The sequence below is a fragment of the Staurois parvus genome, unplaced genomic scaffold, assembly GCF_062004578.1.
Source record: "Staurois parvus isolate SC_StPar_1 unplaced genomic scaffold, SC_StPar_1.0 ptg000086l, whole genome shotgun sequence".
In the NCBI taxonomy this organism is placed as follows: Eukaryota; Metazoa; Chordata; class Amphibia; order Anura; family Ranidae; genus Staurois; species Staurois parvus.
The window spans coordinates 6,147,844-6,219,501 of record NW_028317882.1 but is presented as its reverse complement, the minus strand read 5'-3'; the positions used below and the strand labels follow the sequence as shown (position 1 = coordinate 6,219,501).

At 41.5% G+C, this 71,658-nt stretch overlaps 1 protein-coding gene across 2 annotated transcripts; it reads right to left on the bottom strand.

Moving 5' to 3' along the window:
* Positions 1-13,883: 13,883 nt before the first annotated feature.
* Positions 13,884-38,846, bottom strand: ACSBG2 (acyl-CoA synthetase bubblegum family member 2). Of its 2 annotated transcripts, none has more exons than XM_089670002.1 (15): positions 38,693-38,846; positions 36,201-36,330; positions 35,315-35,400; positions 33,248-33,498; positions 33,058-33,146; positions 29,648-29,768; positions 29,238-29,318; positions 25,995-26,144; positions 25,721-25,897; positions 25,447-25,628; positions 24,048-24,281; positions 22,647-22,864; positions 19,270-19,409; positions 16,868-17,114; positions 13,884-15,677 (listed from the first exon to the last, which is right to left on the bottom strand). In XM_089670002.1, the coding sequence occupies exons 1-15, from the start codon at positions 38,697-38,699 to the stop codon at positions 15,565-15,567; spliced, it is 2,226 nt and encodes a 741-aa protein (XP_089526128.1). In that variant the 5' UTR covers positions 38,700-38,846; the 3' UTR covers positions 13,884-15,564. The 2 variants fall into 2 exon arrangements, with proteins under 2 accessions (XP_089526128.1, XP_089526129.1); XM_089670003.1 differs by having other exon boundaries at positions 35,315-35,397.
* Between the last annotated feature and the right edge of the window lie 32,812 nt (positions 38,847-71,658).

Below are 71,658 nucleotides of genomic sequence, written 5' to 3'. Positions count from 1 at the left end.
GTGCCAGAAGTTGGTTGACTCCATGCAACACAGATGTATAGCAGTTCTCAGAAACAGTGCTTATACAACTAAATATTAATTAAGTGATTCAAAGGAAAGCAAAATCTTCAAACATTTTTCAGTTTATATAGTGAATGTTTGAGTTTGTAAAGAATACAAATACTGCTATATTTTTGAACAGTCTAATATTCACTTTTCTTCAATTTTTTTTAGAGGAACAACACAAATTTGATATATTTTTCTTCATGTTTTGATTTGGAATAGAATGTGTAGTGTTCCCAATGCATTTGTGTGTATGGAAATAAAAGTTATTAGAAGGATTTTGAGCTTTATTCACTTTTTTCAACACACTGCTATTATTTTGAACACAACTGTATTTAGTATAAAACCTATTTTTAAAGAGGAATAGGCATTTGCAGGGTTTTTTCAGCTGGAACTTGGTGGAACTCAGTTGCACCACCTCTGGCTTAAGCCCTTCACTCCCACTCATCACTTGAAAACACTCTCCACTCACCACTATCACTTGAAAACACAGAAATCTGGCTTCTGTGTTTACAAGTGACAGCTGGTCTCCAAATGGCCCCTATGAGATCTGATCTCTTGAGCGGCTCCAACTGAATGCAGGATGGGGACAAGGGAGATGCAGGCGCCCAGGGCGCAGTGTAGATGCTAACACCCCCATTGGATGATCTCCCTGCAAGAAAGAGAGGCAGAGCCACCTACAGTGTTCAGGGAGGTGCTAAAGCCAGCTGGGTGCTTCAGCTTAATACAGTAACAAAAGTAAGACAGATGGTGGAGCTTTCAAGGAGGAAGAGGGGGGTGCATGCAGATGAGGGGTGGAAGTGAGATGTGAATGGGAGATGCAAAGCTGTGGAATAAGTCTGAATTTTGCACTCTGTGTGTAATTCAATTATTCAGTGCAATTTTATGTCTAAAGGAGGTAATCACTCCTTGAGTTTGCTGTTAATCACTTGTTTTCCCCAATGGAGGCTGACTTTTCTCCTCCCTGAGTTTTGATAAGGGTTGATAAGTGACATGGAGACAGATTTACTAAAGAAGTTAATCATCTTCACTCAAAAAATTGTGTATTCACTTCAATTATGTGAAACTAAACTTCCTATTAACTTTGAATCCCCTCATGTGCAAATCATTTTTACATGATGGGATAATGGTCTTTCCCCTCCACTATATTGCCAAAAGTATTGGGACACCCCTCGAAAAGGTGGGGATTGGCCCTTTAGTTCCAGTGAAGGGGCTTCTTAAGGCATACGCATACCAAGACATTTTGGACAATTTCATGCTCTCACCTTTGTGGGAACAGTTTGGGGATGGCTTCTCTTCCAACATGACTGTGCACCAGTGCACAAAGCAAGGTCCATAAAGACATGGATGAGCGAGTTTGGGGTGGAGGAACTTGACTGCCATGCAGAGAGTCCCGACCTAAACTCGATAGAACACCTTTGGGATGAATTAGAGTGGAGACTGCGAGTCAGGCCTTCTTGTCCAACATCAGTGCCTGACCTCACAAATGCTCTTCTAGAAGAATGGTCATACATTCACATAGACACACTCCTAAACCTTGTGGACAGCCTTCCCAGAAGCGTTGAAGCTGTTATAGCTGCAAAGGGTGGGCCAACTTAATATTGAACCCTACCGAATAAGACTGTGATGCCATTAAAGTTCATGGCAGGCGTCCCAATACTTTTAGCAATATAGCATATATGTTTTTTTCTGTTGTACTGAACTGAGGGAACATGGAAGAAAAAACAATGTTAAAGTCTAGCTAGGACCAAACATACCAGCAATAAACAAGAGGGAAGGACATAAGTAATCAAGTTGTTATACCCATAAATTACCACTAGATGTCAGAATACTACAAACAATAGCAACCCCATATCTCAGGTTGCTATTGTTTTTGTAGTATGCTGACATCTAGTGGTAATTTAAGGGTATAACAACTTGATTACTTATGTTTTCTCCCTCTGTCCTCCCCTTTTATTTATTGCTGGTATGTTTGGTCCTAGCTAGACTTTCACAGGGTTTTTTTTCCCCCTGTTCCCTCGGTCAGTGTTAGTTGTTCACAAACACAGGACTTAGAAAAGGCATTGTTTTCTTAAACTAAAAGACTGGAAAAACATCCGCTGTACTGCAAATTCGAGAAGTGAAATTGCATTGGATTCAATTTATGTAACTTATTGAAGAGTTAGGCTGCCTGTGGTTGGTGTCAGGATCAGCAGGCACCCATACTGTCTGGACAGACTGTTATGTTTCAAATGCCACTTAATGCATTACATACTTCCACAGATCCAGATACAAATATTCACACATGCCTTTAGACAATCCCTGAAAACTCATCTCTTCAGGGAAGCCTATCACGCCTCCAATTAATCATTTATCACTTCCATCACTTCCTACAGTTCATCACCCATAGTTATAACCTTTTGTATCTCTTGCCCCACCCTATTAGATTGTAAGCTCTTATGAGCAGGGCCCTCTTAATCCTCGTTATATAATCCTCTTTTTATTTGCAATGTAACTGTACTGTCTCCCTTTATATTGTAAAGCGCTGCGCAAACTGTTGGCGCTATATAAATCCTGTATAATAATAATTTCTATTAATAACATCTGCTTTAGTAAATCAGCTTCACTCCCTGGGCTCCTGAATTAGAGTATTAATAAAAGGATAATATTGTTAATTGGCAAAGCCCTATGTTTTATTCATTAGCACATTAGAGCCTTGTTAGAATAGGGGGTATTCACATGTTTTAATCAATCACATATCCTAAAAATAAGAGGATTATTCCTTATTTCAAAATAGTGGAACGAGCCATGGAAATTATTCCTTGTCACCACTTTAGCTAAATGCACATCCAAACCATGGGTGTGTAGCATAAACACAGCTTCACCATAGAAGTCATTGCTTCTATATACTGCATTGATGGTGACCAACAAGCTTGAAACAGCAGTATACAGTTTGGAAAAGACGTAATATATGCCCCCAGTGTGAGTCAGTTTTGTACCAAATAGTAGTAGGAGTGGATCATAAGAACAGAGGGGAGAGACCTGTGTTCCTCAATGTACTAAAAAATCCCATTTTTCCAATTGTACATTAAAGAGACACATGATGAGGTATTCAAGTACATATGAACATCCAAAAGCAGTTCAACTGAGGGGTGGGCAACACAGCAAAAAATAGCTAAGCACCTGACAAAAGAGAGGAGGCTCCAAGAGCCTACAGGGCTGCCTGAAGGACTTTACGATGACAAATCACGGCTTGAACTATCTTGCTTTGCAGGTAATGAGTCTATCTCATATATTAGCTTCACCTTTTAAGTTGCATTACTGAAATAAATGAACTTTTGCACGATATTCTAATTTTTCGAGTTTCACCTGTAAACTCCTGGGATATTGATTTGGTCAGTTAAGGTGCAGAGGGGGTTGTTAATCAGTTTCACTGACATTTTTTTCCCTACTCATCTTTTCTGACTTTTTCACTAATTTGGCTAGGGTCAGTGTCACTATTGGTAGCATGAGGTGATACCTGGACCCTACAGCGGTTGCACAGGCAGTCCAAATCCTTCAGGATGGCACATCAATACGTGTCGTTGCCACAACATTTGCTGTGTCTCCCAGCACAGTCTCAAGAGCATGGAGGAGATTCCAGGAGACAGGCAGTTACACTAGGAGAGCTGGACAGGGCCGTAGAAAGTCCTTAACCCATCAGTAGGACCAGTATCTGCTCTTTTGTGCAAGGAGGAACAGGATGAGCACTGGCAGAGTCCTACAAAATGACCTCCAGCAGGTCACTGGTATGAATGTCTCTGAGCAATCAGAAACAGACTTCATGAGGGTGGTCTGAGGGCCCAACGTCCTCTAGTGGGCCCTGTGCTCACTGCCTGGCACCATAGAGCTTGATAGGCATTTGCCATTGAACACCAGAATTGGCAGGTCTGCCACTGGCACCCTGTGCTTTTCACAGATTAGAGCAGGTTTACCCTGAGCACATGTGACAGACATGAAAGGGTCTGGAGAAGCTGTGGTGAATGTTATGCTGCCTGTAACATCATTCATCCCACCACCAAAACTGTCATGCTGGTCTAGGGAGGCATATCCATGGAGGAACGCAGACCTCTACAGGCTAGACAATGGCACCCTGACTGCCATTAGGTATCGGGATGAAATCCTTGAACCCGTTGTCAGACCCTACGCTGGTGCAGTGGGTCCTGGGTTCCTCCTGCTGCACAACAATGCACAGCCTCATGTGGCGAGAGTATATAGGCAGTTCCTGGAGGATGAAGGAATTGATTCCATTGAATGGCCCCCATGCTCGCCTGACCTAAATTTAATAGAACATATCTGGGGTATCATGTTTCGGTCCATCCGACGCAGCCAGGTTGCACCTCAGACTGTCCAGGAGCTCGGTGATGCCCTGGTCCAGGTCTTGGGGGAAATACCCCAGGACACCATCTATTGTCTCAGTAGGAGCATGCCCCGACATTGTTACGCATGCATACCAGCACGTGGGGGCCATACAAACTGCTGAGTACCATTTGAGTTGCTGTAATGAAATTTCAGCAAAATGGACTACTCTGCTCCATCATTTTTACACTTTTATTTTCAGGGTCTCTTTGAAATCAGTCCTCTGTAGGCTGATAGTTTTCATTTACATCAAACGATGGGGCATCCTTGCGTTCCTAACACATTGCTCAGTCCATATCAGTATAGATATCCAGCATTATATTTTTCCCCATTGAGATATGATGTGTTTCCAAAGTGTTCCTTTAATTTTTTTTGAGCAGTGTATGTTTTTCAGGTGCAATGGTAGACTTTGCAGCAAGTAAATTTTCAAACATTTAAGACATTTTGGACCTGGGCTGGAAAAGCCAGCACCTGATAAGCAGCATGATAAATCAGTCCTTGAGCCAGAAGCCTCCCTGGGAAGATAATCTGGGAGTTTCACATGTGCCTGGGCCAGTTTGGTGCAATGAGAATTACTGAAATTCCCTCTATCTCAATCCTGCGTGGCAACAAAGGAATCACCAGAGAATTCATGGTGTAGGCTAGAAGATTCCTGGACCTGGAGACCAGCCTGCTCAGTTTGTTGTTGAACCTGGGATCCAGGAGAGCCACCTCCGGTGTCCCCCACCTTTGATAGAGGTCTTGAAATACCTTGGAATGAAGATATTCTCTGTAGTGTAGACATTAACTGATGCAGAATTCTGCCTGCTGGGTTTCTACACCTGGGATGTGCACAGCAGACAGGGATGCTGGTAAGTTTGGCAGCTTGAAGTGGGATGGACAGAGACAAACATTCTAACTTGTAACCTCCGGATAAAACATTCTGGACCAAAATGTCCGAAATGTCCTGAGACCAGATGGCACAAAGGCCAACATGTGCCACCAGACTCTTGAGGGCACCTTCTTGTCGTGAGGAGGATTTGCAAGACTTTGGGATCAAGCAAGAACTGAGGTCCAGGCTTTGTCTTGGAGGGCTTGGAGAAATGAAAAGAATGTAACTTATTCTTAGCAGTAGGTGGTTTCCCAAAAGGATAATTTGCCCCTTTTTTCTGGGACAAATAGGTACTCTTTCTCCCCGGTGACTCCTTAATAAAGTGCCCCAGGGATCCACCAAATGGGGTGTTCCCCATCAAAAGGCATACACAAGAGGCATTTCTTGCACAGAGTCTCCACAGACCAACATTTGAGCCAAAGGGTCCTCAGCATGTGTACTGAAAGCAGCCTGTTTTGGATATTTGGCATATAATATGTGCTTGCCCATCAAAACAATAGAGTATTGCTACAGGCATAAGCTCCATCTGATGGAGCATAAAAGGATCTGTTAGAATAGATCCAGCATCCCAGGGCATAACGTTTGACCAGATAGCCAAGATATGGCAGCTGAACAAGGTTGTAATGGCAGGTTGCAGTGTAGGACCTGCAATGGAGAATAAAACGTTGAAAACAACTTCTAACCTTTTATCCACTGGTGTTTAAACATAGGGCTTTTCTAAAGAGGAGCAGTTACGAGTCTTAAGAAATGTCAGGGCCCACCACAGGGAAAGTCCACTTTTTCAGGAATTCCTCCTGCATAGAGTATTGCTAGGCAAAATATTTTGCAAGAGCAAAGGACTTTATCTAGGTTAGGCTAATCATCATACAACAGCAGCTGTAATAGGGAAGGCAGCAGATATGTCAGTGCACTGGAGGCTTTTGGAGAACCTAATGTGGTAACTTTAGGCATAGCTTACATAAATAGCTACAAAGTCTAGGAATGTGTGTACTGCAGCAACAAGGACCCAGATGGTATTCTTAAGTTTTGGCGTTATGTCTATAGAATAGGACATGCAGAATGAAAAATTAAATTGTTTTGGATGGATTCGCTAAAATTAATTTAATTTCACTGCATTTGTTAAATTCAGAACATTAGTTTTCCTAATTTGTTTATTCGTTTTCAAATGGATTCGCATTTTTTGAAGTATTTTTTGAAATCGAAAACATTGATTCAAATTTGAATCAAATGCCTGAAATTTAGTTAGGCACTACTTGTTCATATACGGTTTACATATTTTTGATTTTATCAGATAATGTTTTCACAACATAAAAAGCCCCCAATATGGACCCCACAGAATGTTACATAAAATTATAGATAAGTTACCATCACATATACAAATTTGAAATTACAGGTGTTTCAACATGTGCAAACACCTTGCCTCTATTCATGAAATATCACAAAATTCTGCTATAGGAAATGATGGCAGCAGCTTTATGCGATGTATAAAAATAGAATTACTAGCCTATTACTAACATGAAACTTGTGTGATCGAAGATGCTATCTTTTTGTATACCTTAAGACTTGCATGACAATTATGCTGAGTATAATCATTAAAAGCATGTTATGCCTTCACTTGTGTGCACCATCCGCTGCCACCAAAATAGGGTGGGGATAGACATGGGTGGAACCAGCATGTCAGATTCTTCACTCTATTATTGCCAACAGCTATAGTCACTAGTAATCACTGTTTTCTTCAACAGGAATGGCTGCCTGTGCCCCTCCCCCCGGAAAACACAATAGCTTCACAGTGGGGATTCCACTATCAACACTGTGTTGATGGGGGAATCCAGTGATTTTATTTCCCACAACCCGTGGTTGAAGAAAATGAAATTGCACCATCTATGGCTGGCTTAATTTGAGCATAAAAAACAAAATAAATTGAAAGATCCTAGGTTTATGACATATATGTTGATCTGGACACAAATTATGCTAAAATTATTCATTTACCAGACACATTGACCGTTTGACACGTTAATCTTCTTTGTATGAATGTTTATTCAGAATATGTGAAGAGTTTTAAGTTATAAAAACAATATGTGAAATTTTTTTGTAGAGTATTGTACACAATCATAATAAATGTAGGAACGTGTGAAGAAAAATTCGAAATGCTATAAAAAAAAAACACGTTTATTTTTATCAAAAATTTAGAAAAAATGCAGTGAGCAAAACAGAAGGAAAATCTAAAATCAATATTTGAATACCCTTGGGCTTCAAAACAACATTTCTTTTAGGAGCACTAATACACACAGTCTTCGAAAAGAATTTGAAGGAAATCAGAAATATGTTTACATTTTGAATTCAGATCATTATTTCAGATTTGTTTAAATTCAAATTCATCACTATTATAAATATGGAAAGTCAGACACATTTGACTCCGAATTACAAAAATTTTGTCCGAAGTTTGATTTGGATCAAAACAAACAGTACATGCACGTGTCTACTACAGAATGAGGCTGCTCTTGTACCAACTCCTCAAATAAGGATAATGCAGGCCATAGACGGTTCGTTTATCGGACGATTTTTAGTCCGAAAAACGAAACATCGGTCGTTCTGTTGCAACTAATGATTGCGAAAATCCGCTGTTTTTTGCACATTTTCCAGGATGACCGATAAAAGAAATGAGGAGGAACCATGAAAATCAGCCGATGCCATTGCCCCACTAACAGTGCGAAAATTGGCCGATTATTCTTTTGGACGAAACATCAGCTGATAAACGAACCGTCTATGGCCTGCATTAGTTACAGTCTTCCTCATCCACAGCTGACCATGCAGAACCAACTGCAGTCCCAGGGAATTCAGAGATGATGTTCGGAGGACAGGGCCCAAAAGTATGCTTGTGGGTCATGCATTCTGAATCGGCTATCATTTCTACAATCTTTTCATAAACTTAAACATAGCTGAGAATTCAAAGGAATGTGTTAACCCTGAAGGATTTAAATCATTATAACCCTTCCTACCTGCAGCTTGAGTTTTTCACCTGTATATGATGTGCATTGATCACAGTTTCTATGACTGTTATTTACTAAACCTGGAGAGTCAAAATCTGGTGCAGTTGTGCTTGGTAGCCAATCAGCTTCCAGTTTTTTTTGTTTTTTTTTTTGCCAAAGCTTAATTGAACAAGCTGAAGTTAGAAGCTGATTGGCTACTATGCACCGCTTCACCAGATTCCGAGTGCACCAGTTTTAATAAATCCCCCCATTGTATCATTTGTTAAGCACAGCTTATAGTGGAGTAAATGCTGCAGACACTGACATGAAAGTTAAGTAATAAGAATATAGTGTAAGGCAGATGGATCTGTCTTGTGGTGGGTTAGAGGTAGATGTGAAGTTTGCTGTAAAAGAATACTGTTATAATAATATGCTACACAGAACATTCATCTAAACCTTTATAGATTACTTTGCATGACAGAACCATTTTGATATCTGGACAAATGTAAATGTTTGCATTTCCCATCTGTTAGAACAAGAAGTTACCCTTAGTTGCTACACAATATTTTGATATTGGATACATCGGTTGTGCGATTATTTTCATCTGTGTTGGCAACTGACATATTTACACACGTGTATGTATAGCACTACTCCTGTAGGAGCCACAGGAATGCTGTCCAGGTCTTCCCAAAAAGCTTTTCCCCACACCGAGGCACATTCACGTTTCTTCAATGACCAGTCTAGGGGTGTGTTTTTGTTTGTGTTTTTTTTTAATTTTTGGAGACCTTAGATCAGGATGGTGGAATACTCCAAAAGCAAGAACTATGTACAGTTGAGGACTTTAGGTGCGCTATAATGAAGTGTGTGCTTGAAACAAAACAGTAGACTTCAGATCACACGAGGCAGTAGTGGTTTTAGCAAACTTAGAGCAGAGTCTTTTTAGGTAGTAGTGGACAAAGCTCTTCAGAACGCCAGCCAGTTTCCCCCCCGTTAGCTAGACCCGCGCTGACCACAAAGTATTAGATGGGGTTAAGTAGCACACAGTCTCTAAGCTCCTTTAGGGGTGTTTGTACTCACAAGGCTCAAGAACAGCAGGTTGCCTTCCTCCATGATACCAGACCTTCAGAAGACTGCCCCTCAGTCAGCTTTGGCAGAACTCAAGTCTCAGCATTCAGGCCTAGTGGCGCCTGTCATTTGCATGGTACTAACCCTTCGCAACAAGTGATCAGTTAAGTGTTATGGGTGACCAGAGTGTGACCATACCTGGCATCCTGCCTACCCCCATATGATCATACCTGGAATATCATGTGTGCCCACCCCCCAGAACAGCATGATCACTAATTTACTGGTGGCTGGCTGGCTGCCTGCTTGAACCAATCATTGTAAATCCAAATTATTACAGGCTGGAGTTGCTGCACACTGCCATGCCAAAGAAAGTGTGTATGCCTAGGACTGGTCTATCCATGTCAGAGTGGATATCCTGCACCGTGCAGTCCTGAGCCTCCTCCACTTTGTCTGCACTTTCTGTTCAGCTCCTCATCATCCCTGGTGTTACTGGTCCCATAGCCTTGTCACCCTGATGTCCTGCATTATGAGCAGAGACACCACAAAGACGGGCCCAGTAGAGCCACCTCCTCCTGATCAAAGGCTTTGAGCTGTACACCTTCCTCTCCTCCAGGAAATGGCTGGGGGAGTCAGATTTTACCACCCCATTTTAGTGCCCTAGAGTGGTAGCCTAAACCACCTTATGCTGGCCCTGGATTCATCTATGGATGGAAGACAGAGTGAGCTCTGGAGTCTTTTGCAGCAGTTGTCTTCTTATTCCAAGTCACAATCCTGAGCAATGTCCTTTTGTCACTTTCAGGCGGCTGACCATGTTGACTGCACGCTTAGACAACATTTTCCCTAGAAACTGTATATGCTGTCATAACCTTTGATCCAGTACCTCACGCTGAAGCAAGTAAACTGGCAACTTCACTCACACAGGCACCAGCTAAACTGGCACCAACAATTTGCCCTCTGAAGCGCAGTAAGCTCAATTATGACTTCGTATTAATAGCAGCACATGCATCATGAATGACGAAAGTGAAGCTTCCCACTTGTTTTCTAGGTGTGTCATCACACAGCAGAAGGAAAAAAAAAAGCACTACTTCATTTCCACTTTCAATGCAAAATACAGTCACTTTCACACTGTCAAGTCATGTAGTGTTTCCAGATTTATAATACACACAGGAAGATCATATAAACAGATTTTATATTAGGATTTAAAGTGACTTTTTGCAAGTTATTAGAGGTTTCTCTACTGATCGTATTCTAGGGCCTTGATATCCACTAGAGCAGTGGTGGGCAACCTTTTTTTTCAACTGAGCCAAATCTCACCAAAACCACGATTGAAATTTATTTTGAGAGCCACATTTTTAAAACTGAAAATACATAGGATGGTATGCTGTTTTTAGTTTCAAAAAGTTTTTATAGTAATTCATCCCCCATATAGTAGTAGTAAGCCAAGTCCCCCCTGTGTCAATTAACTTACCTTTGCTCTGCGCATTCCTCTCGCCGTTCCAGTCTTCAGGGCGGACTGTGAGAGGAACCTAGCTCCTCTCACGTTCGTCACGCTGCCCCGCCTACACACATCCTGACAGCCAATCACTGGCTATCAGGATGTGAGTGGCAGCGAGACTAGCCAATCATTGCATTTGAGTGCACTGCCCTGGCTGTGTTTTTTTTTTCTGGATCACGCTGCAGAGTCCCTGCCTCCCGAGAGGAGGGAGGGGAGCGGGCACCCGGCACACAAGAGCCGCATTAAAGCGTGTAAAGAGCCGCATGTGGCTCGCAAGCCGCGGCTTGCCGACCACTGCACTAGAGCATATACTTAAAATGTAAAAATGCAATTTCTGTTTTGATTTTGTCTTGTGGTCTGCACTAGAAAATTTCACAATATTGGGATATCATGTGGTTCCTGTGAATTCAAAGTTTTAGCACTACGGAAATAGCAAAGCAAACTCATTTTATTCAAAAAGGGCCCTCCTGTACCAGTAGAATTGTTAGACCAGGCTAATACAAACGCTGGCAAAAAGTATAGAATCACCACTCTTGGAAAATGTTCATTCAATTGTTTAACCACTTCCTGCCCAGGGCAATTTTCAGCTTTCAGCGCTATCACACTTTTATTTTTTTTTGCTATGTAGTGACTAAATACCACCAAAATAAAGTTTTATCTGTCTAAAAAAAAAAAAAAAAAAATTCAAATTACCAGCAAATGAAAAAAGTCCAAAAATTTTGAAAAAAAAAAGTTTTATAAAATTTTGCAAATAATCTTCCATCATAAATCTTAGCCAAAATGTATTCCAGTTATCTTTTTATTAAAAAAAAAAATATAAGCCAAAATAGTTAAACCAAAAATAATTTAAAGTTTTTTTATATATTTTTTTTACATACGGTCACCATGGGGACCATGTACTAGTGGAGGGCGATGAATTTTTTTATTTTTATATATACACACACACACACACACACACACACACACACACACACACACACACACCCATATAGGATGTAAAAGCAATCATTTCTCTATCTCCCTGTCTGCATTCTTGCAGCCATTGAGAACTACTGAGTGAGCTGTGATTGGTCACAGCTTTTCACATGGTACAAGGCTATTGTGAATAGCCTTGTACCATGTGAACTCTGAAGATTCACAGATTTCACACGTAGTAAGCAATGATGTCACAAGTGACATCTTGCTTACTACTTTACAAGTGATCACTGATTGGCCAATCAGTGATCACATGATCAGGACCTCTTACAGAGTGTTTCACTGTGTCCGGAGGACACAGCGGGCACCGGATCGCAGTGCTGCACGCTCCCAGGGAGAGCGCACAGCTAGAAATGACGGGTGCCGTTTATGAACGGCAACCCGCCCCTGGAGTGCCACCGTCCTGCCGTTTATAAACAGCAGGCGGCCAGCAAGTGGTTAACTGTGATTGTGTGGGGTTTTTCCCTCCTACATAGACATGTCTCAAAACTATTTTCATTCAACATTCCAACCTTCTGGGTTTGAGAAACTTTAGTCAATGGCAACTGTTTTTTCCTTTTTCTAGTTTTTTCTTATTTTTTTTTTAAAGGAAATTAATGAATCATGTACTTAGATTACATCTGCTGCAGATGTTTTGTTTTAGAACTGCAAATTAGTCTGCAGGAAAAAAAAAAAAATAAAAAAAAAAAATGCTTGCACATCTTGGTGAGCTGTTGCACCAAGCGGATTGACATGAATCATGGCTCCAACATGAGAGATGTCAGTGGAAACAAATGAGAGGATTATAAAACTTCAAGGTGGTAAATCATAACGAAATGTTGCAAAAGATGTTGGTTGTTCCCAGTCAGCGGTGTCTAAAATCTGAACTAAGTACACATCAAATGGTCTACCGGTATGCTTCCCTTTTAAAACTTTCCCAAGGAACACATCAAAGCATCAGGATAGAAAACTTAAAGCAACATGCCTTGAAAACAGAAAATGCATAAGACAAATAAGGAACAAATGGGAAGAAACCAGAGTCAAACTATAAGACATCACCTAAAGGAAATGGAATTTACATACAGAAAAGCCAAACAAAAACAATAAACACCTAAACAAAAAAAAAAATACAAGGTTTCAGTGGGCTAAAGAAAAGCAATTATGGGCCGTGGATGACTGGATGAAAGTGATATTCAGTGATGAATCATGAATCTGCATTGGGCAGGGTGATGATGCTGGAACTATTGTTTGATGCCATTCCAATGAAATGTATAAAGATGACTGCCTGAAGAAAACATGCAAAATTTCCACAATCACTGATGATATGGATGTCAGGTAAAGGTACGGGGGAAATAACAGTCATTAAATCTCCAATAAATGCACAAGTTTATATTGAGATTTTGGACACTTTTCTTATTCCATCAATTTAAAGGATGTTTGGTGATGACAACATTTTTCAGGATAATGCAGCTTGCCATAGCAGCAAGAGCTGGGAAAAAACAAAAAACACAACACAAAAACACTTTCCTTCAAGACAGACATGTGTCAATGGCATGGCCTGGAAACAGTCTGAACCTCAATCCAATTGAAAATCTATGGTGGAAATGAAAGAAAATGGTCCATGACAAGGCTCCAACTTGCTAGATTAGTTTTGCAACTGCAATAAGAGAAAGTTGAAGCCAGATTGATGAAGAATACGGTTTGTCAATAGTTAAATCCATGCCTCAGAATTCAAGCGGTTATGAAAAAACACTACAGTACACCACTAGTACTTTGTTGCACCACCTCTGGTTTTTATGGATTCCATAATATTTTCCTTAGAATTAAGCGATCCCATATTTTTTTCCTCTGCTTGATCTACAAAAACAGCTGCAACTGACTACAGTTTTTTTTTTTTTTTTTTTTTTTAAGTATTTCTTAAAGCCAGAAGGTTGGAATGTTAAATGAAAATAGTATTGAGGCATGTCTGTGATTAGTTATTTTTCCCTACACAATTAAACAATTGAATGAACATTTTCTAAGAGTGGTGATTCCATACTTTTTGCCAGAGGTTGTAAAAACAAGGAGACCTGCATCAATGTCACAGTGCAAGAAAAAAAAACTCAAGTAATTCTGACAAAATGTTGTTTATTGGATATTTATTCAGCAGGGAAGTACAAGAAACAAATATCAGCATTTGCACACTGTTCTACACTGGTCATAGAACAGAGTGCCAACTAGTGCATTAAAAATAAATTAAATTCCTATTGGATTGATATGACCCTCTAAAACAGAAAGTTGCAGATTTATGCTCACAGAAGAAAACAGTCTGCTACACCTCTTATTTTTGTAGCACATAGTAGAGCAGTCTTAATCCAAACTTGATTTTTAAAAAATGTAAAAATTGAAAAAATTGGGACAGATTGGTGGTGCAGCAATTTTTTTTTTTTTTATTTGCACAAAAAACGGTCAAGTCTGCTGCAGTACCATAATTGACGGCAACAGGTTGTATACTTCTAAACTGGCAGAGAATTTTCAATCTGGGAACTCCCAAAACCAATGACATTTATGAAGGGCTTCTTAATGCTGATTACAAAATGTATCAATGCTATCAGGACATTTGCACACCAAGTCACAGGAGAGAACAAGATGACAAGTTTTGCTTTGGTGCAGAAAACCTGCCCCGTCTTTGAAATGCTTAGTCTCAAGTACATTTCTCTTTTCCCTGTAAGCTGGCTGGGGGCATGATGCACATCACAAATGTGACTAACTGGTACAAGGTCTTGTACCCAACCCTTTCTTCAACTCTGCCAGGGAATCTTTACAGTGTAATAAGCTCTGCAAACTGAGGGGACAGGATTTCAATGGACCATAAAATGACTACACCGGGCTATGGGCACAGGCTTTGAAAGATGGGGAGCAGCCCTGGACAGTCAGAAATGCCTAATAGGTTTAAGAAAAAACAAAACAAAACAAAAAAAAAACAAAAAAAAACACGTTTTTATTGCTAGTCAGCATGGTATTCCATCACTTTCACCAAAAAAACAGCGTGAGAACATACACAAGGATTAACATCAGGACTAACGAACCTGCTCAATTCTAAGATTCAAACTACTTAGGATTCCCAAATTAGCAACTTGTACAAACATTTTGCATTGACTGAAGTCAAATGCCAGAAAAAAAAAAAAAGAAAGAAAAAGGGGCATAAACAGCTTACGTAAACAGTCACTCAGTTTCTGCTTTTCTGAAAAAATTACAAAGGAAAAAAAAAAAGTTTACAAAATAAATTACTTATAGTTTATACATCATTAGGATATCAAAACATTCATTTGTTTTCTTATTCACATTTACACTTTACATCTTTTTTGGTGCATGGGATCAGAATCCAAAGCTAGTCCGATTGCACCCAGTTCAGAATTTGGCTTATATTCCCTTCATACGCATGTTTATTTACATGCATGCCAAATGCTGCAAATAGACTGAGAAATACAATGCAGACAGCCAGTAAATGGCAACCTGCTCAAGCAAAGAGGCATTTTGGGCCCAGTGAGCTGATTTTTAACCTCTTAAACTCAGTCAGGAGGCACTTATAAATAGAACCAATTCTGCCCTTCCACCAACATATTTCCTTCTCTCCCACTGAAAAGACAAATGAGCGAGACCAAACAAACAGAGTGAGACGATACTGGATGGAATCAATTCCCCCATACCTATAGTTAAAATTACAGAAAAAATATATTCACACGTCTTCTTCATGCTTTCCTGCCAGGAGTCTTCCACTGCCCTTTACAAGACTATTACTGTAAACTTTTCTACTTGGTTGGAATGGAGTTATCAGATGGGGTTAGAGCATCCAAGTAAAAGCTGTCAATTTGGTCTTTGTACATTTTGGACACCACCGGTCTCTTCAATTTCATTGTAGGACCTTGTGTGGAAAGGGGGAGAAAAACAAAAACGTTTAACCATAACCATATTGATTTAAAAATGCATCAGTTCATATCTGTATATCATTTTGCTTCAAAGAGTTGTAAGTGCCTTTAATTAAAAAAAAAAAAAAAAAAAAAAAAAAAACAAAAAAAAACACAATCTACATGCAACTAGTGATCAATGTAAAGCTGTACAAAAATAGCCAGATAAATAATCCATAGCACTCTTGGAGCAGCTACAAATCTCATGGCTAGCCTCAGCTAGATATTATTTATTTTAATTACACATGCCAGCATTGTTGTCAATACTTTGAACAAGACTGCATAGTATGAATTCTGACCAACAGTTAAAAGGAAACTTGTACTGAGAACCATAAGAGCTGTTGACCTTCCAAGCTTGGCCACCTCTGGCTTCAATATTTAAAAGGTCCCTACACATGTGGGTCATCAGTTCAGTCACATTTTTTGCTAGGAAAAACAAACTGATGAATTCAGATTACATCAGTTTGCTCTCCTGTTTACATATGTTTCCGCATCTTTTCTTTTAGTTGTTGAAGAAACCAAAATCGGAAGGGACAAAAAAAAAAAAAAGAACAAAAAAAAAAAAAAACAAAAAAAAAAAAACACAATAATAATGTCTCGTCTAAAAACCTGACAAACAGAATGGATGTAAACTGACAGCATCAGTTTACATCTGTTGAGATCCATCTAAACTGAGAAAGGACACTTTGTTCTGTTTAAAAATGGATCTGGAAGGACACAGATGTAGGTGAATGTAATCTGATGATCTGTTTACATCTGCTCCACACAGGCATACATTGTGATTTAATCTGGATCGGTCTGAAAAACTGAGACAGATATAAAATGGAAAGTGGGAGACCTAAGAGTTCCTTGCTGCGCATGTCTTTCAGGTCAGCATCTCAAACTCCTGATCTATATACTTGTTCCAGGTCAGCAACTCAAAATTACTGAAGACATTTCACCAGGATTATAGCCAGGTATTGAATATTTGCAAAAACGAAGGTTAGCTATGGCATCGTCCATACTTCTCAGTACAGGTCTTAAGCCCAACAGGTCTTTGTGAAAACACTTATTTTACTATTGATTTCTGGGGCTGTGCAGCAGCAAACACCACCTTTCCCATACCACATATTTTAGTCTCAATAGTTTACAAAATGCATTCTCTTACCAAGCTCTCCTCCTCCAATTGAAAAGTCCTTGTCCAGAACGAGCCACTTCTGAAGCTTCTGTGCATTTGAAGAGGATTTCTCATTTACAGCATTAACACCTTCTTGAATTGCAGCATACACCAACTTGTCTTTATGCCCTACAATGTCAGACACCTTAGTGGATTTGCTTCCAATTTTCTGGCAGAACTCGATGGCCTCTGTAGTCAGCTCATCTTCAGGATCTCCAGAGTCCTGATTCATATTGCACTGTAAAAAGACATGCGACACTGAGAAACTCCGTTCAGTCACTGTACATTAACTGTTCAAAACCATGTTGAAATATTGGCTTCCTAAAGCCCATTACAGAGGTGTTTTCTTTTTTTTTTTTTTTTTTAAACTAAAACCCACTTCCTGTGAGCCAAAGATGTTGATTACACAAACCCTATATGGGTGCATGATAATTAACCATTTGCCGCCTACCCTATGGCCGAATGGCAGCAAATGTCATCAGCGTTCTGGGTGGACACCATATGGCGTCCTCCCGCTCATGCGCAGATTGCGCTCCTGCAGAGCTGCGATCTGTCACCGCCCGTGTAACTCGGACACGGCCGATGACAGATCTGAGTATCGGCCCCTGTTGCCGGTACCATGTGACCTGCTGTGACCAATCACAGCAGGTCACATGACAGTTGTATACAATGGATGGCTTCACTCATGCCATCCATTGTATACTAGTATCTAGCTGTGAATGGTCACAGCTAATCACATGCACATGTCATGTGATTAGCTGTGGCCAAATCACAGCTAAGTACAAAAAAACAACAAAAAAAAACCTGAATGAATCAATGTCATTCAGGTAAATGCTTGCTTATAGCAAAGTAAATTCTTTGCTATAAGCAAATGGTGTAAAAAAAAAAAAAAAAAAAAAAAAAAAGAAATACTGATCACTTCCCCAAAGTAGTACAATGTTACAATATATACACACACACACACACACACACACACACATTTTTTTTCCCATACTGTCACCAGTCAGTGTCCCTGATCACCACCATGCCAGTTATATGATGACGCTGTACTGCACTGGTGACAATATGTAAAAAAAAAAAATTTAAAAAAAAGTGAATTTTTTCATTTTCCGAAAAGTGACAAAAAAAACACAACTTCAAAAAACTTGCCAAGCCTCTTGTGAAGTACGTCGGACTGTCTACTTTGCAAAAAGGGGTCATTTGGGGGATATCTGTACTGTTCTGACATTCTTGGACCTCAAGAAATTAGATTGGCTGTCAGTACTTCAGGATTGATCAATATTCAGATCTATACCATAGTTTGTGAACTCTATAACTTTCCTACAAACCAAAAAATACATCCTAATTTGGGTTATTTTCACCAAAGACATGTAGCAGAATACATCTCGGCCTAAATTTATGAACAACAATTATTTATTTGCAAACTTTTATAACAGAAACAAAGAAAAACGTGTGTTTATTTCTAAATTTTTGGTCTTTTTTTGTTAATTTAGCAAAAAATAAAAACCCCAGTGGTGATTAAATACCACCAAAAGAAAGCTCTAGTTGTGTGAAGAAATTGATAAAATTTAGTTTGGGTACAGTGTTGTATGACCGCGCAATTGCCATTCAAAGTGTGAGAGCGCTGAAACCTGAAAACTGGCCTGGGCAGGAAGGTGTAAAATTGCACGGTATTGAACTGGTTATTATTTAGTTCTGCACCTACATAAAAACACTAAAGCTTCAAACTTACTTGCAGCTAGCAGGCTCCATGCAGAACAGCTGTATTTTTACAGGTTTTAAAAACTACAATGTTGAAAAAAATATAGCAAGACTACAGACTAATGAATCATGAATGGCACTAACAGATATGCTCCTCTTCCTCTCTTTGTGGGAAACACTGGAGACTGTCCGAGTTGAAGTTTCCCACAATCTTCCATCTCCACACATTCCTGCTGGCCCATCACTATGCTGGGATGTTTCACTGACCAATGGGAAATTTAAAAGCGGACAGAAGAGGTAAGCAAGAGTCAGAACAGCCTGAAATTTGGCTTCATCAACAGGCTTTTAAAGGAGTCTGCATATACATGCAAGGCACTTCTAGTAGATTTATACATGCATCTTTCACCTCCTGAAAACAGATTCTTTTAATACAAAACCTATAGAGGGGACTCATGATCACCAGGAAAGGAACACTTTCAAGTATCAGACAGGCTGTCAACACCATGCATACAATTCTGGGCTCCAGCACCCTCCGAAAACAGTGTCAAGGTTGAACATTTTAATATTCACTTGGAGAATATACAATATAAAATGACACGCATAAGGCAAGTTATAAAAAAAAAAACACAGCTAAACAGTTAAAAATGGCTTTGTAAAATTTTTATTGTAGCTTTTAATTATAGAACCCTTACCTTCAGTGTAAGAAGCATTGACAGAAACTTTTTTTTGTCTCCAATAACCATGGCATTACTTATTATTGGTATCTGTTCCTTTATTGCATCTTCAATGGGGACAGGAGGGATATTTTCTCCACCTGCAGTGATTATTAGCTCTGTGGGCAGATCATCATCAACATGTTATATCAGGGCATTTAATGTTTCTGCACTTAAAAACACCAGGAGTCAAAGTTTTAACTGAATAAGTTTACAGACTTACTGCAATTTCCTCAGAAAATCACTTTAGAATGGCAAAGTGAATTTGATAGGGTGGGTTTAAAGAGAAGTATATAATCTACATGAAATGTCAAGGTTTGATATCCCAACCTGTGCTACCATAATCACCAATAACCAGGCTGCCCTCCTGCCCAATCCCTCCCCTTACTCTGCAACGCTCTTTGATCATCCTATCAGAGTGCCTTTTTCTTGCCTTAACAGCGTGTCTTCCTTTCCGCTTTCCCTATTCCTTAATGTGCCACAGCTCCAACACAACACATGTGTATTTACTTTATTTGGCCAAATTGTGTTTATGCTACCGTTTCTGATGCCTTAAGCAACATCTCTAATGCTTGAGTAATTACACATGTACTGCATACTCTTTTTATAACTTGTATCTTAGCTGTGGCTATAAAACTTCCCTGCATCTCTAATGACGATCTGTTGTATCCTGTTACTCAAAACATAATAAAAATTATTAAACACAAAAAGGTCAAGTTTTACTGTGGGAGGAGAGCAACTGCTTGTTTAAAAGTAAAATAAAGTCCCACCTCACTACACATTTTCCTGCAACAAAAGCTTGCCTGCTGTAACCACAATTCCTGGGACAAAGTATTATAGGCTATCCCTTCAATACAGACTATCACTTTATGTCATGAACATAACATTAAGCTCCCATGCATATCAATTATATTCTATAAAAGCAATAATGGGCAAAATGCAGTGACCATTAAAAATATGCTCCAACTGGGAGAAAGGGATACTTAACTAGTTGCCGACCGCAGATAGCCGAAAGACGGCTGCACTACGGCCGGCCAGTTCTGGGTGGACGTCATATGACGTCCTCCCAGAACGCGCTCTCCTGCGCGCCCCAGGGGGCGCGCACCCGGCGATCTCCGTGATCGCTGTGTCCTACGGACACAGCTGATCACGTGATGTGGTAAAAGGCCAATCACAGCGGCCTTTTATCACGTGATCAGCGGTGTCCAATGATCAGAGGGAAATGCAAGTGCCGGTTCTCGGCTGCACTTTCCTCACGCTGTCAGATCGTGAGGAAAGTACTGCCGAGAACCGGCAGTTGTCAGAGCAGGGATCAGCACCGATCATCAGGGCACTGATGATCAGTGCCCTGATGATCGGTGCCCAGCAGTGCCACCCGCAAGTTCTGCCCACCTGTGCCCAGCAGTGCCACCCGCAAGTTCTGCCCACCTGTGCCCAGCAGTGCGCCCACTAGCTCCGCCCACCTGTGCCCAGCAGTGCGCCCACTAGCTCCGCCCACCTGTGCCCAGCAGTGCGCCCACTAGCTCCGCCCACCTGTGCCCACCAGTGCCACCCACCTGTGCCCACCAGTGCCGCCCACCAGTGCCACCCACCTGTGCCCACCAGTGCCACCCACCTGTGCCCACCAGTGCCCACCAGTGCCACCCACCTGTGCCCACCAGTGCCACCCACCTGTGCCCACCCACCAGTGCAGCCCAGCAGTGCTGCCAGTCAGTGCCCAGCAGTGATGCCAGTCAGTGCCGTCTATCAGTACCCATCAGTGTCACCTATCAGTGCCGCCTATCAGTGCTGCATATTAGTGCCGCCTATCCGTGCCACCTCATTAGTACTGCCTATCAGTGCCCTTTAGTGCTGCCTATCAGTGCCACCTATCAGTGCCGCCTCATCAACGCACATAAGTGGAGAAAAATTACCTGTTTGCAAAAAATTTGAAGAAAAAAAAAAAAAAAAAAGTTTGTTTCTATTATAAAATTTTTCACTTTTATTTATAGCGCAAAAAGTAAAGCGCCCAGTGGCGATTAAATACCACCAAAAGAAAGCTCTATTTGTGAGAAAAAAATGATCAAAATTTCATATGGGTACAATGTTGCATGACCGCGCAATTGTCAATCAAAGTGCGGCAGCGCTGAAAGCTGAAAATTGGCCTGGTAAATAAGGGGGTATAAGTGCCTGGTAGGCAAGTGGTTAAGCTCAGTGTTTCTCAACCTTTTTTTCAGTCAAGGCACCCTTTAAAAATGATAAACAATCTCGAGGCACCCTTTAAAATTTAGGACAATCTCAAGGCACCGCATTCCAAAATGTAAAAAACTATTCTAATAGTTTTACCTAATGCACCTACATATGTAAGAGGCCCAATGTTAAAGTTATTTCTCCAAAGCAAATGCACTTTCACACCGCTACTGAATAGTAATCCAATATTTCTCTTCTCTCTCTGTTTCTATCACTCAGCTAATTTGATCCCATTGCTGACAAAGGGGTAGGGAAGGGTCAAACAAAAAATGAGGTGAATGCGACCAACATTCCCCATATCAACTGATGACGTCATTGGTTGTAAGGATACCAGCGGCTAGAAGGTTGTAATGAACAATGAAAAACCTATGGCTATGTGTAAACTTGAAGGCAGGCTTGATCCACCTGTTGTCTTGTATACAATTTTGGGCAATTTTCCCTAGGAACCCCAGAAGAAACATCAAGGCACCCTGGTTGAAAAAGGATGCTTTAGCTCATCACCACTCATCCTGTGGCCTTATTTAAAGCAGTAGTTAGGTCCATTATATATTTATATAGGGCCCCCAGGTGGGTTATGCCATAATGTGCTAGTATGCACTTATTGGCACATTACGGAAGACTCGCCGGCCAAAGAAACCTTCCAGCGCTGCAGTGTAATCAATCCAGCATACCCTGGATGCTTCCAATTCTTTCCCAGTCTTCCTTTCAGGTTCCATGCCTTCGGATGCTTCAGTGGCTGGGTCAAGATACGGTCACTCCCTCACATGCACATGGGAGTCACATTGCCGCAGCAAAGATTTGAGGTTATAAATGCACCCTGAGCTGTGCATGCACAGCTCAGCATACATGACAGCTGATAGGCAGGGGGAAGTGTTTACAACAGAGACCAATAGGGTACCCTCCCTGTCAGCAATTTTTTTTAAAGCAAAGTATGCTAATACTTTAAGACTGAATGCCCATATACTACCAGTGTAAATGCCATTTATGATAGATGCACATGCAATTTAATCCATGGAAAAAGTCTGATTTAACAAAACACAGTTACACCCACAGGAGGATAGGCATTCATAATTCCTAATTTTGAAACGGTCTTTTTCTGAGGAGCTCATACGAGAAGCTAAAGTCACCTTTAATCCTTCCAGTGATGAACAGGAATCCTTTATCATCATGCTTCCCAAGATCTCCTGAATGTAGCCAGCCCTCCTCATCCAAAGACTCTTTTGTCTTATCTTCCATATTGAGATATCCCATAAAGACATGGCGTCCCCAGAACAGGATTTCTCCACTGCCATCGCTGTCTGGTTGGTAAATTTGTGTTCTACAGCCAGATATTACTTTCCCACAGCTAGAAGACAAAAAAATTAAATGATATATGCATACACACACACCTCGGTTTACAAGCTCCTCATTTAACGTAATTTTCGGTTAAAAAAAAAAAAAAAAAAAAAAAAAAAAAAAAGCGGCTCCACTCCAAACGCTGGCTCCCGGCTGTCTGCCTGCTCCGCTAGCGCGACAGTTCTTAAATATTTAAGGGGCGAGGCCACCCAGTGACATCACGTATATGGCCCCACCTCCTTGTGGCATCTGCCAGGACATGCTGGGTCAATGCGTGATGTCACTGGGTGGCCCCGCCCCTTACATATTTAAGAACGGTCAAGCCAGCTTGGAGGCAGATGGCCGGGAGCAAGTCTTTTCAGGTCGGCGGCGGACATAATGATTGACGTTGGATCTACTGCGGGGGAAATTCTGTGTTTTTTCCTTTTAATAAAGGACTTGTCAAAGACAGTGTCCGGTCTTTTTTTACACTACACTTGAACACACGGATCAATTTTGTTTATTCACATAAAAAAAAAAAAATCTCTGCAGTGGAGTCAAGCTTATGATTTCTAATCTGCAGGTGTGTCTTAGAGTGGTTGTAAAGGCTCAATTTTTTTTTTTACCTTTTATGCATGAAGGTAAAAAAACCTGTGCGCAGCAGTGCCCCCAGCCCCCTCAATACTTACCTGATACCCATCGCGACCCAGTGATGTGCACAACAGCCTCGGCTGTCCCAGGTCTCTGCCGCCTCTTTGGTGGAGACCACAAGTGGGAGCCATTGGCTTCCGTTGCTATCACAGCCACTCAGCCAATGAGAGAGATAAGGCAGGGCCAAGATGCAGCTCCATGTGTGAATAAACACACGAAACAGCAGGTGCCCCCATAGCAAGCTGCTTGCTGTGGGGGCACCCAAGAAGAGGAGGATCCAGGCTGCTCTGTGCAAAAATCACTGCACACAGTAGGCAAGTATAACGTTATTTAAAAAAAAAAAAAAAAAAAACTCTTTAGAATCACATTAATATTGCTACTAGATATGTAATAAGGAAAAGTCTGGGAATTCAGTAGTCTCTCAAATGTGAAAGGCAAAGTTGGTTCAGTGTGGCCCTTCCCAGGATACATTTTTACATACACAAAGAACGTTCTCAAACATTTATTCACATTCAGGAACCATTTAAAAAGTTGAAAATGTGTGAATAGGTTAAATGCCATACCTCATGATTCTGAAGGCATCAGGTAGAGAGATGGTGTGTGGACCTGAACTTTCACTCATGCCATACAGTTCATATACTGGAATATTGAGGCTAAGGAAGAACTCCAAGGTGTCTTTAGTGATGGGTGCCGCTCCTGTGTAACATTTTGTACAGCGATCCAGTCCTAGAGCTTTGCGCACTTTTTTAAATACCAATTTTTTCGCCACATGATACCTCACTGGTTGTGGAGAAGCACTATGGTGACAAAATAGTGGACTAATTAGGTTCTGAATTAATTCAGTAACACTTTTCCTGCTACATAAAAATTCTGTTCTCCAGAAGATTTAGTCATCCCTTCAAAATTTTTTCTTTTGAAACCCAACATTAAAAATGCATAGAGCAAGAACAGCAGACGGCCCACTGCCTTTAATATTGCGAAAATACCTCAGTTACAGCCAACATCCAGTTGCTTTAGGACAGATCAAGCAAACTTTATACTTCTTGCATAGCTTTCTGTCTTTTTATAAGTACTTAGACACAACCCAGTCAGTAGAAGAGTGTTGAAAGTTTTTTTTTATTTTTTTTTTTTCAAAATAGGGACAGACACCCAACAGAGCTCTGGGTGAGAGGCACATTTTCATCTGGTTCTAAAGGTGGCTTGTTGAAAACAAGCATGTATTAACCCAAAAAAAACCACACAAACATCCATCTACCCACCAAAAGACTTGCGCAAAGCACTATTTCTAGTGTCCGATTTCTACAGGTAATGTAATAGTCCCTACCACTATCATACCATAGATTTCAGGCAATATATGCAAAAAACAAAAAAAAAACAAAAATTTGTCACAGGGGCTGCATTACTGATCTTCTAAAAATGATAGCTGTGTGTTAGTGATTCTGACCTCAACTACTGCATTTATGCCCTTAGACCAGGGACTTAAAAGTTCTGAAGTCAAATGGCTAGGCAACCAGAATCTCAAAAAGGTCAGTAAGAAAATTTACATGTCACAACAGATTTCCTCTAAATTGCAAGTCTGAAGTATTAACCATATCACAAACTGCAAAAAAACTGAATACAGATCTAAATTGGACCTTGCAGTAAAATGCAGGAGCCACATACAATGTTGGTATTCCCCCATCCAAATCACCTATCAGAAGGTGTAAAATTGACCAGGAAAAAAAAATAAAAAACTACATACATACATAGCAGCTGCAAGAGGACACTAGCAATGGCCTAGAGTTTCTTCTGCAACATTTCACTATCTTTTCATTCCCCAGGAGTCTTCTCAGGGCCAGCACATAGGTAGTTTGTAAAGGGCAGTGAGCCAATTACAGCAGGCCTGGTCTTTTGCTGCAAGGTCAACTTAAAGTATAAATCGAAAAAAAAAGAGCCAAAATTTAGTAAAGTAAATTTCCTTACCCATTCATTCTCTTTAGGTTGGTTTCTAGGCCCACTCCTTTTGCCCAAGTGGCTACCTTGCGCTTGATTGTTGAAGACTTGGCCCCAACAGCCTTCATTTTCTCTTGCATTTTTTCCCATACTCTAGGAACACCCATGAAGGCTGTTGGCCTCACTTCTCTCAAAGTGTTTGCCAGTGACCCCTGGCAAGAGGAGATAAAAGAAGAAAAAACTAACTTTTCCAGATACAGATACGCGGTTTTAAAAGGTTTATGAAAAATAACAGAACAGTTACCTTTAAAGCATCTGGCTGTGCAAAATACGTGGCTCCACCATACTTCATAGTTAGCCAGATGTCAATCATCTGTGCTGCAATATGGCTAAGTGGCAAATAGCTAACAACCATTTCTTGTTGGTCAGTGGCCTCCCTGAGACGTACAGTCTTTCCAGCCGCTGCTGCTGTCCAGGTAATCTGAAAAAGCATAGTGTTGATAAATCGGATGCTAAACTTAAAAACTTTTACTTGTGCTCAGTAGCTTCAACTTTGTAAACTTCTGACAGCAACTCACATTATCATGGCTCAGCATAACCCCCTTTGGCAGTCCCGTTGTTCCAGAGGTGTAGATCAAGGTACAGCATTGATTAGGATTCTGTGAGGAGATAATCGTGTCCAGTTCAGCATCTGGGACATCTTTTCCAAGTTGCATGAATTCAGCCCACTGTAGAAAGCAAAGGTTAGTTGACATGCATTAGCATGGGTCAATTACAAAAACAAGTCACATGGGGGAAACTATTAATCAGTGACTGGGGGACATGGGGGGATTTTTACTGCAGACAGTTTAGACATACAGTGCCTATTTGACAATGTTATTCTAACATGCAAGGGCTTAAAAGTGGTTGTAAAGGCATTTGTGTGCTGCTCCCAGCCCCCTCAATATTTATCTGAGCTCCATCGCAATCCAGCGATGTGCACGACAGCCCCAGCTGTCTCGGGTCTCTGCCTCCTCATTGGCAGAGACAGCAAGCAGGAGTCATTAGCTCCTGCTGCTGTCAATCATAGCCAGTCAGCCAATAAGGATAAAGAGGGGGAGGGGCCAAGACACTGCTCTGTGTGTGAATGGACACTGAGCAGCAGGTGCCCCCATAGCAAGCTGCTTGCTGTGGGGGCACCCAAAAAGGAAGGAGGGGCCAGGGGTAGCATGCGGGGGATCCAAAAAGAGGAGGATCCAGGTTGCTCTGTGCAAAACCACTGCACACAGCAGGCAAGTATAGACATGTTTCATCTTTTTATTTTTTGAAAAACAACCACCTTTAGAATCTCTTTAAGAGGCAGGACCTTGGAAAGGCTAACAGAACCTCAGCAGACTTACAGAAAAAAAAACCCCACTCATTAATGAGGCATAGTATGCACCATGTATTAAAGCATACCTAAACTTAAATATGTTATTTACTGCAGCCTCCCAATCCTTGGATAAGGTGGCTGAAAGTTCTCTAGAATGCTTGGTTCCAGTGAGAGCCGACAAAATGTTCCTGCAAATTGTCACTTAACACTATATCCATCTGCTTCACATGTTCAATAAGCAAGGAGGTCAACCAAAAGCTGCAGCTAGATCTCTTAAGAGGGTATGACCAATTAGATATGATCTGACAAATTATCATCACAGTCTGAATCAGATGAAGAGCAGGACCCACCAGTTAAATAGAGAGCTCTAGAAAGAGCTTCCAACAGCTTATCCACTGGGTTCTTAAACACAGTTCACTAGTAACTAGTAAACGCCTAAGTTGTGTCATAGCTGGACACAGAGGGGGAGCTGAGCATTTATGAATATCCTCACCAAAAAAACATTAATAGGCACTTAAAGGAACAAACAACCTACTTCGCTTAAAGAAATATGTCAGATTTACTGTGGATATAGAAAAGAATCACCCCCCTTAGTAGAAAGAAAAAAAAATAAAAAAATTCAAAAACAGAAATCAGGGTTGGGGAAAAAAAAAAAAAAAAAAAAAAAAAAAAAAAAAAAAAGGATTACCCCCAGGTGTCAGTTTTCTGTTGAACCACCTTTTGCTGTATTTACAGCCTTTAGTCTGTTAGGATATGTCTCTACTAACTTTGCATATCTAGATTTTGCAATATTTGCCCACTCTTCTTTGAAGAACTGCTCAAGTTCAGTTAAATTCGATGGTGACCATTTGTGGACTGCAGGCTTCAAGTCATTCCACAGACTTTCAATAGGGTTTAAGTTTGGGCTCCGACTAGGCCATGCAAGGACACTTTGACTTTCATTGTGTGGTCATTTTTGCAGTGTGCTATGGGTTATTGTCATGTTCGAAGGTAAATAAAAAAAAATGTTTGAACGTAAAATCAAATGAAAAATGTAAGTGTTGAGCTGCTAAATTAAGTGTCATAAATCCAAAATCTCAAATACACGCTGCATAAAATATGTGAAGTGTTGAGCTGTTGAAGTATTAATATACTTGTTCACATGTTTTATGCACAAAGTGTATTCGTGATTTTGGATTTGACACTAATTTTGCAGCACAACACTTACATTTTTTTATTCGACTTTGGCTTATGTGAGGAAAAACCTTTGCATTTGCTGCAGCTTTATTTTATTTATTTAGCACTTATTACTTTTTGGTAGCGTACAATTACTTCACATTTTATGTTGGACGATAAACCTTCCCATTGACAAACTTTCTGGCAGAGGGCTGCAGATTTCCTCAAGTATTTGACAGCATTTTGCTAAATCCCCTTTTCCTTTTATCCGGGCAAGATGGTGAGCTGTATTGGATCATTTAGGCCTCATGCACACAGGACAGTTAAAAAAAAAAAAAAAAGAAGCAAAGCCCACACACCTCTCCTAGAGGCTGCCCTCCTGCAGCATTTCTGTATCTAAAACTTTTACAAGTGTTTACATGCATCAGGCACTTGGGTGTTATTTCATTTAATTGGCTAGAATTTAAAACACACAGCCTTTAGGTTCGTCAAGCGTTTTTCTGCTAAAACTGTGCTGCTCCTGGATGCACTAGCCCTGGGTTTTTTTCCTGCTAGTAGATGCTACTGCTAATAAGCTTCTAAGTCTGTGTGCAAGGACACACAGGATGATATAGAGGGCCATTTGGAGGCCAACACACACACACACACACACACACACACACACACCCTGATGCCCCTAAAAGTGGCTGCAAAAACACTGTGTGCACGAAGTCTTTGTCATGTTTGAAGGTAAAATCAGCTGGTCTGATGAGACTAAATCTGAAATATTTTGCCTCAATACAATGACCGAAAGTACACAGCTATAGTGACCACAGAGTGAAGGTGAATGTCCTTGCATGGCCTAGTCAGAGCCCAAACTTAAACCCCATTGAAAGTCTGTGGAATGACTTGAAGCCTGCAGTCCACAAATGGTCACCATCACATTTAACGGAACTTGAGCAGTTCTTCAAAGAAGAGTGGGCAAATATTGCAAATTCTAGATGAGCAAAGTTAGCAGAGACATATCCTTAACAGACTCAAGGCTGTAGATAATGCAAAATGTGGTTCAGCAAAAAACTGACACCAGGGGGTGATCCTTTTTCCAACTCAGTGATTCTGTTTTTGAATTTAATTTTTTTCTGACATGTTGATGTTATATCTTTCACAAGGTTAAATGTTGCACTGAGTAAATGCAGCTGGAGAAAAATACTGTGTCTTCATTTCAGGCTGCAAAGCAACAAAACGTGATTTTAAAGATACACACACTGATAAAGCAAAATCTTAATTGCAATTTCCATATACTGCTACATATTGCCAGTGAAATATCTAAACAAACCGTGTATAGGTTGGGCTTCTTCTCTTTTAGTTCATCTTTGTATTGCACAATTGCCTTTAAATGGGGGAGCTGATCCTGAACCTGAAACAGAGAATACATTTTTTTTTTCCAACATATTGGATTATTACTTTTTAGGAGAAATGAAAAAAATCCATTGTAAGCTTGAACTACCAGGTTTTAACATTAGTCTAGTTACAATGTTAAGTGATAGGTGGATTGGGTCTAAGATGAATGGCAATCCTACAGACAACTATGCTATCCTGTAGGTCAGTGCAGACTAGAAATTAGTCTTACCAGCTGTGGAAGCTGTCCAAGTTATCTAGATGTAAAGCACACAAATATTTAAAATTGACCAATTAACTAAACTCAACGTGCAACCAAGCATATTGCACCTACTGGTGGTTACTTACTTGAAGAATTTTTTGCAGTTGTTTATGATTTTCCACCACAAGAATGTTGGCCTCACAGTTCTCTGCCACATAATGACAAGCCTCTGCAGAATTTGTTGTGTAGATACCTACAGCAAACCCTCTGATAAACAAAAAAAACAAAAAAAAAAAACCAAAATAAAACAAACACTGTAGTTGGTAGGAAAACTGCCATCTCAGCCACATACAATATTAACATGTTTCATTCTGTAAAGTAGCATATTCCTTTTCTGAATGCAAAGGATTCTTTTCAATTGGTATATTCCTAGCCATTTATACTAGGCATTCCTCCATCCTCAAACCGTGCCCTTCCCAAGAATGATAGGTCACAGTTTTTGAAAGCCAGAACCAAGGCTCAAAAGCTCTTGTATTGCAGTAATTTTACAATATTAGAAATAATCTGACCTGCTACAGCAAACAGGGTAAGGGCCACTGACCTTTTTACCAGCATGCTGAAAAATCTGATAGGCAATTTTAAGGCTCTCGAGACAACTTTATTGCTTAGGACGTTAACTGAAATAGGTTGAACAACAATGATTCTACAATTATAGGCTATTTATGGCCACTATGTGCATGTATTTATTGAACTGGGAAGGGGAGGGGGGTGCAACTTCAGTATAAAAGTTTCAGAAGATTGAACCTTGCACTAAAATATTTATTGACTTGAGCTTTAGAAGGTTAGGGGAATTCCACCTTTAAGATGCATCATCCATAACCTTTCATCATATCTTACCCTGATAAAGATGTACATCCGACTAACACTGAATAAAATATAGCTTCTCAGCCAAGTTAATAAATGCCACTTGAATGCAGATAAAAGGTAAACCTAGTTGAGGCATGGGCTCCACTAGATCTTTGAAGGTATGCTTTTGTATGGCCCCAAGTTGTCAGTAGCAGTTCCTTGAAAGCAGAACTCTGCGTTGTACCCGAATTTGACAGGCACCCACTCCAACTTCCGCTGCGATCTAGATGGTCAGAAGCAGAAGTTGTCCTCCGCATCGATCATCTAGGCCAGGCATCACTAAATGGCAAACCAAGTCACTGTCCCATCCAGACCCATGCAGTCCTGACTTTTAACCACTTCCCACCCAGCCTATAGTAATATGATGGCTGGGCGAGCCTCTCATCCCTCCGGTAGAGTCATATGCTATCCTTCCCGGATAGCGCATTGCACGTGCCTCCAAGGCCGCGCTGTGGAGAGATCTGTCACTGGCTGTGTACCTCAAACAAGGCCGATGACAGAACTGTGTACCGGCCCCGTTGCCAGTGCCATATGACCTGCTGTGACCAAATCACAGCAGGCCACATGACAGTTGTATGCAATGGATGGCTTCCTTTCATGCCATCCATTATATACAAGCGTCTCTAGCTGTGAATGGTCACAGTGATTACATGCACAGGCTGGGCCAATCACAGCCCATCTGTGTCATGTGATTAGCCGTGGCCAATCACAACAAAAAAACCTGAATTAATCTATTTAATTCAGTTAAATGCTTGCTTATAGCAAAGAACTTCTTTGCTATAAGCAAATTGTGTAAAAACGGATTACTTCTCCAAAGTAGTATAATGTTACTATGGTAACATTATACTACTTTGGGCATAGTGTAATATGAAAAAAAAAAATTGAAAAAAATAACTTTGTACGGTCACCAGTCAGTGTCCCTGATCACCGTCACACCAGTTATAGGACGACGCTGTACTGCACTGGTGACCGTATGTAAAAAAAAAAAAAAAAAAAAAAAAATGTTTTAATTTCTTACTTTTCAAAAAAAAAAAAAAAAAAAAAAAAATTTACAACTTCAAAAAACTCGCCATGCCTCTTATGAAATACATTGGACTGTCTACTTTGCAAAAAGGGGTAATTTGGGGGATCTGTACTGTTCTGCCATTTTTGGACCTGAAGAAATTAGATTGGCTGTCAGTACTTCAGGATTGATCAATATTCAGATATATCCCATAGTTTGTGAACTCTAACTTTCCTACAGACTAAATAAATATTGATTTGGGTTATTGTCACCAAAGACATGTAGCAGAATACATTATGGGCTAAATTTATGAAAAACAATTATTTGCAAACTTTTATAACAAAGAAAAACTTTTTTTCTCAAAAATTTTTGATCTTTTTTGTTAATTTAGCAAAAAATAAAAACCCCACTTGTGACTAAACACCACCAAAAGAAAACTCTAGTTGTGTAAACACAATTATAAAAATGTAGTTTGGATACAGTGTTGCATGACCATGTAATTGTCATTCAAAGTGAGAGCACTGAAACCTGAAAATTAGCCTGGGCAGGAAGGGTGTAAAAGTGCCCTGTATGGAAGTGGTTAAGAGCCTTTTCTTCCCCCAGCTGTCTCCCGCTGTCAGCTTTGTGAGGATGACCGTGAGGCAGGACAGTTCTGGATGGAGTTTGGGAGCTGCCCGAGGTTAACAAGTAAGTGGTTTGCTAGGATGAAGGGCAGTCCTAGCAATCAATCACTGTCAATTACGGTGTGTAAGGTAAAACAGTGTGGGGGGGGGGGGGGGCACGCGCACGTTAAAGGGGCTAAGGACATTAGTGTGAAGGGGGGCCGAGGACTTAATATGGGGGGGGGCTGAGGACCATAACATGGAGGGGATGATGTAAAAAGGGGCAGAGTACTCTTCAGTAAAGGGGGCAGAGGACAGTACTGTTGGGGGGGGGGGGGAGGGGGTTGATGTCAACGAAGTGAGAGCACTACTGTGAAAGGGGTGGAGGGGGGTGATGTATAGGGGGACCTGAGGACACTCATCAATAGGGATCTTGCTGTGAACGAGGAGGGGACTATGATGTGCAGTGGGGATGGACAATGGTTCAGATCTGTACATGTGCATTTGGTGCACACATTGTGGGTAGGTGTGCACTACCTGCTAGAAACCTGAAGTCCCCTACCGGTTTTTCCAAAATCACACCGCAGCAACATGTGGTTTGGCACACACGAAAGTGCACCACAGGGGCCTACATGAGATTCAGACCTCTGATGCATACAAATTTTACTGCCCAGACCTTGGTGAATTTTAATTTTAAATAGCCCAGGATCTAGGCGATCAGAAGCAGAGGTTGTCCTCCCCCCCCTATGATGGCTATAGACATAGCTATAGTGCTATATGGTACATAAAGATATATAGGGCCAAATCCAAAAGAGGCACGCACAGGTCTTGCAGCAGAGAAATGAAAATAGTAGCAATAAAATTGCTGCTAAGTAGAAACAGCAGCGTTTGTATTGGGAGTATGAATTTTCATCATTGGCCACAGTTGGCTGGAAGCAAAGTGCATGGCGGTGCAATTTTTATGGAATAAAAGCTTAAGAAGGGGAAAAAAAAAAAAAAAAAAAAAAAAAAGAGAGACACCGCACAACCCCAACACCACACTTACCCAGCAAGTATGGCTCCTATGTCAGAAATGAACCACTCTGAGGAATTGAACCCCAGGATTCCAACCCCATGGTATCTTTCAAGGCCCAACTATAAATATTTTAAGGAAACAAAAATAAAAAAATATAAGAACTGTACATACTAAAGCAGATTTAAAAAAAAAAAAAAAAAAAATATGGATAGTAGCATACCTTAAGGAATCCTTTGGCTGCTATCCTGCACTGTTCATAGTATTGTTTGTACGTTAATTTGTGCCACTGATCTCCCTGTTTTGATGCCAGAGCAACATAATCACCATATTTCTGAACAGAATCTTCAAACAACTGGTGAATGGTGACTGGAGGGAGACTGGCTACACCAGACTCTTCGGTCCGCAGCGCCACACAGCCATCTCTCTGCGTAGTCCAGAATTTCAAGTCAGGCGTAGAGGTGTTTGACTGATCTAGAAGAAAATTAATTTTATCTGGTAAAAATTATGACCTGACACGTCACTCATTTCATACAGAGCATATGTGCACTCAATAAGAATATTACCATTTCCTCTCTTCCAAATCAGTAGCTAGACATTTGGCACAACAGGTCACCCAACAAAGTGCAAATTAAACAAATTTATTGGATACAGTTTTTTCCTTCCAAAACAAAGCTAACTAGAAGCTTTAAGAACGCATGATGTTGTCAAAATTCAGGCTGAAGTATAATTCTACCCATGTACCTAGAAGGGATGCAACATCTTGATAATCACTATACTGAATTCAGGGTGAATCCAACGGTCTGCAAGAAACTAAATCATTTTGTGGTGCAAAGCAACACAATTTAGGATGAGACGACTGATTAAAAAAAAAAACTCTAAGGTAGCAGAGCAGTTCCCAGAAAAAAAAAAAAAAAAAAAAACCTGGAAAGAGGTCCAAGTAATCCAGGTATAAGACCCTACATGGTATTATGAGGCCTGACATTTCTTCATGATAGTTTTCAAAAACACAGCATGAAAGTGTGCGTGTATTATAGGTCTCATTGTTTATAAAATACTTTTCTACAATCCAATTCACTTAAACCTTTAAGGCAGCTGTATTTTTTATTTCCAACTAAAATGAATGTTTGTCTGGGCAACATAAAAAACCCCACACTCGCAGAACTATTCTGCAAGATATGCACTTCTCCCCCCCCCCCCCATGTTGTCTTTTAAAAATGCTACAAATACAGAGAACTGTACCTGTTGATCCAATGGGCTTCTAACCTCCTGTAATGAACTATGAGCTGACAACATTGCCTCTGCTGCACAGGAATCCCAAGCAATGCTGTTAGCCCTGTCCAAGATCTCCCCTGCTGTATTACAGATCACCTCCCCTGATTTTCTATATAGCATAGCAGAAGATAAGGGGTTCAATTTATTTTAGTCCAGAAAGGGGGAACTCAAGCAAATGAATGTTTAAACAAACCTGTAGACTAATTTTACCTGGTAAAAAGGAACCTCTCTCTATTTGCAACCAAAAGGCTCACTGCACACTAGGAGACCACAGGGCATGGGAAGTGGTAGCCAGATCTGACCCATAGAAGCCTTTATTGCTATATGCATATTTCTGTACTTCAGGTAAACTAGGGACAACATCTAAGGACCTGGCATCACTTTATTAGGCAAGATGATACTACAGATTTGCATAACCGTTTATGAATTTTTCTCTAAAACCTTCATTTTAAAATGTTCATTTCTGCCTGTGACACTGATCCACTGGCTTCAATACCTTATGGGTCACTTGTCTAGAACAAATATGCATCAAAGTCATAGCAAAATGCCTAATATAAGTAAATGTGATTAAAACTGCAGCATTATTTTAAAATGCAACCTATCACACCTTGTGCAGGTCAGGGACACATGACAAATCATGCACTTTCCTGACATGTACAAAAAAACAGAAGTGCCATTACCTGTAGGGAAGCCCACAAACTTGCTAATACATGCACCAAACTGCCTGTGGGTCAGTGCAGCACATTTTTGGAAAATGATCAGGGACAACTTTCATATTTCTCACTCATAGGGCAGCCCACAGGACAGCAAAATGCCAAAGAAATGTCTGTAAATGCTAAATATGTAATGCATATCTGAATGAACAATGTAATACTGCAATTGCTCCATCATAAAGAGGTTTCAGTAGTGATCACAGTGTGGAAATTCCCTCTTTGAATGCAAATTTGCTAGTAAAGTTAACTTTTAAAAATGGACAAATTACAAAAAAAAAACCCCACAAAAATAGAGTACTTACCCACAGATACTGCTTCAGGACTTGCATCATTAACATTACATTCAGGTTTACTTTGTGGCCGTTCTTCACGGTTTTCTTCTACACTGCTAAACAAATCCCAACAAAATTAATCAAATCAAGCTACATAATCTTCCTAAAAACTTATTTTTATCATGAAAACAACCTAACAAACTTCATGTCCAGAGGACAAATATTACACCCTCATTTTTAGCCACTCCCACAAATTGCCTTAGGTACTATGAGAACAGGGCTGCTGTGGAAACAGTGGGCAGCTTAGTAAATGAGGTGAAGCTTCATTGTGCAGAGAATACTCAATCACATGCAAGAAAAAAAAAATACATTTTTGCTTGCACATGATTGAATGATGGAGGTCAGCAGAGTTTCATCGCATTCACCAAGCTCTAGAGAAACTGCACATGCAGAGTACAGTATTTGCCTTTAGTAAATCCAGCCCAAGTTCAGGGGCCAGGTTTATCTTCAGTTGGAGCCTGCCCACCTCAAAAGTTTATTATATGGTGCCCAATGTCCAGGGACACCCAATTCTCATGGACAGACCCCATACAACAGACCCTATCAGGCAAAAATCGGTCAAGGCCCCAGCTCTCCTGCAGTTGATACACTACTTTTGCATATTTTTCCTGATTAACACAAGAAAGGTTTTGTGGCTCTCTTGTGGATAACAATTTTGTAAGTTATGTTATTTGCCACACTGCTATAATTTACTAATATCAGAGGTGTGGCCCTCAAGTCTTATACTAGTCAGCCCACTATCATTTGAGTTTGAAATGTTTGTTGTACAGACACAAGTGGGAGGCAGTCATTGCGGTCCTTCACTCAACAAAATGTTGGTTGAATTCTCTACAACTATGTCCCAGAAAAGACTTACCCTTGTGATCCCGTTACATTTATATCTTTTAAACACGCATCTTGCTCTGGCGTTTCACATGTATTCTTCGGCATTTCTGTAGCAGCATTCATTACCATAGCCGACATGTCGGGATCACACTGCAATGTCACTGTAACAAATTCCAAAAATAATCTCATGCAATGACACAGATGGGTCGACAAACACAACATTGTATTACACTTCAGGGTTTTTTTTGCTAGACTAATTTTTAAGCAATGGATGGATTGGGAACTGTGAGAAGTTCCTTGGTGACCAGTATGTTCTGGCTATAAGCTACCCTATTCAGCCATACTTGTCAGGCTGTCTGCCATACTGGAAAGGAAGACCATTTCCACCATGTGACTTTCAGTCAACTAACAATGAATTGAGGAGACATGGTCAGATACCTCCACCATTGGAACACAGAAAAAAAAGGTATGGATCAGAAACATTTTTGTAAAGGTCCAATCAGTTTTCTCCCACAAATATGTTTAAAAATGAGGATTTAATTGGTGAAAGTGGTTAACAAAAAGTAGAGCTTCACCCCAAATGTCCATTTACTGCCATTTGTCTCCTCACTAGGGAGATCGACCCTGGTCATACAGGAGTTGGCAAACACTGTCACTTTGTTCTGGTGACTGCAGAAAAAAAAAAATATTTCCCTTCTGTTCAGAGCTAGAGGGGACACTTGGGAAAGTTTCTGGGGCAGAATGTGAGGCCAACAATATGACCATTTCTAACCCTTCAGCAGGAATTGCAAAACAAAAAACACACCACTTTTAGTTCCACTTCAGCACTTTCCCTTCGCTCTAATAGATTGCACCATACTTGCAGATGTGTGCTTTATTGCACGCAGCTCAGTCAGTGAACTTCAAATACCAGTGGTAGGGCCAGGTAAACCAGGCATTTCTCAGAGATGGAACCCCCATTCATCAATGTGCAACTGTCACAGCAGCAGTTTGTTGGCCACACCAAAATTCTGGATTGAACAGATAAATGAAATTTACCAATATTTGTTCAGGTCTGATGGCATGCTCACTTATCTGATTTGTCAGGTCAGCATGATCAAATATGTCATGACTGACTATTAAAAGGTTCTTGTTGACCTTACTTCTAGTGGAAGCGATAAGCGATCTGTCCATCTGAAAACCCCAAAAGATGTGAAGACACTAAAGGGCAACCAGATGGGCAGGCACGCCCCAGCTGCCCTCAGATACTGGTGTTGGGGGCATCTGCCTTAGCAGAGCATTTGTGGTAAAGCTAGGCAGTGTCCCAAGCAGATATCACCTAGGGACAGCTTTGAAAAATATGCAAATAACTGAACTGGTTTTCAAGCAAGTCTGTGGATACCCAATAAAGCAAAAAAAAAACTGCCAGATCACATCTATGGGTATCGTCAAACAGATGAAGAAAAATAGACCATACTCTGTTCTTCAGATCCTCTGAAAAATTAAGCCCGAGGGTGACCATACACACTACAACCTGATTGCACAATTTTCTAAAACCATGTAATCTGAGGACAAACCTAAACAATGCATTCCATTTAGATTTGATTGTGCTAGCCCTTACATTACACAGTTGTTGGTATTTCTAAAAGGAGATTAAACAGATTGTATAGTGTATCGTCAGCTTAAGCAAAAACTAGATACAAGAGCCAACATGCTTTTAAAAAGGAAAACCAAAAAGGTTTGCTTATCAAGAGTCATGGTGGTATTGACGAGTAAAGTGACAGATGTTCCAACATGCTAGCATTTCCACGTCAAGGAAACGCAATCAGATGATCAGAGTGGAGATGTAAAAACACCGGCACTCACATCCTGCATCCACAACACCGGATCCATTTCTATATAAGCAAAGCTTGCAGGGAACAGTTCTTAAATGAGGAAATTATTATACAGGATTTATATAGCGCCAAATAGTTTACAATATAAAAGGGGGACAGAACAATTACAATGCAGAAGGAATAGGAGGGCCCTGCTCATGGAGCTTACAATCTAATAGGAAATCCATTCATATTGCATCTATTAATGATGTAGGTCTGCAATCACTGTTCCATATGCCTAGACCCTCAGCAAGCCTCCATTCAGAAACACTGGCAAACCTTTAACCAGTACACCATACCATATGGAACACACAAACATGGTGTAATGGAAACCGTTGGCTTGCCAACAGTATGAGCCCATAGGTATGCTTCAGCAGAACACATACCAGGAAGGGTGTGCCATATCTAATCTTAACATTTCAGTTTTAAAATACAGCCATACATCAGATTATGGAGGGACCAGTCTGATGCAATTATTCTAATCAGCATTACCTCAAAAGATCAGAAGTGAACCATGAATTACAATGTGGTTCTACAGAATCCATATGATGTGTCACTTTATGTAATATTAAAATGTAACGTTCTACACCCTACAGGTTCTAATGAATGAACATGCACATAGGTTGTCTGGTAGAAAAGAACGGAGGCATGAGATGAGGGTCATACTCACATAGCATCTTCACAGCTGGACATACACCTCTCCCTACTGCAGCATGTACTAGTCACCAGCACAGCTTCCCTTTTTCTTACTAGCAGAGCCGATTGTTAAACCAACCCCCACCAGGAAGACTAGTAGAGTGTGACATCACTCCTAGTCCTTTCTGTAATTGGATGCCGCCTATCAGCCCACAAACCTCACTCCTTATTCGGTGTGGCCTGACAACCAGCCCCCACTCTGCACATGGTGGTGCATCACTACGCTAGCCTCCCAGAGGATGTCAAGATCATTTCCCTTCCCACTGGAACAGTGTATGATGCTCCAAGCAGGGTTACTTTCGGTCAGACAAAAATAAACACGCAGACGGCAAGCCAAAGAATTGCACAGGTGTTCCATGAGAAGCCATTGAGAATAAGGATGTAGAACACATTAATGATGTAATGACGACTATAGGACATTACTAAAAACAAGTCCAATACATAGCTAGGAGTAGCAGACAAACAAAACCAACAACAAAAAAAAAAAAAATGTATGTAATAAATAATAATAAATAATAAATAGCTTATATCTATTAATAAAATGAAGATGGTAAATCCGGTATACTGCAACAGATGTGGTTATCCACTTTCTCAACCAGAGCACATCCCATTCCAGAGACTTTAACCCAGTTATCACGCAGATAATCACAACACATGCAGCAGACAAGTCAAATATTACAAAAGACGCTAGGTATGTTGCATATAAAAAGCAAATACAATTCAGACAGTACAGAGTAGACAGGGACAAGGTCAGTGTTCTACAGGCACACTACTTTTTAGTGAAGCAGTACTCTATAGGTTACATTTTACTAAAGGATGCATATTAGAGCTCACTCACATTTGCGGCTGAGAAAGAGGGGGGGGGGTTATAGTGGTCAGTTGAGAAAAAAAAACCCCAACACACACATACACATGTGGTTGAGCCACACAGTTTTACCATCCCCCGATCATCCTTTAAAACACTCCTAAAGACTCAATATTTCTTACCTTCATGCATTCTATTCATGAAGGTAGAAAACCTTCTGCAGGTAGCAACCCCCCCCCAGCCTCCCTAACACTTACCTGAGCCCCCTCTCAATCCAGCAATGTCCACAAGTGCCTGGGTTCTCCAGGGACTCTCACTCCTGACTGGCTGTCAATCACAGCAAGTGAAGCAATCAGAGGGAGGGGGCGGGGACAAGCTGCAATTGTGTGTGAACGGACATACAAAGCCAGGGCTCAGGAGCACACCTGCTCCCATAGCAAGATGCTTGCTGTGGGGGCACCGGGAGCCCAGAGAGGGAAAAAAAACCAAAAAAACAAACAAACCAGGGAGACCCGAGAAGAGGAAGATCTGGGCTGCTCTGTGCAACATCACTGCAGAGAGCAAATATACATACATATATATTTAAACCTGGAGGTGATTTTAGGAGTGTTGGGGGTTTTTAAAAAAAAAAAAAAAAAAAAGGTTTTATGGCAACTTAAACAATTTTAACATTGCGCTGTTTATTTCCTTCTTCCTCCCTGCCTGTCTCCAGCACCGCATCCAGGGACTAGCAGGGAAGGGAGAGACCTTGCAGGGTAATGAGCACCAATTGGGTGCTCCTCAGGAAAGGGACATATTGTCACGCTTATCCTTTTTGCTGTCAGAGCCCTTTTTGCATACGTTTAAAAAAATCATTTTAGACCTGATTACATTAATCCCCCCCCCCCCCAAAAAAAAAATAAAAAATTCTGAAAGCCGAGACCCTAGAGAACAAAATAGTGGTAGTTACAATTTTTTTTATGTCAAATATTACCACAAAAGTCCAGGAAACAAAGTTTCAGTAAATATACACTTAATTTTAGGGCACAAAAAAACAAAATCTCCCATTTTTTTGGTAAACTATAAAAGATGAGGTTGCACCAAGTAAATAGATATCCAACATGTCAAACCTTGAATTTGTATGTGCTTGTGAAATGGCAACAAAATATTAGTATCCTATATTTTCTATAGGCGACGCTTTTAAAGCTCCTTATAGGTCATCAGTTTAGTGTTAGAGGAGGTCTGGTGCTAGAATTATTACTCTCATTCTGGCATAGGCGGTGGTGTGTGTGTGGCGGGGGGGGGGGGGGGGTTGGGGGGCTAAATTGTTTGGGGGGGTGGAGTTTATGTGCGAGTGTAACTAATTTTTTTCTGAAAAATTAAAAAAATATATATATTATATACCGGTATATTTCTCAACTTTTTCTTATTGAAATGTGATTTTTGGTGACAGGTTCTCTTAAAGACATCCAGGGTTTAAAAGACCCTGGATGTCTCCCCTGTACTCCATTGAATGTAATGCACATCACACTGCAACATTTTTTCCCGGCCTCAATGGCCGGGAAATCATTCAACGGGGACCTGGAAATGATGTCATAATGTCACTTCTGGGTCAGGATAAGGGGAGGGGAGGAAAAAAGCATTTGATCCCCTGCTGATTTTGAATGTTTGCCAACTCACAAAGAAATGATCAAACATTCAAAATCAGCAGGGGACCAAATACTTACCATATTTTTTGCCGTATAAGACGCACTTTTTCTTCCCCAAAACTGGGGGGGGGAAATGTCAGTGCGTCTTATGGAGCGAATATGGAGCGGCCGGTCCGGTATTTCCACCGCGGCCGTGTCAGAATACCGGGCCGGCCGTGTCAGAATACCGGGCCGGCCGTGTCAGAATACCGGGCCGGCTGCTCAGCTCTGCAGCGGGACCTTACCTGTTCCTCTATCCAGCGGCGCGCTGTCTTCCCGGCTTCTGTAGTGTGGGCACTGGGCATGACAGCCAGGTGCCAAGTGCGCATGCGCAAGAAGCGGTGCTTTTTGTGAATGGTAAGGCGGTACCTGGGACACATGACAGATCCCAGAAGCCACCGGACCAAATCACAAAGCGCAAGTGCTTCTCGCTCATGTGCACTGGGCACCCGGCTGTCATGCCGAGCGCCATTACAGAAGCCGGGAAGACAGCGCGCAGCTGGATCGAGGAACAGGTAAGATCAAACAAAAACTCCACGGAAGTAAGAGCGGGTACCTGTCAAATTCAGGTACCCGCTCCCCACCTCCCCAAAGGTCAGCAGTCATCTGTGCTGTCCGCAGTCTCTGGTCATCCCTGTGCTGTCCGCAGTCTCTGGTCATCCCTGTGCTGTCCGCAGTCTCTGGTCATCCCTGTGCTGTCCGCAGTCTCTGGTCATCCCTGTGCTGTCCGCAGTCTCTGGTCATCCCTGTGCTGTCCGCAGTCTCTGGTCATCCCTGTGCTGTCCGCAGTCTCTGGTCATCCCTGTGCTGTCCGCAGTCTCTGGTCATCTCCTATATTGTCTCTGCAGTCCATTAGTTCAGAATTTTTTTTCCTGTTTTCTGCCTCTAAAACCTAGGTGCGTCTTATGGTCAGGTGCGTCTTATACGGCGAAAAATACGGTATTTCCGTCACTGTATATACACACACACAATTTTGAATTTCTGGGTCAATCACAGGGTCCCGGCTGGCATCCAGTGATCGAGGAGCATTACCGACGGAGGGAGAGAACTGTAAGTAAACAGTTCTCTCCCGTCAGCTCCTGCACACTGCCATGTATGGCTTTGCATAGCAGAGCCACGCAAAGCAGTGTGCTTATAGTGAAGCACGCACACAAACCCATTGATTGCCCCAGATGTTAACCCCTTCCTGCCCAGTGCTATTCGTACAGTGTCAATGCTTTTTATTAGCACTGACCACTGTACTGGTGTCACTGGGGATATTAATGACACCAAGTCAGTTCTCCCCACTGTCAGAATGCCTACCACAGTCCCGCTATAAGTCGTCCTTAATATTAAAAATAAATAAATAAAAAAAATTCTAGTATATACACACACACACACCGCCATAATGTACGTAAACCAATTACACGTACTGGGATTTGTTTTTAGCAGACATGTAGCAGAATACATTTTGGCCGAAATTACTAAAGTTGATTTTTTTACTAGACATGTTTAATAGCAAAAAGTAAAAATTTCTCAAAATTGTCATTTTTTTATAGTGTAAAAAAAATGCACGAGTGATCAAATACAACCGAAAGAAAGCTATCCGTTTGGGGGGGGGAGACGCTAATTTAGTTTGGGTGCAACATTGCATGACCACGCAATTGTCAGTTAAACACCGCCATAATGCAAAAAAATGGCCTTGTCAGGAAGGGAAATAATTCCACTGGAGAGCAAGTGGTTAAAAAAAAGTGCCAAATACAGTATGAGAGGAGGAAGAACAGTAGCCTCAAGGGAGCTTACTCTGCTTCTTACTGCCCAGCCAACTCTCTGCTCTCAATTTGAGGTCAGGTTGCCCAGCGTCCTCTCCCTAGAACCAGCATACACCTGCCAAGGGACCATCCTGGACAAGTTCTGTTGCCCAAACCACCTCCCCCAGCTACCCGGGACCATCTAACACCTTCAGTGTGAATTCTTGAACCCTCTTGTATTTCCCCCATTTGCTCTGCAGATCATTTCCCATTTGCGGTGTTATATTCTAGTCCATGGACTGCAATCTGTGCCATGCCCTATTGCTACCCTGTGAACTATCTCCCTGTGCTGTGCCGTATTGCTACCCCGTGACCTTTTAACTCTTGCTGTGCCATATTACAGCCCTGAGGATCAATTCCCCATTGCTGTGCCCTACTGCCACTCCATGGACCATTTATCTGTGCCGGGTCATATTGCTACCCTGTGGACTGTCTCCCCGTGCTTTACATATTACCACCTCGTGAACTGTTAACTCTTGCTGTGCCATATTACGGTGAACAATGCAAACAGCTTCCTGCGCAAGTGTGTGGTAGTCAGATACCATTACTTCTCCCATAACCACTTCTCAAAAGGTGGCTAAGGAACTGCCACGCTTTTCTGCCCTCTCAGAATTTGGGACGCCCCCCCAAAAACATACTACAAAAAACAAAAAGCACACCAGCCTTGCACATTATCCCAATTTACCATTTATAAATAAAACCGAAGTAGATATACTCAAACAAATGTACTAAACAAAGCTCATCAAAATCATTAACAATACTGCTCGATCTACTGCACATGCCCCTTGACAGACTGGCTCCGATTAAGAGGAGCAACCCCTTGAAATACACAAAGATCTTCCCAAGCCAAGGGGAGAGTGCAGTGGATTGAGCAATATTGTCGATAAACTTTGTATATCATATTTGTTTGTGAGTAAATCTACTTCAGTTGGTGCCCACTTGTTTTTTGTGGTGTGCCATATTATGGCCCTGAGGATCAATTCCCCTTTGCTGTGCTCTATTGCTGCTCCCTGGACTGTATCTGTGCTATGCCATATTACTACTCTATAAACCATCTCCCTGGGCTGTACCATATTACTGCTCAGAGGACTGTGTACACTTGCTGTCATAGTACTGCCCTTTAGACTGCCCTACTTCCATCCCTCCTGCAAACCCAAGCTCCCCAATAAACACTCATGTCGGGTCATGTGGAATCTCAGTGCCCTCTGCGGTCCTCGCAGTTATGTTATAATTTTGTTTATTTAGCACTTTTTTTGAGCTTTGAGGCATTTCCTTTTAATGACATCTATTTGCTACCTTTGCCTACACCCATAGTACCTTTGTCATACCCACAGAGTGCCTTCAATGTCATGTCACCTCTTACAAGCACATCTCTCCAGCGAGCCTTCCTCCTAGGCAGCTTATTTTGAAAACCAGCAACACCATGTGTCTCATTCCTTTTTGTATGTTTGTAAATGTATAAGTAAAGGTTTGATGCATATACAGAGTTCTCCACTGACTTATGTTTTGACATCTGCTTTAATCATATTTTCCACTTTACTAAGGCTAGTCATTATGTCCTATAAAAGGAAGTCATGTGACAACCACACAAGCGTGCAGTAGAATCATTTCTGATTCATCCCTTCTGAATGATCTACAGTAACCTCTGCAGGGTATCACATGATCTGATAATTAGATTTACTATGGTGCTGAACAGCTGCTTAACTGAACGCATGCAAATACCATGCTGTTGTGGTATATAAAAGTTTATTAATAAAAGTAGAAATATGTTCATCTTGAAATGACAGAGTAACATACATTTCTTCAACTGTGTTAACGCTGAACACCCAGAAAACATCCAAATATATGAACTTTTCCCCAACTAAAAAGGAAAAGAACACTTCAGCATTCCTGTGACTCAAAATACCTCAGTACCCTCATGACCAGGCAGATGACACCACTACTCCAACTGGATGTGTCCCCTGCCTGCTCAGTGGGCAATGAATTAGTGTGTCAGCTCACATTGCACTGGACTTCAATATCTGTATACTAGAGGATGCAGTCCTCCTTATAGCCATGCCTTAGCCTACTAATACAATATTGCAAGTATAAAAAAAACAAAACAAAAATTGCAGAAATAAGAGACTCCTACACAACCCAAAAGTCTTCCACTTTCATAAAGTGAATACTCCCCCACATTGTTCAGAACAAATCCCTGAGTGCCAAGTCAATTAACGTGGTATTAATCCCAAAAACGTAATATATTACAGCTTACCAATTATTAGATGTAGTGGCTGCATTATTTGTTTTTTTTAGGCCCCCCCTTTTCACTTGCTGATCTGGCCAATAACACACCTCCTGTATTAGAGTGCCCTTATTCTGGATGATGGAGTACAGGAGGTGGATTTGGACAGCAGCATTGTCAGTCTAGGGGGGAGGATAGTGTTAGATGTACTAGCAGATTCAGATACATTAACAAACTAAGCTGGAGTTTGGCTTCACACTCTATAACCAGTTACAGCAAACCATTTTCGTTAAAAGGTAAAAGTTCTACATAAATAAAACTGATCATTGTAAGCATCCCTGTCAGTGGTAAATGTCTTGTCTCAACCCCCTAACTGCTACATCTGCAAGAGTTTGTTCTGCTGAAAAGCACACTAAGGGTAGATTTAGACATATGTTCAGATCGTGCTTCAGGGGTTGACAGGTGGTGGGGAAACGATGCAATGCCTTCTCACCACCTATTTTGCCGACACGCTGCACCCATGTGCACAGTTACGGGGCATTTGTGGCGCTCTCTCATTTACTTGGATGTGTAGCATTGGCTGGCTTTCCACCTTCCAATCTACATGTTGGATGAACATTGCTGTGGGTGTGAAGCAAAGCATTGCAGCCACAGCATATAAACATCCCTGTCCGTTGCCTATTGCAGCTTAAGGGGGGGTTGTTTCCACCCCCTCCCAACCACACGTCTAAAATTAAGCCTTATTGGTTGGGTCACCAAGGGTGAAAAGTAAAGCCTACAAAAAGCAAACTAATGCAGCGGTCGCATCGAAGAATTGGTAAGCTAGAAAAATAAAATGTTTGCCTTTGGATTTAAACCCATTTAACAAAAATGTCCTCAGCATGAGTCAGACTTCTGTGAATATCAACATAAATCACCGCCATTTCAATCCAGGGCTTACTAGAAAGGGTAGACTTAAAGCATACAGGTTAGTCTGAGCCCAAGTACAGTACAATCCCCATTCAGGATTATCGAATGGACCACAGCCCCCTCATCTACTCCAAATGTCACATATGGTAAATCGGCACCCACAAAAAGATATGTTCCAGTACTGCAGCTTACCCAAGGGATTCTTTATTATAAAAAGCTGCATATACAACACTGATCTATGCAAAAGGAAGAAGTGCAAAGTAAACTGCTGTGTGATGTGTCATGTGGTTAAACAAAAATACACAAGGAAATACTTTGCTTACTACAACCTACTGCTGCTATTTTTTCTATTATGCTTTCCTGCTGTCTAAAATAAAACTGAAGCTGCCATCTATCTCCTCAACCTCACCGTTTAGGGATGATTTTTTAATGTTTTCTTCTCTGCACAGCTGCTTGCCACCAAATTATGAAAAAACCTTTTGCATCCAATCCTTTTTCATGAAAGATCTTTATATCAGCATACTTCATGTGGCCATGCACTGCTGCTGTGAGAGGGCTGTAGACAGCAGGGCCCTCTAGAATGATCAGCCAAATTTGACAAAGAATTGGGGGGGTCCCTAATTTAAAAAATGCTATTTACAAGTAACAGCTAGCTTATAAAATGTCACAGCAAAGTGCAGGTCTGGAAATTAATAGAAGATCCCTTTAGGTTTCATTAGTCACAATTTCATTTTAGTATGTTTTTCACTTGTATACACTAGGGAAGTGATTAATTGGTGGAGAGATTACATCATGTCAGAGAACAGAGCTTTTAAAGAGACCGGAAACATGCCAATCTGGAATACAGAAGATGTAGTATACAAATATAAGTGTCCTCTTATTGCAACAAAAGTAGGAAAACTGGAGGGCTAGCAGAAAGCAAAACATATGGCTTTTGGAAGACTGGAAAGGAAGATCTAACCAGAAATAAAGTGGAATGCCTTACTTTAATCTTGGCGTGCTTTGTGCATGTTCCAGATCTGTGCAGCAATCTAGTGTGAAACCTTTTTTGTAGGAGCTTCCTGTAATAAAGACCAGCCAGTGCTGCTCTCTTTGTACAGCGACTGGTCTTTTATCCCCCTTTCCCCTGTAGTTTTATGCAGGCAGTCTGTAGTGGGTGAACCTGTTTGGTCATATTTCTGCACAGGTTACATACAACATACTGATGAGGTCACTGCTACTTTTAAAAGACAAGATCTGGGTTTGCAAGACATTTAGTACACAAAGTGGAGTTATATTTGTGTGTATTGAGAACACACATTCATTGGATTCAGGTATTCCAATCACCTCCATGGTCACAGGTGTATAAATCAAGCACCTAGGCATGCAGACTGCTTCTACAAACATTTGTGAAAGAATGGATTGCTCTCAGGAGCTCAGTGAATTCAAATTCATTTAAAATATTTTAAGGTCAACTGTTAGTGGCATTAAAACAAGGTGGGAGCAACTGGGAACAACAGCAACTCAGCCACAAAGTGGTAGGCCATGTACAATGACAGAGTGGGGTTGTTCTTCATTTTGGATAATTTCATGCTCCCAACTTTGTGGGGACAGTTTGGGGATGGCCCCTTCCTGTTCCAACATGATTGCGCACCAATGCACAAAGCAAAGTCCATAAAGACATGGATGAGCAAGTTTGGGGTGGAGGAACTTGACTGACCTGCACAGAGTCCTGACCTCAACCCGATAGAACACCTTTGGGATGAATTAGAGTGGAGACTGTGAGCCAGGCCTTCTCATCTGACATCAGTGCCTGACCTCACAAATGCACTTCTGGAAGAATGGTCAAACATTCCCATAGACACACTCCTAAACCTTGTGGACAGCCTTCCTAGAAGAGTTGAAGCTGTTATAGATGCCAAGGGTGGGCCAACTCAATATTTAACCCGACAGACTAAGACTGGGATGCGGCCAACATTCAAGCGCTTGTAAATGAAGGCGTCCCAATACTTTTGGCAATATAGGGTGTACAATACGCACACACTGCATTCATGAAATATTCCGCTCCCCTTCACTTTTCAAATTTATGTTGCAGCCCGATACTAGTTTAAATTCATTTTTTTAAATCAATCTCTTAGTATCCCATAAGGACAAAGTGAAAATTTTATTTAAGAACGGTCTGAATATAATAAACAGAAAAAACAAAAAAAAAAAAAAACTGAAATGTCACATCTTTAAATCAGAACTTCATTCTCTCAATCAACACTGACTATTTTTAATCCTTATGCTAGCATTAATAGATCGGAAAGTATATTATTTTGGTTTTAAACTTTTTTTTTTTCCCCCCTTCAGTTACTTCCTGGTTTCCATGGCAAATGTCATACATCCTAGGAGTCTTCAGGAGGGGCACCCAGCTAAGGCAGAGGGATGGTTGATTCCAGGAAGTAAATTCACCTGCCCTTATTCAAGATGGCCATGGCCAGAAATGCTAGAGATGCTTTTTAACCACTTGAGCTCCTGAGGATTTACCCCCCTTAATGACCAGACCTCTTTTTGTTACTTGGCGCTGCACTAATTCAACTGATAATTGCGCGGTCATGCAATGCTGCACCCAAACAAAATTTACGTCCTTTTTTTCCCACAAATAGAGCTTTCTTTCGGTGTAATTTGATCACCTGTGCGCTTTTTATTTTTCACGTTATAAACAAAAAAACATCAAAAATTTTGAAGAAAAACTATTTTTTATTTTCAGCTATAAAAAATATAGTAAACTCAAAGTTAGTTATAAATTTAGGCCAAAATGTATTCTGCTACATGTTTTTGGTAAAAAAAAAATCCCAATAAGTGTATATTGATTGCTTTGTGTGGAAGTTATAGCGTCTACAAACTATGGTATAAATACTGCAATTTACACCATTTTTCTGCTATACAGCGCTGCGCTAGTTTAACGGACGATTGCGCGGTCATGCAATACGGTACATAAATTAATATTTACACCCTTTTTTTCCCCACAAATTGAGCTTTCTTTCGGTGGTATTTGATCGCCTCTGCGGTTTTTATTTTTTGCGCTATTAAAAAAAAAAAAAAAAAAAAAAAAAAAAAAGCTGACAAATTTGAGGAAAAAGAAAATAATATTTTGGACTTTGCTATAAAACATGTCCAGTAAAAAAAAAAAAAAAAAAAAAAAAAAAAAAAAATGCAAAAATCAAATTTAGTCATAAATTTCCGTCAAAATGCATTCTGCGACATGTCTTTGCTAAAAAAAAAATAAAAAAACCCAATACGTGTAAATTAATTGGTTTACGTGAAAGTTATAGCGTTTACAAATGGCGGGAAAGATACTGGGATTTTTAGGGTTTTTTTTTATACTAATAATGGCGGCGATCAGCGAATTATGGCGGCGATCAGGGACTTATGGTGGCGACCAGCGACTTATGGCGGGACTGCAGCGGACATTCTGACATTGGGGGGTACTGACTTGGGGTCACTGACATCCCCAAAAACACTAATACAGTGATCAGTGAAAAAAAAAAAAACTGACACTGTACTAATGGCAATGGGGAGGAAGGGGTTAACTTTATTTAGCAGGGAAGGGTTATAAGAGTGAGGGGAGTGTTTTACTAGGGGGCGGGGGGGGTGTACTGGGCGGGACAAGGCTGATCGAGAAAGTGAAACTGTTCTCTCTCGATCAGCTCATCCTCGAGCTGACAGAGAGGTGACAGACAGCACAGCTACTGCAGCTGTGCTCTGTGTCACCGCTTACCGCCGATCGCCGGGACATAGCCGCTAACGAACGGCTGTGACCCGGCAACTGACATCTGCGGCGGTGATCCACAGGACAAAGGGCGGCAGCGCGCGCCCCCTATTTGTTTACAAAACACACGTTTTAAAACGTGGTTTTGCCTGTGAGTGCCGCCCTCCCACCGTATATGTACAGTGGCTGGGCGGCATGCGGTTAAAGTGATTTCTCACCAAAATAAAAAGCATGGAGACATAGATGGGCACGTTTACTTTGAATATCAAAAATGAAGTAAATTGTGCTTTTGGTTTGTGCTGCTCAGACGCAGCAGTTCCGCTTTAAGTATTTAGACCCTTTACGCAGCACTTTGTTGGCACCTTTGGCAGCAATTACAGCCTCAAGACTTTTTGGGTATGACGTGACAAGCTTTTCATAGCTGGATTGGGGGATTTTCTATCATTCTTTGTAAATCCTCTCAAGCTCAGTCAAGTTGGATGGGGATGGTCGGTGAACAACCATTTCCAGGTCTCTCTAGAGAGGTTCAATAGGGTTGATGTCAGGGCTCTGGGTGGGTCACTCTAGGACAATCACATTGTCTTTGGGGTTTGCTTAGGATTGTAGTCACGTTGGAAGGTGAACCTTCAGCCCAGTCTGAGGTCCTGAGCGCTGTGGACAGGGTGGATAAAAAAAAAAAAAATTTTAATCCTTTTTGGATTTAAAAATCTGAATTTTTTTATTTATACAATTAATAAAATTCTGTTGGAGTAAAAATCTAAACATAGTTTTCTATTTAAGGTAAATTGAGCTTAGTTATATAGCATTAGGCTGTATATTCTGCAATATTTACATTTTTGGTAAACTCAAAGAAACCAAGCTCTGCAAGCTGAGATAACATGCACTGCATTGATGAATCCACACAATTTCACAGTAACTGAGAAAAAACATTAAATAAAAAGAATAGTTCTCCAGCTATGTGTGATTAATCTAAATTCGGTTCTTATATCGCGGTTTTACTAACTTGACAGCTTATTAATTTAAAAAAAGGAAACCTTCATTTGGTTTGCAAATATTAAAGATTCTAACAGCAAGAATGAGACTGATTCCTTACATTTAAAGAGCACCTGTCATTTTAGATCCATCATAGCAGAACCTGTTAGTGGGCATCCACTCACCTGCTGCCGCCACGTCTCTCACCTTGTTGTGTCACTGCTGCTGCATCACCAGCCATCCCATTAAAGTGAATGGGATGGTGGGTGAGTCAACAGCAGGTCAGCAGAGGAGCCACTGCATGACAGATGACAGTTACTCTTGAAAAATTATATTTAAATCAAGCATTTTCACTAGTGATTTGAATCAAATCCACCCTAGCTGTGGGACATGTTTTCATTGAGGGTTCTCTCTGTACTTTGGTCCATTCAGCTTTCCCTCAACCCTGACCAGTCTCCCAGTCCCCACTTCTGAAAAACAGCCCCACAGCATGATGCTGCCACTACCATGCTTCACTGTTGTGATGGCATTTGACAGGGGATGAGAATTATATGCCCCTTCTCCCTTGCACATTGCAGGATTTGAAGACCTACGACTGGGACCCTTAATCCTGGATCAGCAGGATTGCCATTTTAAAAATGGACAATACCCCGCATTTCTGCTACTTCAGGGGTGTCAAACTGGCAGCCCTCCAGCTGTTGCAAAACTACAAGTCCCATCATGCTTCTGCCTTTGGAAGTCATGCTTGTAACTGTCAATCTTGCAATGCCTCATGGGTCTTGTAGTTTGGCAACAGCTGGAGGGCCGTTAGTTTAACACTCGTGATGTAAGGCTTGGATGCAGCTGGTCAGCCATGGAAATCATTCAATGAACAATGATCAGCCTTTATTTATGCATTCACCTTTGTCCCAAAAAAAAAAAAAAGTTGCTGTGTCTGCAGTGTAATCTGAAGTTTGGTTTAAAGTGGTTATAAAGGCTCAAGGCTTTTTTCACCCTCATGCATTGTATGCATGAAGGTAAAAAACCCATGTGCAGCAGTGTCCCCAGCCCCCTCAATACTTACCTGAGCCCCATCGCGATTCATCGCCTCAGCTGTACCGCGCCTCTGCCTGCTCATTGGCAGAGACAGCAATCGTCAGCTATTAGCTCCCGCTGCTGTCAATCACAGCCAGTCTGCCAATGAGGAGAGGGGGTGGGGCCAAGCCACAGCTCCATGTGTCTATTCAGCAGTAACGGGTGTCCACGTAGCAAGCTGCTTACTGTGGGGGCAACTGACAAGAGGGAGGGGCCAGGAGAGCCTGCGGGGGCCCCAGAAAGAGGAGAACCCAGGTTTTTCTGTGGAAAACCACTGCACACAGCAGGTAGGTATAACATGCTTTTTTTTTTGCAAAAAAAAGTAAACCTTTAATGTTTATCTAAATCTGCTAGTACATCTAGCAATGGCCTTCCCCCAGATGGACAATGCGGCTGTCTGTGCCCCCTGTGCTCCTTCATCCAGAGTGGAGGCACTCTAATACATGAGGCGTGTTATTGGCTAGATCACCTGTTGAAAGAGCAAAAAAAAAAAAAAACCTAAGAAAATGCATGCAGCCACCACACCTAACGATTGGTAAGCTGCAGTATATTACATTTTTGGTTTGGGGTATAATACTGCTTTAAATACAGGCCCTTATATTTCCCCTAACTGGTATGTCGGGGGGGGGGGGGGGGGGGGGGACAATTTCTTCTCAATTTTCAAAAATAGGCACTTTGTGACTGAGCAAACACTTTGTGGGATTTCCCACAAAAATTGCAAAAGAGCTTTCCTTTATTTTACTTCCCAATTCCTCCAAATTCACACTTGTTTTTACCATAAAAGTGTGTCACACATCTAGAAAAAGAAAATGTGTTATCAGACAGGGAAGCAAAGAGAATTTGAGATGTTGTGTCATATAATCTGCTCCACTACCAAGAAAACCAGTTGGCAGCATATCCTGACTGTTTACAACACGCACTAAATGAAAATAGAGAACCTGGTTGTTAGGGGACACAAGAAATGCTTTTCCTGCAGACTCTCCAGCACACAGTGTCACTATTTGCGTATTGAAATCACTATTATAATTCATTAACAGATTTAGAAGGAACAATTTAACGTATTCTAGAGCTAAAACCTTTTTTCAAAATCAGAACTAGAGAGATCCAGTTTAGGAAAGACTGACATTGAAAGGTCTTTAAAGTCTTGACACTGAGGATTCTGTGCTTCAAAGACACTTAACCACTTCAACACCGGGCACTTATACCCCCTTCCTGCCTAGGCCAATTTTCAGCGCTGTCGCACTTTAAATGACAAGTTCGCGGTCATGCAACACTGTATCTATATGAAATCATTTTTCTCACACAAAGCTTTCTTTTGGTGGTATTTAATCGAGTTTTTTTATCTTTTGCTAAATAAAAACAAAACCTGAAACTTAAAAAAAACAAAACAAAAAAAAAAAACCACGCACTTTTCTTCGTGTGTTATAAAATTTTTCAAATAAATAACATTTCTTCATAAATTTAGGTCAAAATGTAGTCTGCTTCATATCTTTGGTGAAAATAAATAAAAAAATTCTGATTTTTTTTTTTATTACACTTTTACAATTTTATTTTTCAGCATAGTGACCAAAGCAATACACTATTACCATAGTAACATTGAACTACTCTGGGTACGTGATCAGGATTTTTTTTTTTTTTTAACACATTAGCATTGCTAATACCAATGTATTTCATTGATATTTGCAATCATTGTTACTGAATGAAACTGATTCAGTCTTTTCTTGTGATTAGCTGTGATTGGGCAAAGCTGATCACATGATACAGATGGGCAATGATTAGCCTCGTCTGTATCATGTGACTGCCTTGACCAGTCACAGCTAACATAATTGTATACAATAGATGGCATAACAGGAAGCCATCCATTGTAAACAATTGACATGTGATCTGCTGTGATTGGTCACAGTGGTCACATGACACTGGCAACAGGTTGGTGTAAGGAAATGTTTTATTAACTGGCATCCATTTTGTATAATACCTCCATTTCTAGATGAGAGAGAAGTTACAAAACCGAAACTGTTCACATGTTTCCTTAGACTAGTTTCATTTCTGTAAACGGAACTACCTTATATGGTATCCCTCACCTATATGCAGTTTCTGTTCTTCACGTAACTATATTGATAAGAATGGAATGTTTCATTGGTCATCCTGAGATTAAGCAACGCCTACAGAGTTCTGTATAACATTCTTGTCATGCATTAAACTTTCAGAGATTTAGCTTGCACACTTCGGTGTCCGGAGCGTTATTTCTCCCAGGCCTATGGGTGAAAATAACGAGGACAAGGGCTACAGACATAGGTTGAATCCTTGCAGCCGATGTAGTGATATGTCCCATGCATCGAAAACCAAATGTTCTGTTGGTCGACAAATGAAAAAAAACGGGGGAATATGATTGTGCCATCATTTATTTTGTTTTTCTAAATGAAATAAAGCATGTTGGATCGGGCACCGTCAATTGTGATACAAAAATAGTGTATTGCAGCTGGCACACTAATGATGTGAATTTAATGACCAACAATTTTCGTTTGGTTTTCCACCCATCTATGTCCTGCTTAATAATTTGTTTAATAATCGAAACCCATCTATGGCCTGCATATAGCTTACCACAAATGGGTAGATTTTCAAACAAAAGTTCTAAGAAAGTTTGTTAGTTTTTCTAATCATTAGTGGGCCAAACTGATGTTCATTTTTAACCACAGTGGCAAGAAAATGTCGAAGGAAAGGGATAGAAATTCAAGAAATTTTTTAAGTGTATCTGGTTTTTGTTCATTAAAGTCCATTCATTCCAAGTTTAAATGTTGAAAGCAAACAAAATCTTTTGAATGTTCTGAGAACTTTTTTACGATCTTTCCTAACACTTTTTGTCTGAAATACTATCAATTTATGGCCAGTTTTAGAGCAGATTCACAAATGTGCAGATTGAAGCTCAGGTTTCACAGCTAATTGACAGTAGTTGATCAGGTCAGGTTTACATCAGGTATCCTGTTCACACGTGGTTTAGAAAACGGTTCCCATAGAAGTCTGCACCTGAACCGGACAACTCAGAAATCAGACCGTGCCCTTTTCAATCCACACTGAATCTGTACCGCCATGCACTGGACATGTGAACAGGCACCACAGGAAGCAATGTTTTTCACATTTTATGCAGACTGGATGCAGTTTGAACCTCATCCAATCTTCATATATGTGAACCGCCACTATCGTGAAATAGCTAGGCTGAGGTTTGTAAACATTTCTCATAACCAGGGGCGGACTGACCATTTGGAATCTCGGGCACTGCCCGAGGGCCCGGGGTCAGTAGGGGGCCACATGAGATGCCCCTGGTACCTTTCTCATAGGCTTTAGTTTGGGCAAGGACACAGGGGCCCCATTATCCCCTATTGCCCGGGGGCCCCATGAGTTGTCAGTCTGCCCCTGCTCATAACACTAATTGCCTAGTTATACCAACCCAATGGTTTTAATATTTTCAGAGTCACTCATCCAGAACAAGTATAGCAATAAGGGAAATTTTGACCATGACCTTCAAAATAGTTTCATGCTACTACATTGATGCTGGGCACAGCCAGCAAAATGGCATTTTCAGGTCAGCGATGGCACATTTTATAGCCAAGTGTAAATATTTTATACACCTATACGTACACAGTATATTGTAGATAGTGGAGGTCTTGCTGTCATTAAATATTAGGCATAGTGGAAGAAACCAAAGACTACAAACTTCCACCAGCTAAAAATAGAAAAAAGGATGTAGGAAGGGAAAGATACATAAAGAACCATTTTAAACTGCAGTATGCAAATATTTTACACAAAAAAGCATTCTATTCTCCTGATCCAGCCAATGGATGTAATGATCAAGTAGTTTGAGGAAATAATTGTGTAGATTACCAACAAATCTAGAATCAAAGGTTTTCCAGTAAAATGTAAAGCGTTGTTGACAAACTATGCAGCATTGACTGAAGATAAAAGCAGCCTGATGGGTTTGGAAAACGTAAAAATCTTTAGTATATACATAGCACAGTCCAACTTATTGTTTTATTCCCCTTAACCTACCTGCCTCCCCCCCCCCCCCATCTTGTCACAAGAAACGCTACTGGAACGATGCAAGTGAATACACCTTCTATACAGACTTTAAATGATAATTGTCTGGGCGCTTGCTGTTCTACTCAGTAATACCCCTTCATTGGCAGGTAATTTTTCAGCAGTGGGATTGTTTGACAATTACTTGGTCACGCAACACTATACACAAATGGATTTCATATCGCTTTGAAATGGAGCTCTCTTTTGGTGGCGTTTAACGAGAAAAATAAGTGGAAGTGAAAATGTCTAAATCGAAAACATACAAAGATAAAGATGGAGTAGTGCTTTCTCATTAACTAAACCAGTGTCCCCAGCAATATGAAAAATAGATCACTCCAATGAATGCTAAAAAAAAAAAAAAAAAAAAAAAAAAAAAAAAAAGGGGGGGGGGGGGGGGGAGGGGAATGGTGATGACTAAAGCTGGCCATAGGTGGATCAAAATTGAGCCAGCAAAGCATCTGAAGGCTTCCAAATACACAAAGCCCTCCTTTCCACTATTAAAGAGTGTTACCCCTAGTTATTTATTTCAGGTACTTCTATAGCACCATCAATTTATGCAGCACTTTACATATATTGTACATTCACATCAGTCCCTAACCCAGGGGTGGGCAAACTTTTTGACTTGAGGGCCGCAATGGGTTCATATATTGGACCCGGGGGCCGGACCAAGAGTAGATGAATGATGTGTATGTGTCATCCATAGTAAGTATAGTAATATTCCCCCATAGTAAGCATAGTAATTAATCCCCCATATAGTAATTCATCCCCCCATATTAAGTCCCCAAGTCCCCCCTGTGTCAATTCACTTACCTTTCCTCTCGCCGTGTCCCGCGCCGTTCCGGTGTAGCATGAAAATCTGTCTCCTATGAGGATCTGTCCCCCTCGACGTATCTGCGCATGTGCCAGTTTCAGGCATTAGCAGCCGATCAGCGATCTCCGGCACATGCGCAGATACGTCGAGGGGGACAGATCCTCATAGGAGACAGATTTCATGCTACACCGGTCTTCAGGGCGGACTGTGAGAGGAGCCTAGCTCCACGAGCCAGATTAAAAGGTCCGCCGGGCCGTATACGGCCCGCAGTTTGCCCATTGCTGCCCTAACCCATACTAGGGCCAATTTACACAGGAGCCAATTTACCTGCCAGCATGTTTTTGGAGTGTGGAAGGAAACCGGAGTACACAGAGGAAACCCACATAGGAACATTTCATATTCCGAATATGTCTGTTGTACCATGTACTTGTATCTTGTTTTTTGTACTGCTTTGTGCAAAATACCCTCTGAACCTACCTGTCCCCCTGCTTTCCCATTTCAAACTGACCACACTAGGCATGAGAGCACATAAATCCCAGTATGGTCAGTTTTCTGGTTGTGCTGGGAGCACAGCCTGCTTTTCTTAAGGTGACCAAAATTTGTGGCGCACACACACACACACACACACACACACACACACACACACACACACACGACTGTAACCCAGAATCAGCTAACATCAGAGCCGCTACAGGCTCTGGGGGGATCCCAATAATTTTTTAATCTGCTCAGATGCCTGCCTGAAAGCTGGCTCAGCACACCCCTGAAAGCCTGAGCCAGTGCTCGTGAGCACTGGAGGAGCAGAGCAGAGAGCCCTCTGTTGAATGAAGACCGAGAACCAAGCCATCATATGACTGCTTGGTTCTCAGTCATTGGACTCCCGTGCCTCGGGACACGCAGGGAAGTCGTCTCAGCACTTCTGAAAACGCAGCCAGCACAGGAACCTCGGTTCCCAGTACAGTTGCGATTTCCAGTGCGGGCGGTGTGCCATTAGAATTAATGGGGTCCGCATTCTTCTGTGTGGCTGCACGGATTTTTGTGCGGATCTGCAGCGGCACCACCCGCACCTATGTGAACCTAGCCTTAGAGGAGACGGGTCAGCTGCAGCCACATAAGGGAGTATAGATGTTTGAACAATCTCCCACGCTTTAGGGTCGCAGCATACACTCTCAATGTTATAACATCAGCATTGTAAATAGCAATAACAATTCTATTTCACATTTTCTTCCATGTTGTGTTCTTCCTGTCTGTTGGCCATCTCTGATTAACTTCCTGGATTTCCTGCATGCTTTGCAGGTTTCCTTCTTTTTATTTTCATTTCCTAAGGACTACATGTCCCATGGTACTTTGCTGAATGCAAGCAGTGATTCTTGTACTGACTCCGCCTCCTGAAACTCCTCCTTTCAGCATCTCTGTAGTTCAGAAGGCAGGCTCTGTGAAATGTTTATACAAGAAAACTTATTCCTGCGCCAAAAACTTTCCAAATAACACTCTAAAAATGCTGCTCTGCCAATCGTGAAAACACAAATAATATAAATATAAATAAACAGCGCAAATTTAGATGATTAATCAATATAATAAATCATATAAAATAGGTGCATAAATTATTCGTGTTTGCCCTTAATCTTAAACAAAAACACCCAAAAGTCCATGTGCTGAAACCATAATTAAATTGTTGAAATAAAAGTGCAAACTTCTTTTCTTCAGAAAATACTTTCACCTTCCACCCGTGCACAAACCAACATCGAATACACTCACCAGAACTTGGTGAGTAAAAGACCTTTAAGGAATTTTTAGGGATCCTAAACCCTCTTTGGTGCCACGCTAGGGAAAATCTTCACCCTCCGAATAGACTCCACCATCCAACCAAAAGAAAAAAACTCACATAGCATAATATTGTCACACAATAGTAACTTTTTCCAAATGGAGATTAAGGCCACTCACATGTTAAACACTTGCTAAAGGCATGTTTATTATGTATAAAAGGCTTCAGTTCCAGCAGATATACAAACTTTTCCTTCCAGGACTCTCACATCCACAGTGGAACAAAGACAGGACTCCTCTTAGACCAAACAGTGAACCAAGATGGCCGCTGGAACGCACCGCTCAGCGTGCGTTCCACTCACCGGAAATGACGTCAGGCGCATGGAGTGTGGACCGGAAATGCGTCAACGCGTTTCGCCCCTCCCATAGGGCGTTATCAAGACACCCATCTCCCGTCCTCACTCACTTAAATATCAATGGAATACCCTCCCCTCCGATTTAATTGGTCAGACCACCTCCCAGGATAATTTCAGAGGCTGTTCCTCCCACTCCAAGACGTGAGAGACCTTTACAAAAATGCCGATCCACATAGCCACATAATGAATTCTGACAATTAATATAAACAATTCCAATAAAAACAACATCTTTATAGTTTAATATAATTCATATTAAAAAATGTATATCTATCTAAAAACAGATTGCAACATAAAAATAAAAAAATAAAAATGAAATTAAAATATAAATAAAAATACAAATAAAATCAAAAAAATAATAAATAAAAATAAAAATAAATATCAAAATAAATATAAATAAAAATGAAAAAATAAATAAAAATACAAAGTATAAAAAATATGAAATATATAGCAGTCTTTAAACACTAAATTCTCTACTCTTACCAATCTGACAGGAAACAAGTTGATATCTATATCTGAATTTAACCCCCTGGGAAACAAGGAAGCCAATGTTAGGATCCATCTCGTTTCATTCTGTGAGATGAACTTGACCCTATCTCCTCCCCTCCATGATGCTAAAACTCGATCAATCCCACAGAATTTCAAACAAGATGGGTCCCTATTATGATACATTCTAAAATGGTGGGAAAGACTATGATGCTTATAACCTTTTTTAATATTTCTAATATGTTCCCCTAATCTCACTGACAGTTTTCTAGATGTTCTCCCTACGTATTGAAGATGACATGGACATTCTAACAAATAGGTGACAAACGAGCTATCACATGATATAAAGTTTTTTATCTTATAAGAGGAACCATTTGAACAAGAGTAAAACGTATCGTACCTTCTGATATTATCTCCTTTCATTGTTTTACATACCAAACATCTTTTACATTTAAAAAACCCCACACTCAAGAAAAGTCGCCTTTTTCTTTGGAATATCTGGAACATTTTTTGCCAATTTTAATCTAAGTGTAGGTGGTTTTCTATAATCAAATGAAGGTTTCTTAGGTAATAGGTCATGAAGCTCATCCCTTTTTAAAATCTGCCAGTGTTTTCGTATTATATTTTCAAAAGCCTTATGCTGATTTGAATACCCAGTTATAAAGGATAATTCCCCTCTTCTATTTTCTCTCTTTATTTTATTTAACAAATCTCTTCTGATTTTACTTACCTGGTTTACTGCACCTGTTAATATCTCCTCTTTATAACCTTTCTCCCTAAATCTCTCTAACAGAGTATCTGCTTGCTTATGAAAGATCTCCTTATCACAATTACGTTTCAGTCTTATCAATTGGCTTTTAGGGATGGATCTTAGCCAATTCCTATGGTGGCAACTATGTGTGGGGATGTATGCGTTTCTAGCGACTTCTTTGAAATGAGTCTTAGTATAAAGCGAATCTCCTTGTTTGTAGATAGTTAGGTCCAAGAAATTAATCGCTTCTGTACTAATATAGTTTGTAAAGGATATATTATAAGGATTACACCCCATTTCATGAATGTAATCCTCCAGTTCTTCCTTTGTACCCTTCCAGATTATCACTATATCGTCTATAAATCTTTTATAGAGCAATAACTTATGATTCTTCTTTTCAAAAATTGCTTTATCTTCCCACATACTCATAAAAAGATTAGCTACTGATGGAGCATACTTCGCTCCCATTGCCACCCCGGTGCACTGTCTATAATAACTATTCAAATGCCAAAAATAGTTATTCGACATTGCTAAATCCAGACATTCAAGAAGATATTTAATTTGTTCAGCTTTTAACCCTGATTTTTCCTTTAATGACCATTTTACCGCTCTTAAAGCATCAGCATGTCTAATATTTGTATATAATGCATTAACATCTACACTTGCCATAACACAATTACCTTCTATTCTTACTTGTTTTAAAACTGAAATTAAATCACCACTATCCTTCAAATACGATGGAAAAACCGAAACTATAGGCTGTAGGAATTTATCCACATACTCCCCCAGCCTAGAGAAAAGTGAATCGATCCCATTTATTATGGGTCTTCCCGGTGGTTTCATTAAGTTCTTGTGAATCTTAGGTAATTGGTATATAACTGGAGTAACGGGTGCTTTCGGTACTAAATATTTTACCTCTCTCTTATTCAAAAAACCTTCTTTCACCTTCTTTCACAAGTTTATTTTTATAACTTTTTATAGGGTTACCCCTTAGTAATTCATAAGTACTCCTATCACCCACCAATCTATTGAGTTCCTCATAGTAATCCTTCTTATTCAACACTACAACGCCTCCCCCTTTGTCCGCTGCTCTTATTACAATATCATTATTCTTCTCTAGTTGCTGGATACCTCTTACTAAATCATGCTTAGTTCTCTTATTCGGAAGGGCTAATAACTCCAAGTCATATTCCACCATCCTCTTAAATGCATCTATACAACAATTATTCCCCACCCTAGGGTTGAATACAGATTTATTTCTTAAATCAGTATGCCTATACGGACCTTCATTCTTCTTGTCAATTTTTTTCCCATCAATTATTTTCTTTTTTTCGTTATGGAAATCCTTTCCCATCTGATCTTTATTTTTACTCCAATATTTTTTTAAATTTAATTTTCTAATAAACTTTTGCAGGTCTATATAGGTCTCAACTTTATTTAATTTCCTATCTGGTGCAAATTTCAAGCCTAATGCTAAAACTTTTAATTCCTCCTCATTTAAAACATAATCACTTAGATTGAAAATCCCTATATTCACATTGACCTTTTCCTTTTACCTCCTCTACACCCTCTCTCTCTCTTTGTCCCCAATAAGGGTCCTGGTAATTTGGGTTCTGAAAGTTTTGAAAATTTGGGAGGTGGTCTCCATCCCCCCCTCCCCCCTCTGGGTGGGTAATAAGGGCCCCCTCTTCCTCTCCAATTGAAATTTCCCCTTATATTTCCCCCTCTCCATGGGGGACCTCCAAATCCCAGGGGGTTAAATTCAGATATAGATATCAACTGTTTCCTGTCAGATTGGTAAGAGTAGAGGATTCAGTGTTTAAAGACTGCTATATATTTCATATTTTTTATACTTTTTATTTTTATTTATTTTTCATTTTTATTTATTTATATTTATTTTTATATTTATTTTTATTTTTTTTTTAGTTTTATTTTTATTTTCATTTTATTTCATTTTTATTTTTATATTTTTATTTTGCAATCTGTTTTTAGATAGATATACATTTTTTAATATGAATTATATTAAACTATAACGATATTGTTTTTATTGGAATTGTTTATATTAATTGTCAGAATTCATTATGTGGCTATGTGGATCAGCATTTTTGTAAAGGTCTCTCACGTCTTGGAGTGGGAGGAGCAGCCTCTGAAATTATCCTGGGAGGTGGTCTGACCAATTAAATCGGAGGGGAGGGTATTCCATTGATATTTAAGTGAGTGAGGACGGGAGATGGGTGTCTTGATAACGCCCTATGGGAGGGGCGAAACGCGTTGACGCATTTCCGGTCCACACTCCATGCGCCTGACGTCATTTCCGGTGAGTGGAACGCACGCTGAGCGGTGCGTTCCAGCGGCAATCTTGGTTCACTGTTTGGTCTAAGAGGAGTCCTGTCTTTGTTCCACTGTGGATGTGAGAGTCCTGGAAGGAAAAGTTTGTATATCTGCTGGAACTGAAGCCTTTTATACATAATAAACATGCCTTTAGCAAGTGTTTAACATGTGAGTGGCCTTAATCTCCATTTGGAAAAAGTTACTATTGTGTGACAATATTATGCTATGCGAGTTTTTTTCTTTTGGTTGGATGGTGGAGTCTATTCGGAGGGTGAAGATTTTCCCTAGCGTGGCACCAAAGAGGGTTTAGGATCCCTAAAAATTCCTTAAAGGTCTTTTACTCACCAAGTTCTGGTGAGTGTATTCGATGTTGGTTTGTGCACTGGTGGAAGGTGAAAGTATTTTCTGAAGAAAAGAAGTTTGCACTTTTATTTCAACAATTTAATTATGTTTTCAGCACATGGACTTTTAGTCTCTGAGAAATGTGTGACACAGCTGAGCATATGCACAGGGCATAGTGAACATGTGTTTCAGAATTCAAGAAGTAAATGTGTGGGGATCTTCACAAAGTAAGTTTACAAACTTCGAGATTGTTCCAATTATTAGGAGTAGGCTAGAAATCACTGAAATCCAAAAAGAGAAAATGCATACGATTTGACATTTTGACCACAGATACACTTTAAAATATAACAAATTATTGGCGCTATATGAGAATCGAAAGGAAGTTAAAGCAGAGCTCCAGTCTATTCTGAAAAACTGTAGCTGCTGACTTAACCACTCACCTCAGTATTCAGTGGTGTCCTCACTGCAGCCAGATTCACCAACTGTCCTCTGTCCCTGGCATCTTAAGTGTGGGCACCTGGCTGTGACAGCTTGCAGCTTCACAGTAGAGTGCCCACTACGCATGCGCGAGCAGAACTGCACATTGTCAACAGCCTCACAGTGTTCTGGGATCTGTCATGTGTCCTTAAAAACTGCAGAGGGGTAGGGGGGCGGGATGTAACAGCATTGGATTTAAGAAGAACGCCCACTTTTGATCGCCTAGGTTGTTGGAGCGGACGTGGGAGCGGGTACCAGCTCCCCAAAGGTGCCAATTCTTCATGGGGAGTGAGGGACAAGTGCTTAAAGTGGAACTTCCCTTTCTGGGTGGAGCTCCATTCTAAGTGCCTGTAAATGCAGAAGGCAGATGGGGAGCTTTAAAAAAAAAAAAAAAAAAAAAAAAAACACAAAAACACCCCACCTCAAACGCTCAATGTTAATGCAATTAAGCAAGTCTAACAGTCCTAATCACCTATGTCAAAGAATGAAAGTGACAGTAAATGTCACCAGGAATGAAAGATTATGAATCCAAAAATTTTGAGTGGCCACCAGCACATGAACCAATTTCCAATCTTCCATTGGGGACAGTTCTTGTGATAGCTGTCAAAGTCCACCTTACAAATTTGGAAATCTAGCTGCAGTGCATCCCTCTCAGCATTTTAGTGCCTCAGGGAACATGTACAGCATCCAATACCACTAGCAGTATTTCAAAGTCTATGGCAGGCTGCAGTTGGATGGGGCTGGACATAATGTGCATTCTTTCCTCAATGCATAGGGCCACAAATGCAAGTACCACTCAGTACAGCAATCAGTCCTGTCCAAACAGAGTGCCAAAGACTATGAAACTCTGCAGTCAGCGGGGCTGGACGCTGCGCCTGTCCCTCCTAGGCGCACAGCAACTAGACACCCCTTTAGATATACTTTAACCCCTTCACATCAGCACCTCTCGGCCCTTTAAGGAGTTTGACGCTGGGAGATGGGGGCGGGGTTTAAGGTCAAGTGACCGCCGATCACATAATCGGACAGGTTCCGATCGCAAGGAAGGATCGGGACCTTTCCATGGGACGCCGACACGTGCTGGGGGCGCGCAGGGAGCACGCTCTCACCACTTGTTTACAAATAATACACAAATATGCGGCTGCTCAGCATCAAGGCCCAGTTGCCGAGAGGTCGCAGATTTGCTTACGTTCGGCGTGAAGAGGTTCACAATCATCAACTGCTACCAATAAAACTTGGGCCACAAGCTTTTAACCACAGCTAAAAGTCAACTGCAAACTTCGGTTTCACTGACACTTCCTGTTGCATTTGCTGCTGAACAGCAAATATCTATTACTTCCCCACTAATGAGCAGCAAAACGGTTGCTGGAATCTTTACTTAATGGGCCAGTTTTCAGCACCGTGATAATTGGACAATTGTTCCATCGTGCAACAATGTACCCAAATTAATTTTATATAATTTTCTGAGACAGCACACTCCTTTTGCTGCTGTTTACCAACCACTTAATATATACAAAGGTAAAAGATTGTGCGCCCCTGGAGGGTAAGGGACTGATGTGAATGTAAAATATATATGTAAAGTGCTGAGTAAATGGACGGTGCTATACAAGTACCTGAAATAAAAGAAAAAAAAAAAAAAAAATGTAAAAATGTTATATTTTCAGGATCCTTTCCCCGGTGTTTAGGCAGGGCCGTAGATCATTTATTGTTCTGGGGAAGGGGTTCAGCAACAGGTACCAAGTAAAAGTTTTTAAATAACAAATTGCGCCAAATTTATAAACATTGGAAAAAGAAAAAATTAAATGTGTTGCCCACAGTAAGCAATCACTTTAATTTTCAAGAGGAATTGAGAAAATACAATTTCCTTTCAGATTTTATGAACGTGGCATACAGGACAGAAGACGTGTTACTGTGCAGAGGCCATACGTACAGAATAAAGACAGATACTGAGAATTACACCCGGCATCCAGGACAGGAGACGTGGGACTGCACAGAGTCCATACATACAGAATAAGGACAGATACTGAGAATTACACCCAGCATCCAGGACAGGAGACGTGGGACTGCGCAGAGTCCATACATACAGAATAAGGACAGATACTGAGAATTACACCCAGCATCCAGGACAGGAGACGTGGGACTGCGCAGAGTCCATACATACAGAATAAGGACAGATACTGAGAATTACACCCGGCATCCAGGACAGGAGACGTGGGACTGTGCAGAGTCCATACATACAGAATAAGGACAGATACTGAGAATTACACCCGGCATCCAGGACAGGAGACGTGGGACTGTGCAGAGTCCATACATACAGAATAAGGACAGATACTGAGAATTACACCCGGCATCCAGGACAGGAGACGTGGGACTGTGCAGAGTCCATACATACAGAATAAGGACAGATACTGAGAATTACACCCGGCATCCAGGACAGGAGACGTGGGACTGTGCAGAGTCCATACATACAGAATAAGGACAGATACTGAGAATTACACCCGGCATTCAGGACAGGAGACATGGGACTGTGCAGAGTCCATACATACAGAATAAGGACAGATACTGAGAATTACACCCGGCATCCAGGACAGGAGACGTGGGACTGTGCAGAGTCCATACATACAGAATAAGGACAGATACTGAGAATTACACCCGGCATCCAGGACAGGAGACGTGGGACTGCGCAGAGTCCATACATACAGAATAAGGACAGATACTGAGAATTACACCCAGCATCCAGGACAAGAGACGTGGGACTGCGCAGAGTCCATACATACAGAATAAGGACAGATACTGAGAATTACACCCAGCATCCAGGACAGGAGACGTGGGACTACGCAAAGTCCATACACAGAATAAGGACAGATACTGAGAATTACACCCGGCATTCAGGACAGGAGACGTGGGACTGTGCAGAGTCCATACATACAGAATAAGGACAGATACTGAGAATTACACCCGGCATCCAGGACAGGAGACGTGGGACTGCGCAGAGTCCATACATACAGAATAAGGACAGATACTGAGAATTACACCCAGCATCCAGGACAAGAGACGTGGGACTGCGCAGAGTCCATACATACAGAATAAGGACAGATACTGAGAATTACACCCAGCATCCAGGACAGGAGACGTGGGACTACACAAAGTCCATACACAGAATAAGGACAGATAAGGAGAATTACACCTAGCACACAGGTCTTTACCCAGTCCACAATCCAGGACATTTCTTTTGCCCCATACAGTGGCGTTGTGCCCACACTGCATGAGTTAACTGCTTCATTTTTCAAGGGTGAATGCAGAGCTTATACTCACCCAATCCTTTGATCCTATGGAAAATGGCCATGTTCAGCGGTGGACTAATCCTGCCATCCTGACGTCCAGAACCGGTCTATGGGTGTGAAGACATCTGCAACGGTCCACTGCACAAGACCAATAGACTGCAAGAGGCAGGGACTGGTCTTGGACTGGGAGGATTAGGTATATCTCTGCTCTGCAATCCTAGACAAAAACGAGCAGTTAACCTGTGCATTGTGGGCACAGCCCCACTGCATGAATTAAAAAAAAAAAAAAAAAATATTTAAAGTAATCACAGAATGTTATTGCTTCACATCTGAGTGGGTGCGGAAAGGTGTGTAATCACACATCAAACAAGAAAATAAAAAATCCCCAGCTCTAACTAGCCAGCCAGCCAACAAACCAAATTAACCTGTCTAACAGTATGCATTAAAAACAGGTTTAGTTAGCACGCATTTGCATAAATATGCGTAAGCCACATTACCCCCCCAATATTCTGTAGTCTTAACTCTACAAATTTAAGAGCCCCCATAGCAGAGGCACATGTATTTAATGGATAGACCAAGGGCAGATGGACCTGAGGGAGCCCACCCCTCAAAAAGGTACAGGAGCGCACCGGACACCCAGCATGTAGCACAATGGCAGCTAAGGTGTCCAGTGCGACCCCTCACCAACGATTCAACAGTACAAAAAACTGGACACCGCCCCAATCTATAACTGGCCTTCACAGCAAGAAACACACCTTCCTGCACCTGCAAAGAAAAACAGGCTGCTGCTTAGTGGAGGTACCATTAGCCTAGGTTCACATTAGAATGCAACAGTATCTTCAGCAATGGAAAACTCAGCGCAGCCTTGCACTAAGGCCCTGTTCACATTTAGCGATTTTGGATTAAGGGCAGTATCGCTGTGATTCTGCCCACAATTCCAAATCGCACTGCAATGCTGGCAAAACGCCACACGTGACGTGCTCCTTTCATTTTTAGTGGCACCACAAACATGGTGTGGTTTTGGAGTGTTTGTTGTGCGGTAAATTGCTTAACAATCGCACTACATTTTGGTGCCACTAAAAATGAATGGAACACATACATGTCATGCATTTTGCCAGCATTGCAGTATGCTTTGGAATCACAGCGACTACACCCACGTTTCTAAATCGATAGATGTGAACTGGCCCAGGACCTAATGCAACAGCACTGGAAGACTCAGCCCAGCCTCAGTCACTGTCATTAAAGTGGAGTTCCACTCACCTGTCAAAAAATAAGTCAGCAGCTACAAAAACTGTAGCTGCTGACTTTTAAAAAACAGCCACTTACCCTTCCCTCGGTCCTGCGGTGTGTCCCCTGCAGCCCGTTTCACCGGCCATCCTGGATTCCAGGAGGCCAGCATCTTCAGTGTGGGCACCCGGCTATGTTTAGCTTGTGGCTTCACAGCCTGGTACCCACTGCACATGCGTGAGTAGCGCTGCTCTTCATGAATGGTCCTGTAGTCTTCTAGGACCTGTCACATGTCCCAAAAGACTACAGGGAGGGAGGGCGGACACCTTCCGCTTCCGATCGGCTAGGCGATCAGACCAGAAATGGGAGCAGGTACCTGTCAAATTCAGATACCCACTCCCCCCAAAGGTGCTAATCCTTAATGGGGAGCGGGGTTGCAGTTCTTAAAGCGGAACTTCCCCTTTTGGGAGGTGCTCCTCTTTAAGGCCCTGTTCCCATCTAGCTATTTGGGATTGTGTGCTATGTGCAATTGACACGATTGTCCACCATTCCAAATCACACTACAATGCCGGCACTGGCAAATCACAACACGTGACGCATTTGTGTTCCATTAATTTTTTAGTGGCAACTCAAAATGCGGTGTGATTTTGGAATGTTTGTTGTGTGATAAATCGCTTAACAAGCTCAACAAAACCACACCACATTTTGATGCCTCTAAAGATAAATGGAACACATACATGTCATGTGTGCTGCGTTTTTCCACCATTGCAGTGTGATTTGGAATCACGAGCAGAATCACAGCGATTCTGCCCACGATCCCAAATCACTAGATATGAACAGGCTCAGGACCTAACGTAACAGTGGAAGACAGCCCGGCCTCAATCACCAACTTTGCTGGTTTCTCACTTCCCACACAACCTCAGACTCTGAACGAAATTCACCAGCAGCACACAGCAGTGGTAAGCTAGCCTGGCCCTGAAGAGGACAAGAGACAGAGGGACACACCTGTAGTCTGGACTGACTGGAGAGGACTCAGGAGAGCAGCAGCCAGCACTTCATGTGGCAGGCAGTGTTCTGCACTGGTGGAAGACCCAGGCAAATATCCTCTAAGCCAAAGGCAGGAAGCAGAACTGCATCCAATAGCAATAGATTGGTGGGCGGGGGAGACACCAGCCACTCCCCCTCTGCTCAGTTGGCAACCAGAAGGAAACTGAATGGAGGAGTGAGCCAATGGCAATAGAGCGGCAGTGGGCGGGACAGACTCTCCCGATTGCTCAGTGCTGCTTTGGATGGGGGTGAGAAGGCAGTGAGTGTCACAGTCCAGACTCAGCCAACAGCTTCCTCCCTCAGCCCATGGCCCAATTCAAGCCTGACAGCACACACCGCCCTGTGGGCGGTGCCAATCCAGACCCCAATGGTGTGTAGAGACACAGCAGCCGTCTCTGCCTGCTGCTGGGATCAGACCAGAAATCAATTGCATGGTGTCCCTGCTCTGCTGCCAGCCGCACACGGCACCAGCAACAAGCAGTACAGCAGGGACACCATGTAGTTGATTTTTGGTAGGGTGCTCTTGGGATATGGGGGGGGGGGGGGGTTTGAACCCCCTGATCTACGCATTTTTGGGGGTTCATGCACAAGGGCGCTTTTCCACGTATAACAAACAAGTGTATTCCATCACCTGGAAGGCTCACGTGTAGCATGCAGCCTGTTGCCAGTAGTCCCATCACAATCAATGTTGGGATGAAATGAATGGGAACCATAAGCTGTTCTGAACGGTACGTTGTTTTTATGCTCTGAATGCGTAATTACATACATACCAGAATACAAGTATCACTCAGAACGGCATACAACCACCCCATATTTCAGCCTGTCATTGATTTTGATGGAAGCAGGCTGTACACTGCACCTGAGCCTTCCAGGTTATGGACTAAACTCAGCAAAAGGACACGCGAGCACACGCCCATCGAGCCCTTAATATATGGAGATTTAGCTGCTTAAAACCAGACTAAACTGTTTGTGAATACACTTTTTCCATAATACATTTTTATTTCGTTTTACAAATAGTTACAAAAAAACAACACGTGAAAAGCTACACAATATCACAATATAGGTGCTGCGGTAAAGTTTAATAAAGAGAAAAAAAAAAGAAATATTGATTAATTCCTAACAATCCTACTAGATCCACAAAATGATCATTTTAGAGTAGCCAAGAAAAAGGTTAAAGATGTTAGGTTAGAGTGCTGAACCAGTCGGACCAGGGCTTCCAAGCTGAATGCACCTACACCTAACGTGGAACGTGTTCCTGCCATACAAAAGCATTACATGCTTCTACGTCTGCTTAGATATTGGCGCCAAACATCCAACACCTGACACCTGTCTGCATGAGGCAGGACGACAGTTGGGAGTTCTCGTAGAATAGAACTGCAAATTACGTCAGGTCTGTAGGCTACACGCTGGGCTCATATACATCAAATCCTGGGGGGTTGTCATCACCCATGAATCACAGGGACAGCATCCAATCCCTACTAACTAAACCCTCCCTCCCCACCTCCAACCAGCCATACCCATCCAATCCTTATCAGCCATACTCCCCCTATCCAATCCCAACCGGCCAACTCACCCCCCATTCAATCCCTACCAACCAACCCCATCCAATCCCAACCGGCCAACTCAACCCCCTCATCCAATCCCTACCAACCAACCAACCCCCCCATCCAATCCCTACCAACCCCCCCCCCCCATCCAATCCCTACCAACCCCCACCCCCTCCCTATCCAATCCCTACCAACCCCCACCCCCTCCCTATCCAATCCCTACCAACCCCCACCCCCTCCCTATCCAATCCCTACCAACCCCTCCCTATCAACAAAACCCCCTCTCTATCCAATCTCAACCAACCCCCACCCCCTCCCTATCAACAAAACCCCCACCCTATCCAATCCCTACCAACCAACCAACCCCCCCATCCAATCCCTACCAACCCCCACCCCCTCCTCTATCCAATCCCTACCAACCCCCACCCCCTCCCTATCAACAAAACCCCCTCCCTATCCAATCCCTACTAACTAACCCCCCCCCCCAATCCGTACCGACCAACCTCCCTATCCAACCCCACTCCAATAGACAAGTAACGCCATGCTGCAAGCACATCTACACTTCATGAACACATCATACTCGGACTACCAAACATCTCATTTCTATGGGTGACTGAAGTTGCCATCAGCAGCAGCAGCGCCGCCCCCCATCATTATATCGGCGTGCAGAGCAGCGCACAGCCCGTACCTCTACATAACCCGGCATAATATACCCGTCATCCTCACACACTTCATACGTACCTGGCCACAGGAGAATACGCCTCACAGCCCTCCACACACTCGTATGAGGAGCGCCTGCAACACTCGCTGTGGCGGGAGAGTCGCTGACACGTGCCAGCAGGTGGAAGGGCGTGGCCCAACTTCAGTTGTTGCAAAGAAGGGTGTGTCCCCTCCAGATGCCGGATATACGGAGATGTTTATTGGCACACTGCTACTGGGCCCCGCCCTTCAAGACAACACAGGTACGAGTGAGGTAGATTTTCGCTGAAGAAGGTATGAGGAACTGTCTGTTCTATGGGGAGGAGGAGGACACGGGGTCACAGCAGGCGTTGTTCGTTAGATAGAGAGAGACGGAGAAATCTACAATAGAGAGATAGAAAAATGGAACTAATATGGACGGATAGAGAAATCTAAAATAGAGGGAGAAATAAAACATAGGCATATGCTGACAGATGAATATAAAATATAGGGAAGGGATAGATAGAAATTAAAGCACTA

What these genes read in the sequence shown, in the direction of transcription:
- ACSBG2 (XM_089670002.1), bottom strand. An exon ending in GATGCCTTCAGAATCATGAG is followed by an intron (nt 22,865 to 24,047) that starts GTATGGCATTTA and finishes TTTGTCTTCTAG; the next exon opens with CTGTGGGAAAGTAATATCTG. An exon ending in CAATGCTTCTTACACTGAAG is followed by an intron (nt 17,115 to 19,269) that starts GTAAGGGTTCTA and finishes GTCTTTTTACAG; the next exon opens with TGCAATATGAATCAGGACTC.